The sequence below is a fragment of the Arachis ipaensis genome, chromosome B8 (assembly GCF_059453495.1).
Source record: "Arachis ipaensis isolate K30076 ecotype BB chromosome B8, ASM5945349v1, whole genome shotgun sequence".
Lineage (NCBI taxonomy): Eukaryota > Viridiplantae > Streptophyta > Magnoliopsida > Fabales > Fabaceae > Arachis > Arachis ipaensis.
The window spans coordinates 17,220,206-17,292,294 of NC_142443.1; the positions used below are offsets into that span (position 1 = coordinate 17,220,206).

Sequence of the window (72,089 nt, forward strand, 5' to 3'; positions counted from 1 at the left end):
TATCATTACAAATAGTATGGCATTTGAATTCGACCTTAATACGGTACCTATGGTAGAAAGTGTTGAAGAATTTGAACAACAGATGGACTCACCCAACAAGGTTATTGCCAGTCAATCAATTTTCGAAAATATGAAAAATTACACTAGTTTTGATGAGGTATGATAATAAACTGTTTTATTTTTTGTATGTGTTTTTATGTGCATTTATAATTATATTATACTAACTAAGTTCATACACATAACATTCATAGGTTTATATACATAACATCCATAATTACATACAACTAACATTAGATATTAGATATTACATCCATACACATATCATTTTCTAGTTATTGCATAAGTAATTATAAAATTAACACAGATGTTTTTAAATTTTATCATAATTGAATTTAAAAAAACATATCATTCTTAAATTAATTTATTCAATTGATAAATTTACTCATAACATTCATAGATTCATACACATAACATCCATTATTTCATGTTAATAACATCCATAATTTGTACTCATAATATTCATAATTTCATACCTATATGATGTCTATAATTAATAAATTTTTATAATTAATATTATCAAATTTTAAACTATACGTCTTATTATATTTTCCAAATTATCTCATATGTGCACTAATAGATCATAATTTTAATTATTTTAATATTTTTATTTAATATTCATATGTATGCTTATTTATTGATTTTAATATAACGAGTTAATAATTATTTTTAAAAATTTATTTTTTAATTTTTGTTTATATTTTATGTTTTATTTTTTAATAGTCTATATATAAAATATAAGTTGTATAGTAGAAGTTGTTAAAAAATTTTTAATTTAATTTTCATAATTTTTTGCAGAGAATTATTGTATTTTAATGGATAATAATATGATTGAGAGATGTTAGGGATTTGATTTAGAAAAAACTTAAATTGATTTTTGAAAGAACATTAATGACTCCAAACATACAGCAAAATAATAAGTGATAAAGAAAATAAATGATAAAAAGGTGTATGTCACTTGCTTATCAAAAGAATAACATTTTTTATATAACATTTCTGTATTGTAATTATTTTTTAGTTACCTAACATTACCCTTTTTATATATGTTACTCGTGCTTTCACAGCAACACTTATTGTTATGAATATTTCAATATCTCACCTATTAGTAAGGTTTTAGAAATCGAACTGATTACATTACAAATATTCTTTTATGTATCTGAATTTTTGTGTTGATCTCTTGTCAATTTCTTCTTTTTTAAGGAACACACTAATCACAATCACTATTGGATATAATTTCTTTAATATTCAGGATCCCATTGAGCTATATATATACTTCTTGAAAGCTAAGCCACCTTCCAAGATTAATTCATCGCTGCTTAAACTTTTTACAATAGTGCAGTACAGCGCTGCAACAATGCTATTTATTATATGTTAAATTATAATAGGAACAGGTCCAGGCCAAAAAATTTGACCAAGGTAATTGACTCCATTTCTCTTGATGTATGTATCAGCTTCCAATCCTCTGACAAAAATTAGTTACCAGGATCCAAGGTAGACACATATTTTTGGTCATTTTGGTGAAGGGTATTGTTTATAGCTGACTCAATAAATAAAGTCAGACTCAATCAGATAAAAAACCTACCAAAATAGGTGGTCTTCATTAGGGGTGGCAATGGGTAGGGTAGGATAGGGTTTGGATCCAACCCTAACCCTAGCCGTGGGTTGAGAATATCCCAACCCTAATCCTACCCACTCTTAATCCGCGGGTACCCGACCCTACCTGCGGGTTACAAAAAATATATAACATTATTATATAACTTGATGATAATTTAAAATAGAACTAATTTTTATGTAAAAAAAATATTAAATTATCAATTAATAATTTTCTTTTAATGGTTAAGGATCTTTTGCATTTAGTGAGAGGTCTTTGATTCAACATCCATTTAAAACATATTTTTATATAAGTATATAACATAAACATATATAGAGTGCGGGTTGGTCGGGTAGGGTTGAGGCTCAACCCGCACCCTACCCGACCCGCTGCGGATCGGGTTGGCAACCCTACCCGATCGGGTGGGGTCGGGTTGAGTATCCGCGGGTAGGGTACATATTGCCACCCCTAGTCTTCACAACATGCCCGACTTTTTTAAAGAGGTCAGACGCTGATAAGGAAGCTTAGTTCTACCTGCTCGAAAATTAATAACTGTCTCCCCAAATTTCGCCTACAATTTCTATCTCTCCTAAAAGATAGATCTCAACAATTTTTAAGATAAAGGGAATGGTCTTCCACCAATAAAGGTGAAACTATTCCAACAAAGGTGGTTAACACTCTACTATAAATATACTGACACCTTTCAGTTATACTCACGTTCTAATCTACTAAAAACCTGTCTAAATCCCTTACTAATTTAAGCATCGGAGTCTCTTGCAGGTATTACCCCTCACCTCCTCACGAGGAACTCGGACGGCGGCACCTCGACACCAACAAGTCGGACGCTGCCACACAAAGGGACCTGGACCTCACGTTCAGGCCTAAATTAACGTTTCAGGTAACTCTTCGAACATTGACGCCATTGCCACAGACTTAGAATTCACCCTCTGATAATGACAGACCACCAGTATAAAAACGGCCACACGACGTCTGAATCAGAACCTGAGCACCAGCCAGAAGATAACGCCATTGTACTTCCTCCACCACCACACACGCAGGGGCCTCACGAGGGGGAACGTCAGGAAATCTCCACCCCAAGCATATTCATTCAGAAATCCACCATCCTGAAGATGATGGATCCCCTCATACAACAGAGATAATGGACATAGTCCATGGCCAACGAGAACGACTAGAACAAGAAAAAAAGCCTTCTTCTCCTTTTTTTGTTCTTCTTGTTTCACCTTCTTAACAAGAATTTGTGTCACGGTTTCACATTCTCATAATTTTACCTTCTTAATAAGAACTTGTGTCACGGTTAAAAAGTCTACTTCTTTTTTTTTTATTTCACATTCTCTAATTCTTGTCTCACTTTATTAACAAAAACTTATGTCACATTAATTTTTTTTCTTCTTCTTCTTTTATATTCTCTGATTCTTGTTTCACCTTCAAGAATTTGTGTCACAATTAAAAAATTTCGATACTATTTTTTTTTACTAAATTCTGCGCAATTAAAACTCCATCATCCTCTTCTTCTTTATCATCATATTTTCCCTTTTTGCCCCCTAACATTTTCCTCGTGAGATATAGCGCACCTTAATCACCTTTAAACCTCAACCAGGCCCATCCATCATGAAAAATATACAAATTAATTTCTGTTACCGGTTGGCAAACAATTGTCAGTCTGACGTGTCAGGTTGAATCTGATGTGTCAATTGACAGTGTCAAGTATCCATTTCAAATGGTTGCAGGAATTAAAAACCCCTCACTTTCTCATTCCCTTTCTCTTTTTCCTCATCTCAGACCCATTATCATTACTATATACCTCTACAACCTTAAAATTCTTCTTACTTTAACCTTGACAATATCATAAAGCTACTAATTCATAAATCATTAACAATTTAGCACACATTACACTCTTATATTATCTATCTTAGGGCTGAAGGATTGATCCAAGAAACCATATATATGTATAAGATCATTCTCATGCTTCAAACAATACATTTTTACTTTTAGTTTTTTTTTAATTGATCTATCTACAAATATCAGTTTATTCTTTGATGTAAGTACTCTCTACATAGCTCTCTCCTAAATATAGTAATTATTTCCTACTAACGTAATCGAAAATAAAGATGAATTTGAATTTTCTTCAAGATGCAAAAAATAGAGACTCACCGGATCTAGTGCAGGATTTGATTGATTTCTTATTGGATTTGATTGCATAAGATTGATCTAGTTCACCAAACGTGCAAGAACCTAAATGTCTATCAAAGAGATTGGTGTATTATTATCTGAAGCTATTTCTATAATTCTTCAATTTCTTGCTCTGAATCCATTTTTTAAGAAAATTCCAAGAACTAAATTAAACCAAATCAATGAACTTGTAGGTTGTAACACTCTCATTACCAGAATGTTACGCTTTCGACTGCGCTACTCTGATAGCAAGAAGTATTATGACTACTTTATATACTTAATATTAAAATAGGAGCCTGTGACTCAACACCGTATCGTTGAGTTCTTTGAAAACCGGAAATAAATATTTTATCTTAAAAAAAACAAGCAGGCATAGATTCATATACAAGACTTCTTACATAATATCTTATAATATAATATATATGAAACATACAACTCCTATCCCTCTTACAAAATTGTAAAAACAAAGATGAAGGAAGAACCTAACCAAATGTAATATAACTCTTCTTAATGCTTTTTCATCCGGTTCCTGAAAAGGTAAAGCTGTAAGGGGGTGAGAACCTAACCACACGGTCTCACCATGGAGTTTTAAAGTTGTCATAAGAAGATACTTAATAAGAAAACTGTTTTCAAGCTCAGTGATTATTATTGCCTTATGAATCTTTTAAAAACCAATAGGAAATCGTTCAAAAACCTTTTCAAAGAAACAATGTTTAATCTGTCAGAAATCCGAAACCTTTCCTTTCTTATAAGAAAATCTCAATCAAAAATCAACCACGCAATCAAACAACACAATCATTAATTCAGCATCAAAGTTTATTCTCAAATGTAGCACGCCAGGACAAACACAGGCAAGACAGACAAGGAAAGTACATGTTTAGGTAGCAGTTACAGCAAGTAGTTCAAGTAGCAGTTAAGAACAGTTTAGCAATTAGGCAAACCAAAACAAGTTCAAATCCAAGCAAAACATACAAATGCATATGATGCATGCCTGTCCTACGGCTAATGAGACTCATCTGTCGGTTATCCAGCCAACCCGACAAGTTGGAATTGAACTTAGACTGTTCCCCGACGTGCATCTCCAAGAGTCTATGCATAGCTTTTTCTTAAATAATCAATATTGCTCAATGGGGGTAACATTTCCGGGAATTTCTATAGTCCCCGGTCACACTTACGTCGTAGGGTCAACAGAGTATCGAGTTTTCAACTTAGTACCCGTGGTGGCAAGCCATGGTACTTTATCCAAGAAACCTCGTATCTTAGATAATTCAAATGCATAAGCCATGTGAATAATTCAAAGTTCATATCTCAACATTCTCAACATTCTCAACATCATAATCATTCATCATAATCCAAATCTCATTTCCAAATTCATTCAAAAAAACCATATTTCAAAGAAAATCCTCATCATCCTTCTTTCTATTCCACCCATTAACAATCCCAATTCAAAACATAATTCTTTCTTTGATAAATAAATCAATCTTAAAACATATAATATTTAAAAACAAATCTTTTTAGTTAATTACTTCAAATAAAACTTCCAAAATCTTATAAAATTTCGGCAGCATCTCCTCTAAAACTCGGACACTGCCACCCTTTTCGGGTTCATCCAAATATTTCTCAAACCTTTTCTCAACCATTTCCAAATCTCAAACATTTTTCAGAATTGAACCAGTTCCAATATCAAATTATTTTCAAATCAAACCAATTCCAACAATAAAACTCTTTTTAAAATCAAATCAGCTCAAATATTAAATCATTTATAAAATCAGACCAACTCAAAATCAAACCGCTCCCAGAATCAAATTAATTTCATCTCTCAAATTATTTTCGAAATTGATTCGTTTATATTACCAAGTAAACTCTAAAACCAAGAAAATCCACCTTTTATAATAATCAAGTAAATAACATTTCAAACCGGTTTTTACCAACAACCATACACCACTCTTACAATCAAGCACCCAATAATCTAATCCAACAAACCATCACATCCACAAGACAAATATAATCACAGAAGTAAATCTTTTTGCGCCAATATCCATTTATCACAACTCTGTAATGTAAAATAGATTTTAAGAAAAACTCCTACCTCAGTTAGCTGAGTCCACGTAACTTATCGTGATAATTCCCTTTTCTTTCAATTCATGGCAACAGTGACAACAATAACCCCCACGGAAACAACAACAGCTCCGACGCCTTTTATAACAACCGTGTCAATATGAATTGCAATGACAGTGACTGAAACAGTTTCAAGAAACCGAAGACAAGGACATATATCAAAAATTGAATCAGAACAATCATATGACAACAATGATTATAAAGGTTCTAGATCAAAAACTCACCGCAGCTATAGAAAAACAGAACGGTGGAGCCGCAAGAAGCAGAAATCAAACCAAGAAATCCGTTTTGGCAGCGGTAGCATTAATCTGAGTGATTAAGGCAGCAGAGATACCAACAATAATCAGAATAGAAGTGGAATAAGTTTCAAGAAAGCAAGAGACAGGGTTACCGGTGAATCTGGCATGATTCGGCAACAGCGTAGGCAAGGCTTCTCTTTGGCAGTGAGACGCGGCGGTGGCAACCCTGGCGACAGCCAGGCGTGGCGATGGCTGAAGCTTCATCGACGGTGACTTAGCAGTGGCCTGAACGGCGACGACTGGGCGACACTGGCTCCGACGATGCGCAGGTCTCCTTCCTCCTCCTCTCTTTAATCACGTTACTTCCTCTCTCCGCAGCGGTGTCATAGCAGCAGTGATGAGCTTTAGTGGCGGTGAATCGCTGGCGACGGAGGTCTGGTAGTGGCGAACGACTTCTGCTCGGTGGGCTCGACGGTGTCTGGTACAGTGGCGGCATCTCCCCTTTCTCCATCGTGGGCTCTCTTGTTCCTCTCTCACTCTCCCTCAGCTGACCCAGTCGACAATGACGGTGACGCAGGTTCAAAACAGCGACGCATCTCCTTCGACACGGCGCGGCGAGCGGCGGCGAGGCAGCAGCGCGATCTTCTCTCTCTTCTCCTTCCTCAGCTCTCCCTCTCTCCCTTCTGTGTGCGACCTGACGGCGCAACGGTAGTGACACCCTCCGGTGCCGTCCTCACTCTTCTTTCCTCTTCTTCCGCAGATCCCTCTCCTCTATTCCCTTTCTGCTTGGCTGGAGTTCATGTGTTAATGTGGGTAGTGTTTCTTTCTTTTTTTTCTTCTTTTGTTTACTGGAGGGGGGGGGGGCGAGGCGGCATAAGGTTTCGTTAGGGATAGGGAAAAAATGTGGTTTAATTAGGGTTAGGGTTTGTGTATGGAATTGGGAATTTTGGGTTTAATTTTAAGTAAGATAATTTTAATAAAATTGGAGCATAGAGTATTAATTTGAAAAACTAATTTAATCTCTAAATTTATTTTAAAATATTATTTGTGGTATAAACATACTAATTGATTCTCAATAAATTACTCTAATTGAAAAATACATGATAATATAATTAATTTTCTTTATCTTTAAACTTAAAGTATTAAATAATATAAATTAAATTATCTAAAATCAAATCATATAAAATTCTTATTATTTCATAACTACCAACTTTATAATTTAAATATAGAAAATAATTCAATAATTATAAAATTAGACAAAATTCTAATTTAAATAGCCAAACCTCATTATTTTCGAATTTCCAGAACTTTAAATCATAAATAGAAAAGTAATCCATAGGTATAGAGTTTGGATAAAAACCTTAATTTATTTCAAATCCAATTAATTACCTTTAATTATTTTTACTAAAAATAATTTCTGAAATTAAAACTATAAATAAATATATAATTTGAGATTAGTTCAAAATAGGACTTTCAAAAGTCTTGGGTCTTACATCCTACCCACCTTATAAAAGTTTTCGTCCTCAAAAATTGATACAAAATAAAAGAGATTTTCATATTAATTCACTCTTGAACTTATTTAAAGAAATGGCAAAAAGTCCTCAATATATATATATATATATATATATATATATATATAGTTTCAAATACCAGGGTTTTCATATAGCATAAAGGTATAAAGGATATAAGTGTGATGCGAAACAGAAGTTTCAAGATAGGCTTGATGTACAAGATGATAAATTTCAAACACGTGATGGTAAAGTAAGACGGCAAAAGGTTATAAAATAAGTTGAGGTTAAAACGATGTGCTTAATGTTCGCATACTAATCTCAGACCAACTTCAAAGATACAACTATTCAAACTTCAACATAACTTATCTCCACCATTCTTAACCGTATTTTATTGGGCAACTCATCCGAAGGTTCTCAACTTTGTTAAACACTTTGCAAACCTTACTATTGGTCATAAGCCCCATATCAACAGAACTCTTTTACGTAAAACAAGGTTTCACAACTCTCTATGACATCGTATCTTACGAGTTTCACCTTTTGCATTCACCAAACGTGTCCTAAAGGACTAAGGTGTCGTTTACCTAAATCTAACGGTCGCAAGAAGTATACTCAGAAGGATAATAGACCATAGTAAAGAAAGAAAAGCAACAAAGACTGCGTTCGCGAGAATTTGAAAGAATAAATGCAATTGCAGGTAAACAAGGATCCTCAAGCAATGAAGTTTGTTAGAAAGAATTCAACTGACAACTTTAAGGATAACCCTTGGATCAAAGAAATTCAATAAGATCAATAAGAAGGAAATTAGCGCATTAGTTTGAAACATATCCAAGGTGAGTTGAAGAAGTATGAGATTTCATAGAAAAGGAATGATTAAAGACTATGGTGACGTATTACCATGGAAAAACTTCAAATTATCACGGGGGTTTCATAGTTCATGAAGAAATATGGAATCAATAGCCGTGTTGCAAAGTTTTAACATAGTCAGAAGTGTAAACAGTCAAGATATACGTAAGGTACAAATGGCAAAGCAAGGAAATTTAAATTACATTTCAAGAAAAGAGAAGGAGGAACGACACATCAAATTGAACGGTACAATTTAGAACACATAAGTCAATACAGCATAATAAAAAGGGGCACTTTACATTTTCAAAGATTCATGGGTCAGCATCGTACCCAAAACGATTCCAATGTTATGTCAAGAAGTACAAGATTTCATAAAAAGAAGTATAATGACAAGGATAGATGTTCTTAAAGATTCAAATAGTAGTTTATAAATAAGAGGCGGACATATGGAGAGATTAAAGAACTTCAATGGAGACGATGAGAAGAAAACAGTGCATTCATTAAAATTGAATTCAAGCTGAATCAAGGTACAATATTCACAAAAATGACCAGAGTCAAGGATGTCGTTTGCAAAATCCAAGGGAATGTGTAGGAGCGCAATCAATTGAAAGGTCCACAAAGAATAAATAAACTTAAGAGGAAGATCATCTTACTTAGTAAAAAGAGAAGATGTAAAATAAACAATTGAGGAAACTGAACAAAGTATAGATGTTTGCGTTATCTTGAAACTCCGTGACTCCTTATAACCTCGTACACTTACCAAATTCACTTTCTGAGTGCACAAATCGCGTCCTTAAAAACTAACACATAAGAAATATTAAACTTGAGAAGATTACAAATGATACAAATGGTATTTGCAAGAAATTGGGAGAATATTCGAGTTCGCAGTTGAATAAGGATGGTACTTCACAAGAATTTAAAAGAACACGTGTGATTATCAACAGACAAGGATGTATATAAGCAATGAAATGTAGTATAAAGGGAGTTAATTCGAAAGCTTAAGAAGAAATTCTGAATCAAGAGTTTCGGCACGGGCAATAATAGAAAAAAGAGTACAACAATTTATAATAACTTCAAATTGAACCTAAAGGAATTGGTTTATCTTTATCAAAGAATATTTATAAATTTAATATTTTTCAAAAAAAAACTAAACAAAGATAAATATTATATTGTGCTAAATCAAATTCGAATTAAAATAGTTTGTATGAAATTTATTAAATGAAAATTAACTCGAATGAAAATAGAAATCTTGCTTTAGGAAGTTTGAAGAGTTCGTAGATACATAGTTAAGTATATATATATATATATATATATATATATATATATATATATATATATATATATATATATATATATATATATATATATATATATATATATATGCATAAAAATTTGGGATAATGTTACAAAAGGATCAAATTATGTTCAAATAAAAAAATCTAAAGTAAAGTATTCTTGTAAAGATAAATAAAGACTAAGTAGTACTCTTAGATAGAAGCATGTTGTAATTATATAAAGAAATTATTTATTTATTATTATTTTTTTTAGGAAAGTACTTACAAAATCAAAGGTTATCGTATTTAGAATTCCAATAATGGTTACAATAAGAATCAAATAGAAAAAGAACTAAAATGGAACTATTTTTAAAAAAGATTCCAAGATAAGAGTTATAGAAGAAAACTACTAGAATTGATACATTTTATCAAAACAAGGTCAGCTTTTATCATTTTTACGAAGAAACACAAAACCAAAGATTGTAATCCGAGCAGGACACACAATAGTTATAGAATCACATAATCAATTTACTACGAATCGCGACTCTTAAGATTTTAAATGATTTAGGAATCAAGGATTATGAATTGCACCAAAATTAATTGGAGATTAAATCAACAAATACTAAATTTATGAACAGTATCAAGTTTGAATGTTCCTTAAAGATTCAAGTAACAATTAGGAACATAATCAAACAAGGATATATATGAATGACAGGATATGGTAGAAAAATGTCCAAAACACATTTTAAGAAGAAATCAAGGGCTAGAGATTCCAATACAATTGATAAAGAAAAAGATAATGTCAAGCACAAATAAAAATTATACGTCGAAACGAAAATAATCTCTAGAACTTACTATTTAGCGTTCCCAAACCCGTGATTCACGTTATCTATGACTCGCATATCGTCTATGATAACTCATTAGTGCTTACATATACATAATTCACTAGTGTTAAGCCGGCCAAACTTAATACCAGGAATTATGCAATGCACGACTAATGGCATTAATCAATAGACCGTCATGTTCATAAAGCTCTATTCTCGTTATTCAAACAAGACCTACTACATGACAGACTCTCAGAGTATACAATTGAAGCATAATCAGTCCATTCCCAAGGCTCTACAGGAAAGACTGCTCTGATACCATAATGTGACACCCTCACTACCAGAATGAAATGCTTCCAGATGCGCCACTCTGATAGCAAGAAGTATTACTACTACTTTATATACTTAATATTAAAATAGGAGCCTGTGACTCAACACCGTATCGTTGAGTTCTTTGAAAACCGGAAATAAATACTTTATCTTAAAAAAAAATAAGCAGGCATAGATTCATATACAAGACTTCTTACATAATATCTTATAATATAATATATATGAAACATACAACTCCTATCCCTCTTACAAAATTTTAAAAACAAAGACGAGGAAAGAAAATAATCTAATTAATACAACAACATATTAACCAAACACAATATAACTCTTCTTAATGCTTCTTCATCCAGTTCCTGAAAAGATAAAGCTGTAGGGGGTGAGAACCTAACCACATGGTCTCACCATGGAGTTTCAAAGTTGTCATAAGAAGATATTTAATAAGAAAACTATTTTCAAGCTCAGTGATTATCATTGCCTTATGAATCTTTTAAAAACCAATAGGAAATTGTTTAAAAACTTTTTCAAAGAAACAATGTTTAATCTTTCAGAAATCCGAAACCTTTTCTTTTCTTATAAGAAAATCTCAATCAGAAATAAACCACGCAATCAAACAACACAATCATTAATTCAGCATCAAAGTTCATTCTCAAATGTAGCACGTCAGGCCAAACACAGGAAGACAGACAAGGAAAGCACAGGTTTAGGTAGTAGTTACAACAAGTAGTTCAAGTAGCAGTTAAGAATAGTTTTGCAATTAGGCAAACCAAAACAAGTTCAAACCCAAGCAAAGTATACAAATGCATATGATGCATGCATGTCCTATGATGAGGCTCATCTGTCGGTTATACAGCCAACCCGACAAGTCTGAATTGAATTTAGACTGTCCCCCGACGTGCATCCCCAAGAGTCTATGCATAGTTTTTTTCTCAAATAATCAATATTTCTCAATGGGGGTAACATTATCGGGAATTTATATAGTGCCCGGTCACACTTACGTCGTAGGGTCAACAGAGTATCGAGTTTTCAACTTGGTACCCGTGGTGGCAAGCCATGGTACTTTATCCAGGAAACCTCGTATCTCAAATAATTCAAATTCATAAGCCATGTGAATAATTCAAAGTTCATATCTCAACATTCTCAACATCATAATCATTCATCAATCCAAATCTCATTTCCAAATTCATTCAAAAAATCATATTTCAAAGAAAATCCTCATCATTCTTCTTTCTATTCCACCCAATTACAATTCCAATTCAAAACATAATTCTTTCTTTGATAAATAAATCAATTTTAAAACATATAATGTTTAAAAACAAATCTTTTTAGTTAATTATTTCAAATAAAACTTCCAATTTTATAAAATTTCGGCAGCATCTCCTCTAAAACTCGGACACTGCCACCCTTTTCGGGTCCCATCCAAACATTTCTCAAACCTTTTCTCAACCATTTCCAAATCTCAAACATTTTCTAGAATTGAACCAGTTCCAATATCAAATTATTTTCAAATCAAACTAATTCCAACAATAAAACTCTTTTTAAAATCAAACCAGCTCAAATATTAAATCATTTATAAAATCAGACCAACTCAAAATCAAACCGCTCCCAGAATCAAATTATTTTCATCTCTCAAATTATTTTCAAAATCGATTCGTTTATATTACCAAGTAACCTCTAAAACCAAGAAAATTCACCTTTCATAATAATCAAGTAAATAACATTTCAAACCGGTTTTTACCAATAACCATACACCACTCACACAATCAAGCACCCAATAATCCAATCCAACAAACCATCACATCCACAAGACAAATATAATCACAGAAGTAAATCTTTTTGCGTCAATATCCATTTATCACAACTCTGTAATGTAAAATAGATTTTAAGAAAAATCCCTACCTCAGTTAGCTGAGTCCACGTAACTTATCGTGATAATTCCCTTTTCTTTCAATTCATGGCGACAGTGACAACAATAACCCCCACGGAAACAACAACAGCCCCGACGCCTCTTATAACAACCGTGTCAATATTAATTGCAATGACAGTGACTGAAACAGTTTCAAGAAAATGAAGACAAGGACATATATCAAAAATTGAATCAGAACAAGCATATGACAACAATGATTATAAGGGTTCTAGATCGAAAACTCACTGTAGCTATAGAAAATAGAACGGTGGAGCCGCAAGAAGCAGAAATCAAACCAGGAAATCTGTTTTGGCAGCGGTAGCATTAATATGAGTGATTAAGGCAGCAGAGATACGAACAATAATCAGAACAGTGGAACAGAATAGAAGTGGAACAGGTTTCAAGAAAGCAAGAGACAGGGTTATCGGTGAATCTGGCCTGATTCGGCAACAGCGTAGGCAAGGCTTTTCTTTGACGGTGAGACGCGGCGGTGGCAACCCTGGCGACAGCCAGGCGTGGCGGTGGCAGAAGCTTCATCGACGGTGACTTAGCAGTGGCCTGAACGGCGACGACTGGGCGACACTGGCTTCGACGACGCGCAGGTCTCCTTCCTCCTCCTCTCTTTAATCACGTCACTCCCTCTCTCCGCGGCAGTGTCACAGCAGCAGTGATGAGCTTCAGCGGTGGCGAATCACTGGCGACGGAGGTCTGGCAGTGGCGAATGGCTTCTGCTCGGTGGGCTCGATGGCGTCTGGTACAGTGGTGGCATCTCTTCTTTCTCCATCGTGGGCTCTCTTGTTCCTCTATCACTCTCCCTCAGCTGACCCAGTCGACAATGATGGCGACGCGGGTTCAAAACGGCGACGCATCTCCTTTGACACGGCGCGGCGAGCGGCGGCGAGGCAGCAGCGCGGTCTTCTCTCTCTCTTCTCCTTCCTCAGCTCTCCCTCTCTCCCTTCTCTGTGCGACCTGACGGCGCAGCGGCAGTGACGCCCGCCGGTGCCGCCCTCACTCTTCTCTCCCCTTCTCCCGCAGATCCCTCTCCTCTCTTTCCTTTCTGCTTGGCTGGAGTTCATGTGTTAATGTGGGTGGTGTTTCTTTCTCTTTTTTTTCTTCTTTTGTTTACTGGAGGGGGGAAAGGCGGCGTAGGGTTTCATTAGGGATAGGGAGAAAAATGTGGTTTAATTAGTGTTAGGGTTTGTGTATGGAATTAGGGATTTTGGGTTTAATTTTTTTTTTTGAAGGAAAGATATATATTACGAAGGGAGGCCCATAATGTCAAAGTGGACCAAGTTATAAATAATTGTAGGGGTTTCTTCCAGCCACAGCAAGTTTGGCTTACTAAGAGCTAAATTAGCAAGAGTGTGTGCTACTGAATTTCCATTTCTTTTTACATGTATGAAGTTGTAAAACCTAAAACTATTCAAAAGGGTTTTACAATTTGCTATGATAGTACCGAAAGAACCAGCAAAAGTTTGTGTGGCTTTCAAAGCTTGTATTACTTCAACATTATCCCCTTCCACTTCTACCTCCAAAAAAACACCCTTGTGCTGCCAATTTCAAGCCCATAAACATAGCCCATGCTTCTGCCTCTCTAACTGAAAATGACGTAGCAACCTACAACGTGGCAGCAAGCACAACCACCCCTTCCCAGTTTCTAATTACAACACTAACTCCTCCTCTCCTTTCATTTATAATGGCAGCATCTACATTAACTTTGTATCTTCCTTGCTCTGGAGCCCTCCATTTACTCGCACTTTGGCTTCTTGGATGTGTTCTTTGCGAGAGGGGGACATGTAGATCGGCCTTGGTTGCTTCCGTGAAGGCTTGGTGCGCTTTCTCCAGCAGAGCTTCTGGCGAAGAGTGTTCCTGATCGAAGATAAGTTTATTCCTACCGATCCAAATTGCGTGAAGACAGCAGAGGAAGAGCCCACCCCTTTCACCCCCAAAAAGGTTAAGCATCGATTGAATCCATTGTTGCAAGGGAGTGTTGGTCGCTGTTTCTGTTCTGAGCGTAAATGGGGAGATAAAACAGAAATGCCTCGCCCAAATGCAGTCTTTGATCAGGTGAGAATCTGTCTCTTCCTTTTCCCAGCACCTAGGGCACACTGTAGTTCCTCTTATGCCTCTCTTCTGTAAATTTGGCTTTGTAGGTAGTGACCAATTTATCAGTCTCCAGGTAAAATTTTAGACTCTCAAGGAAATTCTCATCTTCCAAAATTTTTTTCAGAATTGTTGCTCTGCATGAATTGGGGTTTAATTTTAAGTAAGATAATTTTAATAAAATTGGAGCATAGAGTATTAATTTGAAAAACTAATTTAATCTCTAAATTTATTTTAAAATATTATTTGTTGTATAAAAATACTAATTGATTCTCAATAAATTATTCTAATTGAAAATACATGGTAATATAATTAATTTTCTTTATCTTTAAACTTAAAGTATTAAATGATATAAATTAAATTATTTAAAATCAAATTATATAAAATTCTTATTATTTCATAACTACCAACTTTATAATTTAAATATAGAAAATAATTCAATAATTATAAAATTAGACAAAATTCTAATTTAAATAGCCAAACCTCATTATTTTCAAATTTTCAGAACTTTAAAACATAAATAGAAAAATAATCCATAGGTATAGATGTAACACCCTAATATTCAAATTCTTATGCTCGAGTCATAAGTCAATGATATTACGGTGGTACGACTCTCAGGTGGATTTTTAATAAATAAATATAGGTAATTTCGAAAGGAGTATTAATCGAGAAGCCTGAAAAGAGTAGAAATAAAATCGCGAAGACGTATCTCTCACGTTTCAACAACAAAAGATAAACCGTGAAGCCGAAAACAATATACGGACAAGGCGTAGAGGAGATTAAGAGATAGATAACAGATAGATATATATAACATAAGTAAGTAGCTACTAGTCGCGACCCGCGAAGTGTAGGTCGGCTAGAGTACATTATGAAATTAGTTGACAACAGTATATCCTAATCTCTCCCGAAGGAAACATGAGAGCCTCTATAGCTAAATTCAAAGAGTTCAATACATAATATAAACTTTCCAAAACAAAGGTGGAGAGATTCTAATCAAAACACAAAGTAGAGGAAATAAAGATCTTCGCCGTCTCTCAGACGACCCACAACTCACTTCTGAGCACCTGGACCTGTATCTGAAAAACAAGAGATATATACGGAATGAGAACCCCGGGCCCATGGGTTCCCAGTACGGTAAAAGTGCCAAATAAATTCAATGTACTGCAACAAAACTCACTAAGCATCCTAAACTTCTTCACCAATTATTCATCCTAGGTTCTCACTAATCCATGAATAGGCAACTGTCATAAGGGAGTGCTAAATTCAATTCATGTTTCACATGTTTCCCAACTCGCTGACTCTTCCACGAATCAGACTCAGAATCATAAGCAAAACCATCACCAGTTGTTCTGCCTCAGCAGTTCTATATCAATACATCATCATGCAATCGCATCATCAATTCATCCCATCAAGAACAGCCCTCACACCCACCGACACCAGCATGAGGGGCCTCTCAGTTGTACAAACACAAGCAATACAGGCAAGTAATACACAAACATGATACAAGTAGAACAAGTAGCATATAGTCAGGTAACATGGCATATATGATGTAGAAATCCAAGACAAATGGCAAACCCAAACAATTCAAACATATGCAAATGATGAATGTCTGCCCTATGGCTGATGATATCATCTGTCGGTTATATAGCCAACCCGACATGTCCTGGTAGCTAACCATTGGACAGAAACACCCCTTGCGGAGCAAGTAGGTTTGAGCTACAACCCCCTTGCTACTGCCCGCTCAACCCAGAGCCAGTGAAATAATCACTACTGCGGCTACTACCCAGGCGGGTGTCTAAAAGCTCAACCTGGAGCGAGTGGATTCACCACTACTGCCGCTACTACCCAGGCGTCGCAATCTCTGACCTGGAGCAAGTGGGACGAACCACAACCCTTGCTACTACCCAGGTATCTCAAGCATTGGCCCGGAGCAAGTGGGACGAACCACAACCCTTGCTACTGCCCAGGCATCTCAAACATATATTCATTCAATCTCAATTCATATTATCAACATTCATTGTTATCAAATCTCAAACATTAACTTGGAGCAAGTGGGACGAACCACAACCCTTGCTACTACCCAAGTATCACAAATAAATATTTATTCATAATCACCCTTCATTATTATCAATCCTCAGACAATGACCCGGAGCAAGCGGGACGAACCACGACCCTTGCTACTACCCAGGTATCACAAATACACATTTATTCAAAACCCCACGATTAAACTCGTTTATCATAATCCTCCTTTTCCGTCTCATACCCGGAGCAAGTGGATAACGCCACTGCCTACTACCCGGGGTCGCACATCACATTTCAATATTTTTTCATTATTATCCATTTAACATATTCATTCATTAATCATATATGCATTTATACTCAGCCATAAACAATAATGGCTTTGCCGTAACTCGGCAATAACTCAGCCATCCGGCTCATGGTCCAATCAAGAACGGGCCATTTATCAATAAATATAACCCTCCGGCTCATGGCATACACGGTACTTCCACCGTCATCCTCCATATCTCATATAATCATCTTTGATCATCATTGATCATAACTTTTCCCCTTGCTTCACTCGCAAGTTACCACATCCCCTAGCTCATTGCTAGGCATATCAGAATGATTTAATACATAAGAGGTGAGATCGGAGGCTTAGAAGTATGAGATTTGGCTTTTAAAACTCAAAAATCAACTTTGGCATGAAAACAGGGCCACGCGTACGCGCACTCCACGCGCACGCGTGGATGGCCACAAAACTCATCGATGCGCAAGCGTCATACGCGCGGACGCGCGGGTTGAAAAATAGCCAAACGACGCGCAAGCGTCAGCCACGCGTACGCGTGGGTGCTCTTGCGCCCCAGGCACAAAACTGGCACAACTCTGGCATAACTCTCGGGAAAATAGCTGGCCATTTGGTGCAGCGCATCAACGCGCCCGTGCACACCACGCGCACGCGTGGATAGTGCCTTCTTGAAGAACGACGCGTACGCGCCAAGTGCGCCTACGCGGGAAGGTCATTCTGCTAAAAATTTTCTAAGTTAAAAGCTGCAGAATTTACAGATTCAACCCCCAATCTTCCGACGGACATAACTTTCTCATTTTAAATCATTTTTCACCCGTTCTTCAAACGGCATGGACATCTCAGATCCAATTTCATTTCTAAACAGATTTGGCACAAAACAGAGATCCGTAGTCCAAGTTATGTCTCGTCAAAGTATGCCCAAAAACCATATTTTCATACAAAACCACTAGGTGCCATTTTCAAAACAAGCCATTTTCAACTCTTTTCAAAATCAACTAAAACATGCCAATTTCAACCCTTTTTGAAATCAATCAAAATGTACCAAAATCTACATCAAGCCATCCTCAACTCACACATTGACACTTTACCAAAAATTCCCAAAACCACATCTAACCATTTTAACACTTCTCAATCAAATGGCTAAAGGACAAACACAATATCATGTCATACATCCTTCCTCATCCCAATTTCCAATAATACCATTTCCAATCAACCATCATTATATGTAATCAATATCATACTCACTATCACGTGATTTCACCCACAAATCAACCTTAATCATTCCCCAAGCATATATCACAACATACATATCTCTAATGCATCATCATACCATCAAGGCATCAATAATCATAATCACATATATGATCACATAATATATCTCAACCGAACCAAACATACCTCGTCTACATAATTTCACCCAAAATTACCAAATTCCACACTTCAACTTCTCAAACCTTATTCTTCAATAACCAACCTAATCATTCATATATTCATTATCTGAAATTCATCCAATCACTTGTGCCATCATACAATGCACACATCGACTTACCTTTCTTACCTCTTTCCGGCCTCCGGCCCAAAATTCACGGCCTCCGGCCCAATTTTCACAATTTAAATGCATAAACCACAAATCAATACTCATTACCCATTACATCAAATTCTCAATACACCAAGCATACAAGGTCACACAATTCTCAACCCAATCATTAATTCACATTACATGTCAACTATGCATATTAGCACCAACCATTTACACAATCCAAACTTAATCCTAGGGGCATCTAGCCTAGGAATTCTCATCACAACACACGGTACTTAAATGAAACTTAAACCGTACCTCTTGTAGCCAAACCAATTGAGCCTCTTCTTTGGAATTCTTCACCAACCTTAGCTCCAAGCCTTACCAAAGCTCCTCAAGCAATACCAATCTCCCAATTGTGCACCAACATCACCAAATACACTAACATAACCAATGTCACATACATACATCAACCTAGGGCTCATAAAAATGACAAATCACAAGGGTTTGAGCACTTCTTACCTCAGCCCATATGAAGTAGGGATAGAACCCACTTAGAATCCATGTTGGAGTATCCCTAAACACCCAAAATCACAAGATTTCAACACTAACTACCCAAAAACGTGTAACAGTGGGGAATTTCGAAAACTGGGCAGAGATGAATGAAATACTCACCACCAAACTTAGATAGAATTGTAGAGGATGAGAAGAGCAATGCGTGGCCGCAAACGGCTCGTCAATCGGAGCTTCGTAGCTCAAGTTATGGTGGTTTGAAGATCAAAGAGAGTTAGGTTTTCTCTCTTCTCTTCTCTCTTCTCAAATCAGCGCCCCAACCCTTCTTTTTAGGGTAAAATGAGCTGAAATGCTCACAACTAATATTTATATATGTTGGGTCTTGGGCCCACTTAGGCCCGGTTCACTTATTTTTGCCCATTGGCCCAATTTTGGGCCAAAACCTTTAAGATTAGCGCTCTAAATCGCACTTTAAATATTTCTACCTTTCCTAATTATAATTCCTCATTTCTTAATCTTATTTACCCATAATCAATTTTCTCAGTTGTAGTACCAGACAGATCTCAGCCGGTACTGCCGGTCAAAATTCCACTGCGCACTTTTACGCAGAAAACTATATTTTCTGACTCGGAAAAATTCACTGAATCCAAATATCGTATTTAAATTATCAAATTCCAATTGCCAAATATTCCAACCATATGCGCTCCTATTTAACTTATTATTTACTAAATTTCGGTTAGACCGGGTATTACAATAGAGTTTGTATAAAAATCTTAATTTATTTTAAACTAATTAATTACTTTTAATTATTTTTATTAAAAATAATTTTTAAAATTAAAATTATAAAAAATATATATAATTTAAAATTAATTTAAAATAAAATTTTTCAAAAGTCTTGAGTTTTACATAGGTGGTGTAGGTTTAGAACTTTTGTCCTAGAAGTCTAGAACTTGCTGATCAGATCACTAGTGGTTTTGCATAAAACAAAGTAGCTCTCATCAGTTTTTATTGTGAGAGTTTAAAGGACAATGAAAAAGAAAAAAGAAGAAAGAGAAGAAGATAAAATTAAAGATACAAGAAGGAGTCAAAACTTCATTCAAGTTAATTGAATCTGTAGGGAGACAAAATCAAAGTTGCATTTAAATTTCTTTTAAAGTATCTCAACCCTTTCATCCACACTCATCACACTACATTAAAGTTGTGAGTTTTGGAAGTGAAAGAAAAACTTCACGAAACTTAGAGAAGAAAGAGTGTGTTTCTTACTCACAATTCAATCACCATTCATCTAGGAAAATGAGAATGCGAAATTGACTTTACAAAAGTGAGCACCCTTGCTATAAATAGTTACTAATTATCCTATTGCAAACTAATTTTCTATCTTACACAAGTTAATTAAGGTTTAGTTTGGTAAAATATTTACTTTTAAAAGTTGACTTATAAAAATTAGTTTTTAAAAGATAATTTTTTAAAAATTGTAACATCTATAATTAGTAAATTAAATTAAAAATAATTTTTAATAAGTATAAGTAATAATAAGCACATTTGGTAAACTAACTTTTAAAATTTAAAAATATTATAATAGACATTAATTAATGTAAGACTTAAATTTGAATATTAATTAATAGATGAGATTATATTAGATATTTAATTTTGATAAGTATAAGTCAACTTTAAAAAATTTACCTTTAAATACTTTCAAAAGCACCTCTAATTCTTAAAAATTGTTAGTATAAACATATGAACTTTTTAATTTATGAAACAATGAACGAAATGCTTATTCTTTTAAAAAGTACAAACATATTTTTAAAAAATTTTACCAAATTAAACCAAATTCACAAATTAGTTTTGTAACAATCACTGTACACATCAGCATAATACACTAACTAATCGGTTACAGTGTTAAGTCATATAACACAACTTCTAACCAAGTTCGCCTAGTTCTTTGATTTTTGATTTTCTATAATATTCATACATTTAAGGATAAATTTAAATTCCAAACACTTATTTAAAACATTTTAACTTACTATTTGACTAATTCAAATTGATTAGCCAAGCATTCCTAGTTATTATTAATATAAATGACAATTAAAATCATAATATAATATGAAACCCAAATTCAAATTTATTAAGAGCAGAGGCATCACTACAAAAAAAAAAGGGTTAAAATGGCGGTTTTTTAAGGTAATTACGGCGGTTATAACCGCCATTATTACCGAAAATGGCGCTCCCAAGAAACGCCGGAATTCTGGGCGCCATTCTGGTTATTACGGCGGTTTTCAGAAAACCGCCGTAATAACCAGTGAATAATACGGCAGTTTTTTTGCGGTTAAAATGGCGGTTTTAACCGCCATTTTAACCAAATAAAACGGCAGTTTTGTTGTTGTTTAAAATGGCGGTTTGTAACCGCCGTTTTTACCTGGATTTAATGGCGTCTTCCTCGTTTAAAATGGCGTTTCTAACCGCCATTTTTACTGGGTTTAATGGCATCATTCTCATTTAAAATGGCGTTTATAACCGCCGTTTTTACCTGTATTTAATGGCATCATTTTCGTTTAAAATGGCATTTCTAAACGCCGTTTTTACCAGGGTTTAATAGCATCCTTTTCGTTTAAAATGGCATTTTTTAACTGCCGTTTTTACCAGGATATAATGGCACCATTTTTGTTTAAAATGGTATTTTTAGCCGTCGTTTTTACCTAATTGCAATTTTATACTTTTTAAAATGAGATTGAAACTACCTATTTAAAGTGACATTTTTAGAACTCAAATTTTAAAATCTCATAATAACCAAAAGGCATAACCTTAAATCAAACATCATAACAAAATTTTTAACTCATACATGGTCTCCGAAAATAAAAAATCATAATCCAAAAACAAAGTATCAAAGATAATATTTTTCAATAGTTTGTCTTAACGTATATATAATCCTTAATACATAAAATCTTTATCATGCAAGATCATGCTTCTTTGTTGCTCGCCAGAAGACCTACTTTCTAACTCTCTTGGTGATGGAATCTCACTCTCTTGATCTAATCCCTACAACAAAAATATAATTATGAGCACAATAAAAAAAGATAGAAAACTGAATCTGAAACTATTAATCTGAAATTATTGAATCAAAAAAGAAAATTCACATACACTAACTATTTGCACAATAAATCCTCTGTTTTCTGGGAATATCACAGTAAACTAGTTCTTTCAAATCATCAAATTCCACAATAATCTTCCCCAGAGCACCTTCAAAATTTGAAGTGAATGATGCTAAAGCCATAAAAGCATTTGATATTTAAATTCAATGCCTGCAGTAGGATTAATTCATCATTTTAACATCAGAAAAAAGAGCATTATCATGTACAGAACGTGAGAAACTAAGAGCAGGCTCCAGCAAAACCAACCACAACCATATCATGAATCATAAAGAATAATTCAATTCCCTCAATCTTAATAGAGTACAACAATTGAAAGACAGAATCGCACATCACATAGAGATTACCCAAACAAGCGCATTAGAATTACAATCAAACAAACAGCACTGGAGAAGCAAACTATACTTTCAAGAAGAAATAAAGGTTAAAACAGCTAACTAATCACTTGAGAGAAAAAAATAATGTATATATAAGTTACTGAACTTAGAAATAAAAAAAAATGATTATAATGAACAGAAAGAAAATTAAAATAAAAAATCATCTATATATAGCCACTATCAATAGTTTGGAATACTTTGAACTTTCTAGTTTCCTAGTAATATTTTCCTTTCATCCATCACGTGAAATGAGGCCATCAATGTCTCATTATACAAAGGATCTCTTATTCTGGTACTCAAACTAGCATCAAGACTGAACTATATATAGCGCCAAGGGTATTTTATTTGGAAATTTTAAAAGAAAATATTGAAATAATTTTTTTTATCTCATTTAATATTTGTATCTTAATTTTATTGGACTTCCTCGTGAAGAGGAAAGAAAATATTTATGTAGCTATTATTAAAACTGAGAACTCAAAGCTTATCATATCGGTTTTAGTGTACATGAGCCTCTGATGAGATAGAATTTACAATATATGGATGCTTTATCAAGAGGCCAATGTTCATCCTGGGGTAGCCAAGTTAAAGAAAAAAACACACTCATGCATCTAATATTGTTCATGCTGGGATAGTCATATTAACTGAAAAAAAAATTAATTTCTTAGTATTACTCATTCTGTCATTCCATGAAGCCACATACACGTGCATATAGAAACAAATTATTAAAGGATAAATGTTTGAATGAATTGAAGGGGATTATTATTATTGCTTTTTATTGTTGGTTAGTTCCATCATTTCATCTTTCAATTCAATTTTAGTGGCTCTCCAACAACCAAAAGGGATCAAGTAAAAAAGGGGGAACACTTTATTTCCCACCCCCAATTAGGGTAAGATGGAAATGGCATATATTATTACTTTGCAACTAAAATGACAGAAACAGTTAGAAGATGACACGTGATACTAACCAGTAAGCCTTCTTAGAGTGCTAATTGCTTTGCAGTTTCAACAGCTTCATCACTCGATATCTGCCATATTCACATGGGATAGGAATCAATTATAGAACAGAAATGACATTTTCATTCCCCATCAAAGTCGAAAGTTGCTAACACATCATCTAAATTAAAAAATGACAGGATAGATATGATATGATGCTTAGTTGAATATAAATATGGAGAGCAGGGGATTCATCAGTCAGTTACATATTCAACAAGATTTGGAGAAGAGAGAGAAGAGCCTTCAAACTTCTTGTGTTTCAAACTTTTAAAACATGATTATAGGATTTTTAGAAACATTGTTCAATCATTCCATCAATACCCTAGCATGTTCCCAAATTTACTGATCTAGTTCTAAACAGAATATAGCATCCACCCAATTTGATAGCAAATGATCAACCCAACAAGGATATGGTAATTAGATATGGATGCAGAAAGGAACCTGTACTAAAGAAAGAACCCTGTACTAAAGAATGAAGCATAATGACTCATTACAAAGTCATGCAACTGCCATGTCTTGATAAAAGAATTAATTAATTAATTTTATTTAACCGAATTATGGAGAATACTAAACAGGACATATTGAATTATAACTCCAAAAAATTTTTATGTTTATTATTTTTTTTATAAAAAAAAGGAAGAGAGGAGAAAGAAGATGGGAAAGCAAAACAACAGACCTCTATAACTTCATCAAGTATATCTTAGTTCAAATTCCTGGGCACAAAACCAGCCCCAATACCCTGAATATTGTGAGGTCCTGTGGTTAAGAGGAAAGAGAAACAACATACAATTGAAGGATTAGTTAAAGACTAGCGTATTGGAAAGAAAGAGATTAGTTATTACCTGGTAAGAGAGAAAGAAGAAGAGATTGACATGTGTTGAGGAACTGAAAACATTTAAGTCTTCTTGTGATATGATCAATGAAAGAGAGAGGTGTTGGTGGATTCATCTTCCACTCAAGAGTTGAAAGTACCAAAATCTCCATTTTCTTTATTGTTTTTGCCTTAAACACATGTTTTTTGTCCTCCACCTACATATATTTTCATAAATCAAATTTCATTATTAATAAAATGTATTATTATTATTACTTTATATATAGAATTAATCATACTTGTAAATCAAGAGGAAGTGGAACTTGTGTCTCTTCCATTTTAGCAGCAAGAGAGATGCAAGCAACTGCAACAAGATGAGTTAACCATGGCTGCTTCTTCTTCACGGTGAAGGTGAAAAGGAATCTGTGAAGGTAGTTAATAGCAAGAGAAGCTGTGAGAGCAGAGAATGAGAAAGTTTTTAACCATGGCTGCTGCTTCTTCCATTCTTCTCTTGTTCTTGCTCTTTTGATACAAGAGTTTTTAACTCTGAATCATCACACAACATGTCTTATTCTAAAAACACATGATCATGTTCCTCATCATCAGAATAATGTGGTTCTGAGCAATACAAAGAATCTATGTGTTCCTCATCATATGAAGTAGCAATATTAATGAATACTTGTTTAACATGAGAATTAAAACTTAACTAGACATACACTGGCAAATAGAAAGTTAAGTATTTACCCAGGCAACCTTGGCGACCAGCAGTGTTAACAATGTTTGATCCTTCTTCCAAGAAGCACCAACTGCAATCAATAATCGAAACATAGAAAGAATTCATTAATTCAAGCAACCAATAACTTATCCAGATTTAAACAAGCAGAATTCAAGTTAAATCACAAAATCTTTGAAACTCAATTGCAACAAAGAACAAACTCCAAGCCTTAAACCGGGAGATACAGCCAAATACAATACTAATAGAAGTAATTTCTAAGAAGCAAAATAACAAACACATAGAGTGCAATCAGTGCATTATTACTAAATATTTGTGAATCAAATTCACGCAGCCATTGATCTGTCCTATGCATCATTCCTGCAATCATTGAAGTAATTAGAACAAGAGGATGTGAATTTAGTTACAGATCTAGAAGCGAGAAGTTAGAACGCAAATTGAGAAATAGATCGAGGAGGAGAAGGCACGTTAATGCATGAGGAGAAGCTAGCAGAGCATAAGCTCGAAAAAGGAGAAGAAGCTCACAGATCTGGAGAAAATCTTGACGGAGGAGGAGAACGCGCCGCCGGGGAGAACATCACCATAGGAGATCATCGCTGGAGAGATCGTCACTAACGGAGATAGGGAGAGAGTTTCGATTCACAAAACAGAATCTCGATGGAGAGGAGATTCTAGTCGGAGGAGAACGCCGCTGAGAAAATCAGCGCTGGAGCAAATCGTCGTCGGAGCAAATCGTCACTGGAGCATATCGCAGTGACAACGTCATTTTCGTCCTTCCTCTAACACAGTGGCTGCGTCATTTTTGTTTCGGTGTGTAATTTTAGGTTGAATGAGAGTTTGGATTATTTTAAACAATGAGCACAGATAATGGCGGTTAAACCCGCCCAAATCCTTCAAAATTGTCATTTTATGCAAATTAATTATGGCAGCAACATAAAATGCCATAATATCTGAATATTATGGCAGTTTTTTAGAACCATCATAATATAAATGCCATTTTAAACTATTTTTTTTGTAGTGCATGTTGTATTAATTTCTTTTATTTTTTCAAAATAAATTGTAAAAGTGCTACCTTAGTTGATTGTTTTAGATCATGCGGAAGATAGAAAATAAATTATGTTATTTTCGTCATTCTCTTTAGAATATATATGATTTGTTTATTCAGTTATGGAAGCTATTCAAAATTAGAGCATCGATTGATTATCAAAATATTATAATAAAAAGAACTATAATTAATCATCATGACATAACCTTTAATTAAATGTATTACAGGCGTTGGAGAGAATCAGATTTTGCAGCAAAGGTTCCTTATGCAAGAGAGACGGTGGTTGAAGTATTCTTTTGACCTTTTGCTATGAACTCTGAGCATAAATATAACACTGCGAGACAAATGATAACCAAATTGGTTTTTATATATCTTTCTTGTGGATGATACTTTTGATGTTTATGGCACAGTTGAAGAACTTGAACTCCTCACAAAGCAATCCAAAGGTTTGATTTTAGAACAAGAATTCACCTATGTTTATATTATGCTATCTCAATGATGTGAAGTATAGAATTGATTAAGAAAATTATGTTGTAAGTATAGTCTAAATCAACCATTTATCTTTAATTAAAGTTAAAATGTGTCACAAATAAATTTAATAATCGGGAGTAAAATTTTGTATCGTTTTCTCTAAGAATTGACACAAGATGTAATTTATTGGTTAGAATTTTTTTGGAGATTTTTCGAAGTTGAGAACAAGAAAAAATAAATAACTAGAAATTAGAGCAATAAATAACTAGTAAGAGTTGATAATCAATCAATATAAAAAGTCTTGGTTAGAGGTGAGAATCAGAACTTCTATCTTCATTGTCTTTTCCAAGTGTGATAGTAAAGGCTCATTTAGTTATCCTCTAACCACCGAAGAAAAGTCAAGTGAACCCAACTAACTTTAACTCACAAGTCCTAGTTACTTCGTAGAGAAGAACTAGAGTTGGTGAGGTTCAAACTAATATTAGCAATCTTTAATTACCAATCAACACTTGAGTATAACAATTCAAGTGGCTCCAATTACTCAACCCCAAACTAAGCGAAGAAATCTACTCCATGATCATGGATAACATTTCCTCAAACACTTGGTGAGCAAACATAAAAGACATGATAAAAATGAGAAATTAACTCAATTTAAATTACCACCGATAATAATCAACAATAATAAAACAAGTAATAACAATAGATATGAAAATAACTCAATGCATTAACAAAATTTAAAGGTAACAAGATCTAAACATGAATTCAAAATAATCAAATTGACAAGAGTACTAAGGGAAGTAAAGAAGAAGACTATAAAAAAAATGATTAGAAAATGAAGCTAACAGCAATTTCTCTCAAGATTCAATTGAAAAGTAACTAAGAAAATCAAAACCCTAGAGAGAAGTAGGAGTTTCTCTCACTAGAATTCAAAACTAATTCTAAAAACTAAAGCTAAAGTGAAAGTGTGTTTGTCCCAGCTCTATTCCCAACGTATTGTCTTCATTTTTGGGCTTAAAACTGGGCCAAAATCAGCCCAGAAATCGCCCTCAGCGAATTCCCTTAATTGCAGCACGTGACGCTCGTCACGTGTACGCGTCAGCCACGCGTACTCGTCGCCTGGACTTTGCACAAGGTCATGTGTACGCTTCAGTCATGCGTACGCATCAGTGGACGACGCTCCTGGTCACGCGTACGCATCAGACACGCATACGCATCGCTTGGAAGATGGCTTGATCACGCGTACGCTTCAGCCATGCGTATGCGTCGCTTCCAACTTCTCAAACCTTCAATTTCTTGTATTCTTCCACTTTAACATGCTTCCTCTTCATCCTCTATGCTATTCCTGCTCTATTAATCCTGTAATCACTCAACAAACGCATCACGACATCGAATGGTAACAAAAGAGAATAAAAAATTAGTAATTTTTAGGCTTAGAAAGCATGTTTTCAATCATAGTACAAAATTAGGAAGGAATCTTAAAAACATGCAATTTACATGAATAAGTGTGAGAATAATTAATAAAATCCACTCAATACAAATTAAGTCATAAAATAGTGGTTCATCACTCAATAAAAAAAATTAATACCTTTATTACATATATAATAATCTTAATCACTTTTCATTCCCATCATTATTTTGCTTTTTCTTAATTTTTAGACCTTTTATATTTTTAATTTTATTTTTCAAATGGAATATTCGTTGAATACCTTTATTACATAATAATCTTATTCACTTTTCATTCCCATCATTCCCATCGTTATTTTGCTTTTTCTTAATTTTTAGACCTATTTTATTTTTATTTTTCAAATGGAATATTCGTTGCATTGAATCTCTTCGGGAGTGCTTTAAAGTCATTTTCATTAAGGTATTTATTACGGTACGATGATAAATTCATACGTACCGATATGTTTAAAATATGGACAAATAACAATAAGACATGTGGAATTTATTTTCCACGTCAGCATTTAATTTTTTATTTTTTAAATATATAGTATATCACCACTTTTACTAAAATACCCTTTTAATTAAGTAAAAATAAAAAATATTTATTTATTTAATTTTACAAAAAAAACTTAAACATCCTTACTTTATTTGATTAGACAAAAATATTCTTTTAAATTAATCAAATTTTAGAATTCAATTAACCCTAATTTTATAGTTTCTAATAATTGAAACAACAAAACAAAAACATATTAAAAAAACAAAAAATCAAAATTGTTCTTTATCTGAGTTAAACATATTAAAAAAAAAAACCGAAATTGTTCTTTGTCTGGGTTCAGAAACCCTCTTGTTCACGCCTCTGAAAATTTCAGTGTTCTTCATCTTCTTCTCTCCTCTTCCCCTTTTGCTCTTGATATAGCACTGAGAATTCTTCATTGCTGCAGCCAAAGCTCCTTCCATCATCACAATCCTTATTGTGTTCTTCGAATCCTCTATCGGCATGTTCGGCTTTTATGCTCAACTTTGATGGCACTGCTGGATCATCATCGTCATCATGGAACAATGTACGGCAATTGAGTTCATCAAGTCCTAGTGTTAGGTTCCAAATTCCTTCAAGGAAAAGGCAAAGGCATCAATGAGCTTAATTAATTTCTATTTTTGAGAGTTTCATTCCCAGAGTCCTAATTTTTTCACTATGTAAATGAAGTTAACAGCAATCAATGTAAATGTCATATCTTGCATTTGATTATTGGCAATAGATTTTGGTTTTAGTTTAAAAAAGGTTCCTTTTTTGTGTTCTGTTTACCAAAAATAATTAGTCTTTGGATGCTAAGTTTTGTTTATTGTTAACAACAGAAACATCCTTGTGCCAGTCACAAACACAATACTAATTAGTATTTAATTATGATATTCTGCTATTGGCTCTCTTCCAATACACCAGTTCAAGGTAAATGAAGGAGGAGAACACAAGGAGATTAACACAGACTGTGCCATCTGTCTTGGAGAGTTCGAAGAAGGGGAGTGGTTAAAACATCTTCCAAATTGCTCCCATGGCTTCCATGTTCGGTGCGTGGACGAGTGGTAGTGGTTTCGGTTTCATTCAAGTTGTCCTCTCTGTAGAACTTCTCTTTCTTTTTTTAATATGTTTAACCAGATGAAGAACAATTTTGATTTTTTGTTTTTTTTAATATGTTTTTATTTTGTTGTTTCAATTATTTGAAATTATAAAATTAGGGTTAATTGAATTCTTAAATTTGATTAATTTAAAAGGATATTTTTATCTAATCAAATAAAGAAAGGATGTTTAAGTCTTTTTGTAAAATTAAATAAATAAATATTTTTTATTTTTATTTAATTAAAAGGGTATTTTAGTAAAAGTGGTGATATACTATATATTTAAAAAAAATTAAATGCTGACGTGGAAAATAAATTCCACATGTCTTATTATTATTTGTCCATATTTTAAACGTATCGGTACGTATGAATTTATCATCGTACCGTAGCAAACACCTTTCATTAATTACACTTATTATTAGTTTATTAATTATTATTTTAATTGATAATCACTTTAATTAATTAAATAACTTTATTATATATACTACTTGTAGTTTTCTAATTAAATAACTTGTTCCGTTTTAGTTTTTGATTTTCTTTTCTCATTAATTTTTGTGGTTGGAATTGATTGATGAATTGAGTGGTTTGAAAAAAAATTTTCAAAATTACAAATTGGGATTTATTTGAATATTTTTTTAATTTACAAAAAAAAAATTATCATAGTTTAGTGGTTTGATTTAATTAACTAATTTATAAAGTTACAAAAATGGTAAATCCTAATATGATTATACTATGATGATTATGGTAATTATACAAGTTTTATTAAAATTAAAGTCACATTTTTTTATATTTTAGTAACATTTTTTAGTAATACTTTTTAAAAAATATTATTTAACAATAAAAAAATGTTACCTTAATTTTAGTCATACTTTCTAAAATACTATAATTATAGTAGTCATCATAACATAATTATACTAGAATGACCTTAAAAAAATAGTTAACATTAATCAAGATAACATAATTAAATTTCTCTAATTAAAATTAAACAACTAAAAAAAATATTCAATTCTCTAATAATTGAAGATTGGCTAGAACCTAGAATTCACTCACTTAACAAGACAAAATAAAAAAGAATCTTGTTTGGTACATAGTTGTCCACTTGGCCTCACATTTTTCACATTTGAAAATGGGCATCCAGCTAGGGACATTAACTCATCTCCCTTTGCATGAGTGAACCATATTCTATATACAGTTATTGGTTCTTAACTCCTTAATATCGTTGATTAACTAGTACCATACATGTCTTTTTTAGCTTCGGTTCTAGTAATGCCTTCGACTCAACATGCCCCTTCTAACTTAAAGAGACCCTCTGTAAATTTTGCTCCTAGCATTTGGCATGACACTTTTCTGAAATATGTTGATTCCAAATTTTTGGTATGTTATTTAATTTTGTATATGCATATACATATATGATAAACTATGAGTATTGTTATATCTATATTATCGTGGTATCTCTTTTTGAATTTTTACGCATATTCAAAATATGGATTAGTATCTGATCTAATACTTCTATGCAAGAGACTCAAAATATTGCTCCGGTGAGTGTAGTAATAGTAGCAGTGTGTAAACTGTAAAGTGAATAATTATAAGTAGTTTTAAGTTTAACAAGAATAATAGTTACATGAGATCCCTAGTTATATAACTTTTTTTTTTGTTATTAAAGTTATCTATAATTCTATATGGTATTTCTAAGGGGAAAAAAAAAGATTTTCAGTAGGTATGTGTGAGATAGTCCAACAACAATTACCAAATTTAATTAAGTTGACCAAACTTGATAAAAGTCATTGGTGTGCATAAATTACACCCTTTCTTTTTGGCATGTTTCTTTTTTATCGTTGTTCTTCTATTACTGCTATTGTTGTTGCGTTTTTTTATTCTTCTTTTTCATGTTTTTACTATTATTGCAGTTTTTTTTTATTTTTTTTCTTTGTCTAATTTTTTTTAATTTTTATTCTTTTTAAAAGGGTGAAAATAAGAAAAATTATGAGAAAATAAAACAAAAAAAAAGAGAAGACGAAGAAGAAAGAGAAGATAACGACGATGATGAAGAAGAGGAAGAAAAAAATTTTGAATTGTGTAAAATTTATCCAGGAAAATAGCATTGAGACTTTTCAAACATTACATGAGAAATTTCTAAATTTTGACACCAAAATTTTTTAACAGTGATACAAAAAATTTTTAACTAATTAAAAATTATCAAAACAAAAATAATACCAAAATATTTCAACTATAATACTAAAATTTCTCTCAACATATTTTCTTCTTCTTTTACCTCTTTTTTTCTTCAGATTTTATCTTTTTTTTTTTCTCTTAACATGTTTTTCATTTTTCTTATATTTTATTATTGATATAAAATTTTTTTCTGTATCTTCTTATATTTTACTTTCAAAATAGAAGATTTTATCTAAACAAATTTATTTAAAAGTTAAGTTATATACTCTTAACATCTAAACTATGATGCATTGATATTGACACGGACACGGGACACCACACTGTTGGGAATAATACACAATTTCTCATTGAGAAAATACTTTTCACAGAGAAATAAAATAGACACAATCACAATACAAGAATTTAACGTGAAAAACCCCAATTACTGGAGAAAAAAATCACGGCCGTTGTCAAATGACAACTAGAGAATATCACTATGTGAAAATTGTTACAACACATAGACTTCTTTCTCTCTAACACCGGCACCCCAGTACACCCACACTCTCAAAGCTAATATTTAACTACACCTCACAACACTTTCTAATCAAAGAGTATAGAGGAAAAGAAAAGTCAGATACAAGCTTTAAGTGTTTCCGACTGGTGCAAAAAATATGGAGAACTTAGCCTCATATTTATAGCCTAAGCCACCCACTCCATTTGCTATCCTAAGCAATGTGGGACTAATTCAACCAAATCCTAACAATCTCCACCTTGATTGAAATAGTCACACATCTTCAGCTTCCATAGTCAATACCGATAATTCTTTGCTGCCATTGTCTATACCGACAATCATAGTTCAAAGAACTATCATACTCCACCATGAAAGTATACTCACTTGGAATTAGACCACTCCAAGCATTTCGCCTTGGTACAGATCGAAACCTTGCTGAAAATTCATGGTGCAACTTCCAAATTGGCTTTTCCTGAAAGTTCTTCAACTATCGACATAACTCCGCCACACACCTTGCATCTCAACGCCAACCAATGCCCGTGTGCAATTGTGGACCCGATTGCCACAACTTATCCTTATCCATGGCAGTGCGGCAATACCATGAGGATACTTCTTATCTTCTAGAGAACATCATCTTCTCTCATAGAGAGAGCAATATTGCAAGTATCAGATTGAGAGCCTTTTTCTGAAACCGCATTACCTGGACAATTTCTCTTTACATGTCCAGACTTTCCACATTTCCAGCATGTTACACTCTTTCCACGATTTTCTTTTCCATAATTGTCACTTCTAGCTACAAGCGCCAAATCTGATGAAGTGCTACCCTCATTTTTCATTCTTCTTTCTTCAGCAATGAGCTTACTGGCAACTTCTTCAAAATTCAGAGTTTCCTTCCCATACATTAAAATAGGTTTGATATACTCATAAGAAGAAGGAAGAGACAATATGAGCCTCAGTGCCTTATCTTCATCATCAATTTTCACTCCAATTGCCTCTAATTCAGAGACAATACCATTGATAGCACTAAGATGGTTGGAGATTTTCACATTGTGATCCATGCGTAGATTATGGAACTGCTCATTCAATAACAACCGATTTGAGATGCCCTTTGCCTGATACAACCCTTCGAGTTTATCCCAAAGTTCCTTGGCTGTTTTCATTCCTTGCACATTTGCAAGAACATTCTTAGCCAAACACAGGCGAATAGCACTTGCAGCTCTCAAATCTAGTTCTTCCCATTCTTCATCCTTCATACCAGAGATCTTCTCCTTCAACGCCTTGTGCAAACCTGATTGTATCAACACATCCTTGACTTGTATTTGCCACAAGCCAAAATTGATTCTTCCATTAAATTTCTCTATTTCAAGCTTCACAACACTTGAATATCTTGACATTGTTGCAACCGTATACTGGAATAGTATAACTCAACTGTAGACCGTGCACTAGGAAGGGTCCCCAGGAAAGAGAGGTGGGTCACAATGGACACACTTAAATACCAAGTCTTTCCTTAGCCAGAACCTTTCTAAACTGCACTTTCACAGTGTCACACTGCCTTCCAGCAACAACAACAGCAACCAAAGATCAACCTCAAGCCACAGGACAAAATTCTTTTCTGATGTGGAAGGTCAGACTAGGCTGCAACCACAGAGCATACTAAGAATAAATCTCACCGAACCTGGCTCTGATATCACATGTTGGGAATAATACACCATTCTCCCTTGAGAAAATACCTTTCACAGAAAAATAAAATAGACACAATCACAACACAAGAATTTAACGTGAAAAACCCCAATTACTGGAGAAAAAAACCACGGCCGTTGTCAAATGACAACCAGAGAATATCACTATGTGAAAATTGTTACAACACATAGACTTCTTTCTCTATAACACCGGTACCCTAGTACACCCACACTCTCAAAGCAAATATTTAACTACACCTCACAACACTTTCTAATCAAAGAGTATAGAGGAAAAGAAAAGTCAGATACAAGCTTTAAGTGTTTCCGACTGGTGCAAAAAATATGGAGAACTTAGCCTCATATTTATAACCTAGGCCACCCACTCCATTTGCTATCCTAAGCAATGTGGGACTAATTCAACCGAATCCTAACACACACGACACGTGACACACCGACACACGAATTTTAAAATCTTACATGACATGGGGACACGCATACATATAAAATATAAAGTAATTTTTAGATAAATCATAATAATATTTTGATATTTTATTAATATTAAAATATAAATTAAAATTTTTTATTATTTTTAATATCTTATTTTAATTATATCACGTATTTAAAATATTTTTGTTTTAATAAATAATAATATATACTATATCTAAATTTATTTTAAGAATATATGTTAAGAAAAAGACTGAACACGTGATGGTATTTAGGTGTGTCCACAAAATTTTTTTTTTATTTTTTATTAAAACACGGTTAGACACAACAGACACATATGTCGAACGAATGTCGATAAATATCGTGTTCTAAATGTGTCCGATATATAGACACAACAACTCATCAAAATGTCCGTGCTTCATAGCATCAAAACAACAAATTGTATGACAACATACTGTGGACTATCGTTTGCATTGAAAATTAATTAGTGTTTTGGATCCGTTTCCAAATCACAAAACTAGTGAGTGACAATTATGTCTCTTGCTACTGCTACAAATGATGATCAATATTTATCATCTGATATAGCACGACCTTGTGCAAATTTTCGACCCAGTATTTAGGGGCGATTTGTTCCGTCAATAATGTGACAATTCACTGATTCTTTTCATAAATAAAAAAAAAATATATTTTCTCAAACACCATTTTCAAATTTTAATTCTCTAAAAATAATTTTTTTTAGAGTAAGTTCGCTGCGCCTCGGCAAACTCTATAAAAATTATAGAGTTTGCTTTACTCTGGCGAACTCTCTTCAAATTTTTTGAATCCCACGTTTTTAATCTATTTTAATCCATTATCATCATCTCCAAATAGTATATAAATCTATAAACAGTATATAGGAGTACACAAAAATACACTAACAACAAGCATGACTTCTTCAAAAAAATTTTTAATTATAAATTAAAAAAATAAGTCATATTTAACAATGACAACCATTATCATCGTCTCTAGAAATACACAGGTGCACCAAAATAAGCCATATTTAATAAAGATTTTTTAAAGATTTTTTTCTAAAATAAAATAAAAAATTTTATTATTTCCCTAAACATGATTTTTGGACTTTAATTTCGATTTTTTGCCTTACTCTCCCCGAACTCCCCTTAAAGTTTTAAACACGCACGTTTTTTAATCCATATCATCGTTTCTAAGAGAGTATATAGATTTACAAACAGTATATAGGAGTACAAAAAAATACACAAACAATAAGTATGACTTTTTCAAGGATTTTTTTTAATTGTAAATTAAGAAAAACAAGCTGTATTTAACAACAATAACCATTATTATCGTCTCCAAAAATATACGGGTACACCGGAATAAGCCATATTTAACAAAGATTTTTTTTATTAAAAAAAAAATATTTCCCAAAAATAAAATACGACTTATTTAATGCATTTGTTTTTTTTTATTTTGGGAGCTATAAAGAGTCATAATTTATCTTTAATTTAATGCATTTGTTTTTTTTATTTTGTACTTTTTAATTATTGTTGAAATAAACAAGTGATTTTAGATAGAGTAAATATATAATTATAGATGTTATATATATAAATTGGCTCGGCTAGATAGACAATAGAAATGATAAATAATGAGATGGAAATTTAGCCTAATGAAGATAAAAAAAAAAAACAACACCACTCAAAATACTTAAACAAAAAATCTCATTCAGTTATTCTAAAATTTTAACCATCTCCTATATATACTGTAATTTACTAAATTAATTTACCAAATTAACATCTTCTTCTCCAAATCCTCTGCCGTCACCCCTTCATCAACCATTCTTCTTCACCGACGTCAATCTCCTTCTCATTGGACATCATTATCACCTCCTGGGTTCATCATGCCATCGCCGCTTCACCAACCACCCCATTCGCCGGCGCCACTCTCTCCCTCACCGAAAATAGAAGTCATCGCAGGTCTCCTCCTCACTGTCGTGGGATCGTCATCAAACAACCATTCACGTAGTTATTAAAATAATCATCTGGCTACTTAGTGAAATGATCATCCAACATTTGTTAATTGTATATATTTAAATCGAATTGTACAAAATAACCATTCAATTAAGAATTAAAATAACTATATCCATACCTAGTGAATTGAACATCATCACATTTGCGAGGTGGAGAGAGTTGACGGCGAGGCGTGGAGGCAGGGGAGGAGATTCGGCGACGAAGCTGCCATGCAACGACAACTTCGGCTAGGCGAGGTTGCGAATTTGCTCCATGGACTTCGAACCCGAACGTGCAGCGGCCAGAGATGGAAAAGGAAGAGGAGCCAAATCCTTAGGAGGAAAGGCGGCGTCAATGAGGTGCGGCACAGCAGCAGCAACGGTGCAACGGGAAGGACAAATGATGGGAAATTTTTTTTTTGTGACGGACAGATGATGGGAATAACGTGCATCTCGCGCGGCGCGAGAGGAGGCGGTGACGACATGACGGAAGTAGGCGGCGGCGTTGAGACTTGTTGGGGCGGCAGCAAGGTCTAGGTGACGGGAAAGAAAACGCGTGTGTTAACGCAATGTGAAAGTGTGAGAGGTACATAGTGTGAATGTATTTAATTGCTAATTCTAATTTTTTAAATTAATCTTTTTTTTAATTCATTGCTCATTTTAGAAAAGTATATGGAACCAAAATGTGACCAGCCAAAAAGTAAACAAAACCGTTTAATTAAAATCACTTTTTGAATAATATGTTTGAAAACCGCTCCTGAGATCACGGAGCACAAACCAAAACCCGATTTTTCATGGAACCCAAATACATTTTGGCTGATTTTTGGCTGATATGCTTTTGGTTCCCTAGTTGTTCTCTTATTTTTTTGGGGAATGATAGGTAAATAATGACTAATTTGAACAACATGAACAACTATCAATCAAATAAGAATACACTACACCCTAATTTAATGCTACTAATTAAATTTAAGATTAATTTACTCTTTTAACCTTATTAATTCATATTATTCACACATTGTTCAAAAATGTTGTTGGTTACCTATATTTTTCCTATTTTTTTATACTTTTTCCATATCAAATTATGAATATTAAGTTAAATACGATAACTTTGTGCTATTGTCTCTCGAGCATACTCTTTTAGAGGAGTTTACTATTATATTCATAGGAATGATCGATTAATTTATGTTTTTACAATTTGATTTTTTAAACTGAGTTTTGAGTGTGTTATTAGTTACTTAAATTAAACACTTTTTGATGAGTGATTACTTGAAAATAATAAAAACAAAAAAACTAGTTCGATGTTTATATATCTTTATAAAGCAGAGGAGAGCATATTTATGTTTCACCAAGACATCCGAACAATAAATCTTTGATTCTAACTTACGTATGCAATTTGTAGTTTTAGTTTTACTTTGAAATTTTTGTAATAGTTTTAGCAAAACAGGACGTAGCAGATGACAATACGAAGCAACAAGCTCAAAAGCTGAGAGAGGAAGTGAAGGTGCAGCTCTCTTCAAATAATGATATTTTACAAAAATTAAATATCATTGATTCAATTCAACGTTTAGATATATCTTATCATTTTGAACATGAAATTGAGAAAGCAATCAATCAAATCTACATTAACTTTACCAACAATAACTTCGTTATCCCAAAAGAGGGTGGAATTCACTTTTACGCATTACTCTTTCGTTTGCTCAGACAAAAAGGATATCAAATTTCATCAGGTATGTAATATTATAATAATATAGTACTTTAATTTATTAGCAAATTTAGTAATTACTTTTGGTATTCACTCCTCGTATCCTTACTCTAAGTTAAATGTATAAATTTGATTGGATAATATATGATAATAAACAAATTATTTTTAGTGTTAATTTATCAAACTAAACTAAGTATTTATGTACGTCAAATACCCAAATGTTATAGATTCATGATAGTTAATATGTGTGAATAACAGATATATTTAACAAATTCAAGAACAGTGAAGGAAGATTCAAAGAAATAATTGCTCAAGATGTCAAAGGAATATGGAGTTTGTATGAGGCTGCACAATTGAGGGTTCATGAAGAAGCTATATTAGAGGAAGCAAATGATTTCACATACACTGAACTAAAGTCCATCACCAATCAGTTGAGTGAATCTCTTGCTGTGCAAATCAACCAGAGCTTAAAACAACCTCTTCACAAGGCAGTTCCAAGGATAGGGACAAGGTCATATATGTCTTTTTACGAAGAAGATCCTTATCATAACAAATCTCTGTTAACCTTTGCAAAATTAGATTTCAACATGCTACAGAAATTGCATCAAAATGAAGTTGGCGATATCACCAAGTAAGTCCTATTATATTTGGAACAAACCCATGTACATTAGGAAATAGCCTTGAGTTCTGCTGATAATGCAGAACAAGAACTAGAAACGAAAACAGAAAGAACTAAGAAGAGAGAAAAATGAATTCAATGCAAGTAGTTATGTGTACAATACAACTCTTATGAAATTATCACTTCTCTCCTTTACTACAAAAGATTGCTATTTGAGCGATTTGTCCAGCTCATCGATAATACATACCTTGATGATGGACTAAAAATAAAAAAAAAATTGCTAAATATACTTATAATTTTTTTTTACAACAGAAAATTTTGAAGAAAGGGGAGTGATTCCTTAAAATTTTTGTTTATTAAATTATAATATATATTATTACAGGTGGTGGAAAAATGGTGAGTTTTCGACAAAGATTCCTTATGCAAGAGAAAGAGTGGTTGAAGCATATTTTTGGCCATTAGCCATATCCTCTGATCCAAACTATAGCACTGCAAGAATGTTGATAACCAAATTGACTGTATGCATCTCTTTTCTTGATGATACTTATGATGCCTATGCTACACTTCAAGAACTTGAGCTCTTCACACAGGCAATCCAAAGGTTGATTGACTAACTAACAAAGTCTTATAACCAATTTTATTACATCTAAAAAAAACTACATAATTAATTTTATTGTAATCTATTGTAGCAATTCCTATGTATTATTCCAATGTCATGTAGTTCTTTTGTATAATGTTTAGGAGTCATAGTTTTTGAATCATAAGAAGTTATAACTTTTTTTTTTGTCTTCTTTCAATGCACTCGTTTTTTTATTTTATATTCTTTAATTATTACTGATATAAATAGAAAATTTTAAATATAATAAAATATAATTATAGATGTTTCAAATATAAAATTATAAATGTTAAGTTAAATAAGATAATTTTGTATTATTGTCTTTTTAGTATTACTCGTTCTTTTATTCTATGTTATTATTATCTATATAAGTTTTTTTTCAGGTGGGACATTAGTCCCATTAAATCTCTTCCGGAATGCATGAAAGTGGTATTTAATACAATTTTAGAAGTATGGAAGGAAATTGAGTCAGTGACTTCAAAGGATGAAAATTCAAGTTTGGTGTTACAACATATTAAACAAGAGGTAGCCCTCTAGTTCCTTAATATTTTTAAAAATTAAATATATCATGATTAATAACCTTAAAATAGTTAACTAATTATTAATTGGTTTCTAAATTGTACTTGCAGTTTTTTAACTTGGCACAAGCCTACTTGGTTGAAGCAAAATGGTGCCATAGAGGCTATATTCCAACATATGATGAGTATAAGGTTAATGGAGCTATATCTTCTACCTTGCCACTTCAGATCATAGCTTTTCTTGGTTTGGCAGGATTTGCAACAAAAGAAGTGTTTGATTGGGTAATGAGTGATACGAAAATTGTAAAAGCTGTGTCACTTATTGGCAGACTCATGGATGATATGGCCTCACATAAGGTATTTAATTTGTTTACTTTGACAAAAATATATGTTTAATTAATAATGGGTATGTCTGAAATTTTTGTTATCTTTTCTTAATATTACTAGCATGAACTTCAAACTTTTTTGGTTAGTTCATTAATTGTAATTAACAGCTAATGGATGTTTTCATATATTTAGGTAGTGATTTTATTTCAACCTATGAAGTACGGACACTTTGCTGAGTTGCTGTGTCTGTGTGTCGGACACATTTCGGATATGATACTCACTGACACTCGTCCGACAAGCGTGTCTGTTGTGTCCAATCCTGTCCTAATAAAAATAAAAAAATTCTTCTCCATACACGCTTGAACACACTTAAATACCACCACGTGTTAGTGTGTCCAATCTTATTTTTAACATGTATTCTTAAAATAAATTTAGAAATAGTATATATTATTATTTATTAAAACAAAAATATTTTAAATACTTTATATAATTAAAATAAGACATTAAAAATAATTAAAAAATTAATTTATATTTTAATATCAATAAAATATCAAAATATTATTATGATTTATTTAAAAAATACTTTATAATTTATATGTATGCGTGTCCTCGTGTCTTATAAGATTTTAAAACTCATATGTCGACGTGTCCCATATCGTGTCATGTCGTGTCCTGTGTCCGTGTCCGTATCAATATCAGTGCATCATAGATTATTCCAACTATTTCTTTTTGTTAATTTAGTGATAATAATGTGGAAGAGAATTGAAATTAATTTTACATCCTTTTTCATTCTAAATAATTCCTATAATTTCTTTAAGATTTTAATTAGTTTATGAATTTTAACCTTTTAACTAATGACCAAATAGATAATTCTCATTAATATTTGATAACAAAATAATTGTAATGACTATTGAAAAATATTATTTGTTTAATTTGTTTTCTTGCATTAGTTAAATTATTGTTTATTATCGTTATGTGTGTGAATATAGAGTTTTTATATGAATTAAAGCATTTAGGATTACTTCAAATATAAAAATGATCACAAATAAATTAATCAAGTCAAATTATTTTGAGATATATATGCGAAATATTTTCAGGAAATATTAGGATTAGTAAGTTGATAAAAAATTTCAAATTAAAATAATTTATAGAGCTATTAATTAAAATTAAGGCACTAATGACAAGGAAATAAATTTTGAAGATGACACATGTAACTATGGAAGTGTAAAAGTTATTTGTACTCTCTTCAGTAAAATTTTTGTCTAATTAGCTTTTTTGGATTTGTTTTATTTATATAGTTTGAGCAGCAAAGAGAACATGTTGCTTCTGCTGTTGAATGTTGTATGAAACAATACGATTTTTCTCAAGAAGAGGCCAATAAACTCATTCTAAAGGAGATCATAGATTATTGGAAGGATATAAACGAAGAATGTCTCAAATCAAATAATATCCCAAGACCTGTGCTTGATTCTATTGTTAATTTTGCCCGTATAATTGAGTTTACATACTCAAATTTTGAGGATAAATACACAAACACAGAACTGCTAAGAGAATATGTTGTTGAACTACTTTTGGATCCAATTGTCTTCTAGCAGTTGTATTAAAAAATATTGAATTATGGGTAGAGTTGCTGTGCAACTATAGTTATCCCAAGTTTATTGTAAGAGTTGTTGTCATATATATATAATTTTATCTTGTTATATAATTTTGCACAAATATTAAATTTCGTAATATAATATCAGTAAAAATAATTATCTTTTATATTAATTGTAAAAGAATAATTATAAAAAATAAATATAATTAAATAACTGTATAAAATATTTTAGGTATTTGCTACGGTACGATTATAAATTCATATGTACCGATACGTTTAACATATGGACAAATAATAATAAGCCATGTGAAATTTATTTTCCACATCAACATTTAATTTTTTTAAATGAAAATATATATTATATCACTAATTTTACTAAAAGACCCTTATAATTTAATAAAAATAAAAAAAATATTTTTTATTTAATTTTTTAAAAGACTTAAATACCCTTTTTTTTTTATGTTAGACAACAAATTACACTTTTAAATTAATCAAATGATTTAATTTTACTGTGTCAAAATTTAAAAAACAAAAACACATTTAATTATTTATCTATACTAAAAAAAATTATTTCAATTTTATTGACATTTTCCATGAACCCTAGTTAATCATTCATACAAAAAAAAAAAATATTAAAACCGTACTAAAAAAATATCAAAATGTTCCTGGGTCACCCAACCTTCAAATCTCAGACTCACTGCCATAGTCTCTTCTTTGTCTCTTCTCCTTCACACTCGGCTCCGGATTTTCTTCGACAGCTCCCTTCTCCATCCTCTTCCTTCTTTTCCTCCACGGCGCCCTGCCAAGGTCACCGCAGTATTCGTCGCGCGCCTCACCCAGCCGAGGAGAACGTCGTCGCGTCAGAGAGCGTCGCCGTCTTCCTCGTTCCAGAGAGCATCGCCGTCTTTCTCGTTCTTCATCACCGTCGTCAGCCTCTCCCTTCCGGTAACTCCCCCTCTGTGATTTCTTTTAATTATTATAGCACTGTAGTGATTTCTGTAATTAATGGGATTTACTTTAATTTCTGTGATTTTATATTCGTTGTTGTTAATTTTATCAATTCTTGCTTTAATCCAAAGTCTGCCTTAATGTCTGCAATCAAGAAGACTAACATTCAATTTCTTTATGATTCATCAAGAATGGAGCAAAATGTAATAATCCTGGTTGGTTAATTACCTTGTGGTTGGTCTTGAACCAATCACCAATGAGCAAAGTGAAATCACCAGCAGGGTTTGGATAAGGGATTGGGATGACAGATCTGTGATAGATATTGAGTCCTCCAAATCCTCCAGCGGCTTTGTGAAATGCAGTTGATGGAAAGTAGGAAAAGGTGCCAATCTGATCCTTGGTTTAAAACTTGTATGTGTAGTTTGAGTTTGGAGGAATGGCACAGTTTGTTCCCAACACTCCATCTTGCCATGAGTTCTTCTTTTGCTTAATGCCATTCCTATATATGTTTTTTGCTTTTTTTTTTATTTGTGTTCAGAAAAATATTCCTGGCATTGTTGCTGCCTTGAATTATCTTCCCACCTATTTATGCCTTGTATAAATTTTATTAATCATGACCTAATAATGTGGTTTGACTATCATCATCTTATGCTTAATAAATTTACCTCTCTTGTACCAGCTATGCTTTAGGTCATCTCAAATTAATGTTGGAACTTGCAGTTTAAAGCATTATTTTGGGTTATCATCTTGTGGTTTGACTATTATCATCTTGTTTGTTATCTGCCATAAGCATGATCTGTTATTTTCTATACACACTTGTCTATTTAATTGCAGGCATTGGTGAAGATGATGGCTGTTTGATGTACCTATCATCGAATTACTGCAAGTGCCTATAATCTTTTAGATGTGGTTCTTTACCAAGCAACTTATGGTAATCATGTGAAGATTCTGTTATATTTGCTTCTCATGTAGTGTAGAAAGTAGAGTCTATCCATCATTATTGTTGCCAATGAACTTGTTCGAATTTTGCTTATTTAGGCCACAATATATCAGCAAAAGGCGGTCGATATAAATGAGAGGGAGCTTGGGCTTGATCATCCTGACACAATAAAAAGCTATGGGGACCTTTCTGTCTTTTACTATCGTATGCAACAATACGAGCTCGCTTTGAAGTAGGTTACAATGACTCTCCTCTTCAAAATGGTTTCGATGCCTATGCCATGAAGAATTTCTGTTGATTGTTGTATTCAGGGCACCAAAAAACTGTGACTCTTTTAATGCAGTGTGTCAGATCTTCTGGATTTTATAAGTCCCGAGCTTGATTCTAATGGAAATGAACAAGCTCAGAGAAAACAGCAGCGTGGGAAGGTTCTCTGCCAAATTTTTACATGGTGTTACCTTATATATTTGACATTAATTGCTTTATTGTTATAAACTGCTGCTACCTTTGTTTTGTAAAATTTTCTATTGTGTTGCCTCATTATGCAAGTTGTCGATTATATCTCTAATCTTTTAGATACTTCTACCAATAAGTGAACAAAACCTTCAACGTGAAAATGCACCAAGCAATGTGGGTGTTTTCTATAATGGCTTGGAATATGCTACTGGTACGGCAGAAAACAAAACAAAAGAAAGATCTGGCATGGTGGATTATGAAGTTATGAACGAAAATGGCAATAATGTCCCTATGTATAGTCCACCAGTGTCAAGTGAATCTATTCACCAGGAGGAGACATCATCAGATGAGGGCTGGCAAGAAGCCAATTCAAAAGGGCGATCTAGGAACACAGCGAATCACAAGCTTGGTCGCAAAGGATCTCATCTTTCAAAGCTGAGGACTAATGTTATCAGAGAAAGTCCACAGAAATCAAGTTCAAGAGTCTCTCAAAAGTATTATCTCCATCTAGGCAATCAGAGCCTGAAAACTTGGCTTTCATAGAAGATTCTGCCGGTCAACTAAGTCCAACAAAACCTATTAGAGTGTCTAAAAGTTCTGCTAGCCTAATACCATATGACACGTTCATGTCTTCTGGAACAAATTTTTCTTTTCTATTTAATAAAATAACAAAGGAATTGAACTATGTCCACATAATTAACAAGGTTTTTTTTTACTTTACACTCTGCATAAAGAAAAACAGAGAAAATACAATGAAAAGCCAGCATCTTAATTATATAATGATATATATTTTTTATAATTAAGATGAATGGTTAAAAATTATTGAAACATAAGGATATCGATACATTTTAAAATTCTTATTTGATTTATCCGTGATTTTTTTAACATAATTGACTGTGTGCTTTCATCATTGCTTTCTCATTTGAATTAATTAATTATGTAAAATACATTCATATTAACATCTTAATATTTGTTCATAAACGTTTATCACCATTCAATAATTCATATCTTCTAGGTGTCGTGAATAAAATAAACAAATGATAGCTTTACATGTCAAAGACCCTCTGCTCAAGTATAGTATACACCTATCCCCCGGTCAATTTTAAACATTTATTTTTCCTTTTCTAATTAAATAAAATAAATTTAGAGATGAGATAATTTTGTAAAAGAGAGGAGAGAGAGAGTTGAAAGAAAACAAAAAGAAGTCTTCATATACAAATCCATACATTTGATTTAGAAAGCAATCAACGATAGAAAAGGACTGTTGCGATTACAATAGTGTCACAATCTTTGGTATTGACCTACAAAATTTGTAATGAGAAAAATGAGTTTTTCTTTTCTTTTATTTTTGCAATGTGAAATTGGTTTCTCTTTATCTAAAGCTAAACTTTATATCACAAACCCTTTATAGACTTCGTACCAGCCATCGGATATCACATCAATCACACTACAACTTTTTTGTGAATGACTCGTATGAATCCACCTTTAGAGGTTGTTGAAGATTTGGATTTGTAACAATAAAATCTTTACATCAGGAATATATTGATGTACAAATGATTCTAATTTGCTATTTCTTGTATGTTTAACACGGTACTTTTGATGGTTGTACTAACCTTTTTTTGTACATTCATAAATTAATGTATCTAGACACAATTGTAACAATTTCTCAATGGTATCTAATTTAATTGTAATCCTATTACTATTATTAGGTTAGAGATTAGCAAATGCAGCAAATATTGGAGCACTGGGAGACAGAGCAGCACAAAAGAAACTTACTGCTTCCTTTACGGTGGAAAGTGCAGCCATTACACAAGCAGCTGATACATTGGCAATAAGAGTTCCAAATGGCATCCATTTAAACAACCCTGCCCTTCCTAATCCACGATGGTTGAGCCGAGCTAAGAACCATCGAATTCACATGCCTACAGGTCAAACCATGCAAGCGAACCATAACTCGGCACCACTTCCACCATTCTTGAACTTAGCCTTCACCAGTGCACCACTCACACCCCATAATATTCCTAAAATAACCAATATTGGCTGTTATATTCTTTCAACCTTCTAATAACTTGTACTGCAATATTTGTTTTTTAGAATTTATATAATTGATAAAACTTGTATTGCAATTTCAAGCAGTGAGATAGATTATTAGATTTCTGGCACTAATATACAAATGTTCTATTCATGTTAGGAGAAGGATGCAAAGGATATTGAGATTCTAAATATTAGATGGGAAATTTTTGAGCTGATGATGAGGTCTAATAAATTCTGAGCCATATCTTTTATATAAACTTTCTAGTAGTTTTTGAGCAACTAATATTCTTTTTATTTGATCGATGTCCAGATTTATATACACTGGATCGACTGAAATCACTCTAGATATAGCTCAAGACCTTCTCCAAACAGCTGATCAATATCTATTAGAAGGACTTAAGAGGCTCTGTGAATACACAATTGCAAAGGTGAGCTAGCAAGTCTTGCATATGGCTGCAGTAATATTAGATTATAGATACAGAAAGTGGCAAAACCACTATCCAAATAACCAAACCCACCACAACTTATGTATAATCCCTCACAATACCTAAACTTCGTGTTGGATTTAGACAACAAAGCCATTTAATTTTGCTAAAGCTGTTTGTTGCGGCCTATAATAATTGAAAGTCAAAAATAGTAACTGAGGTCTTCTTATCTGCCATCCTTGAGTAGTTAAGTTTGGCATTGACAGGGTTTAAAGTTTTTCCTTTTTCAGCCTCTACACACTCAACAAATAAATAAAAGAATGAATCAGAGATCTAACCAAAGCCAAGACCATCATAGGAAGTTTGTCTATAGGTATCCAAATCCATAATGTAATGGTTTCAATTTCTAGTTACACCACCCCCTTCTTCAAAGGCAACAAGAACACATCAAATTTGGGAATGCTTTTTCTTTTCTTTTCTGCTTAATCCAACAACGAGAGAAATTAAAGTGTTTAAAAGACTAAATAAACATGGAAAATCACATGAACTAGAACCTGAAACTTGTTACACATACATCATAAAATCGTCAACAATATTTGATTATTTGAAATTGATTGATGTTAACAAATTTAAAGAATAAACAAAACATCTTCCATGTTTTTAACCACCAATTAGGCATCAGTGTCTTAAGATTCAACCTTTATATCCAAATACATCCTTGTCAATTAGATTGTTCAGAAACAAGAATAATAATAATGCAATCACATACTTTAGTTCATACTATGCATTGTATTTATCTTTTTTAGCTCAAACGATGCAAAATTATTTGTAAAGAGACAAGAGGGCCAACACAAACATGCCACAAATTTTGAAGTCAAAGTCTTTCTTACAGAGAGGATGTTACCGGAAGGGAGAGGCTCACGACGGTGATGATGAACGAGGAAGACGGCGACGCCCTCTGACACGACAACGTTCTCCTCGGCTGGGTGAGGCGCGCAACGAATGATGTGGTGACAGGGCGCCGTGGAGGAAGCTTCTTCGTCTTCTTTACTGGAGAGAAGAGAGAGTGCGAAGAGAAGAGAGGGAGACAGAGAAGAGATACGAAGGTTCTGGGAGAAACCCAGGAAAAGAAAGAACAAAGTGATAATTTTTTTTTGTATTTTTTAAATTTATTTATTTTTTTTGGTATGAATGAATGATTAAGGTTTATGAAAGCTGTTAATAAGATTGAAATAATTTTTTTTAGTATAGATAAATGATTAAATGTGTTTTTGTTTTTGTTTTTTAAATTTTTAAAACTATAAAATTAAACAATTTAATTCAATTTAATTAATTTAAAAAGATAATTATTTAAAAAGAGTATTTAAGTCTTTTAAAAAATTAAATAAAAATTATTTTTTATTTTTATTAAATTATAAGGATATTTTAGTAAAATTAGTGATATAATATATATATATTTTTAAAAAGTTTAGATGTTGATGTGGAAAATAAATTCTACATGGCTTATTATTATTTGTCTATATTTTAAATATATCAGTACATATAAATTTATGATCGTACCATAACAAACACCAATATTTTATATTACTATTAGTATATTAAAATTATAGTTTTCGGACAAGTTTTACTCTAAGTTTAAAATTTCAAGAATTTCTTTAAATAGAGATTATGCTAATGAAAAAGTATAGGTAAACAATGTAAATATTGAACAACGTGAATAATAGTTTTAAAAAAAAGGTTAAATTAATTATTAAAATTAGATTATCAATTTATTAGAATAATCAATTTTTGAATTTAAATTATTAGGTTTAGACAACGTAACCTCCTCCGTCACATCACGTTCCCATTCCATCTCAATTCTTCTCCTTCTCCTCCTTCTCCAACTCACGTTTTCTCCTTCCACCACGTCCCGACGAAAACGGCACGTAGCTTCAACCACCGATTCCCCAATAAATTAAATTCTTGTCATCCTGTTTGGTAGCCCTATCTGAGAAGATCATCTCTCTTTGAAGTTCAGTCATCCCAAAAAGCTTGCGTCTATCATCTTTAATGCTGGATGGTCATTTTAGTAGGTATATGGATGTTATTTTAATTCTCATGTGGATGGTTATTCGATTGAAATGGGTTTAGTTCGATACAATTAAAATATATTAAATATTTAATTCATTGGGTATATGGATGATTGTTTTTATACTTAAGTGGATGGTTATCCTTAAGTGCCGATGAGGGTCCTTGTTAACGAACCAGCGGTAGTGATGAGGAGGATTTCGGCGGCGACGATAGAGGCTGGTTGGCGACCAAGTGACAGTGTGAAGAATTCAGAAGGCGACGATGATATCTGGTGAGGGAGAGAGTGACGCCGGCAAAAGTGAGGCGGCGACGGCAGAGGGTTTAGGAGAGAAGTTGATGTTTTGGTAAATTAGGGTATAATGGATGATTAAAATTTTTAAATTATTGAATGGAGTTTTTTAGTTGGATAATTTAGGTGAAGTGTTTTTTTTTTTTAATTTTATTGAGCTAAATTTACAGTCCATTATTCATGTTATTCAGTTTTTTCGTTGTCTACCTAACAAAAACGTAAATTAATTGATCGTATTTTGCTCATTTTAATCTCGAAGATGAAATTAACATAGGTCATTCAAGCAGTTTGCGAACTACCACAAAATCGTTTTGCGATGGTTCAAATCTGCCACCTAACCCTCTCAAAACTTTGCAAGTTTTTGTATAATGCATGTGCTTCCACATCAACACCCAATGTTATGAACATTTCGGTTTTTTCTTTTCTCGCTTTTATTATTTAAATTTGTTTTCTTTAAGAGGAACAAGAGTTGCAATTATGTCCAATCTGTAATTGTATTGTATTATAATAGATTCATGTAAAATACTTTTATTATAATTAAGTTGTGTAAATATAAATATATCTGTATAATTGGAATTTGACTTAAAGGTAGGTAATCTCAACTTCATATTTATATATGTAATCGTTTTTTTTTTTTTAAATCTTCAGATTAAATTTCTTAACAAGTTAATAAGATAATAAAGGAAGACTCTTATATTAAATAAGTATGAGTAAATACAAGTAATATCGATCATGGACATTAGCCATATCTTAATTTAAGCATAATAAAGTAAGGCTGACATCAATAATCACTTATTTCTTTGCAAATGAAATTATAGGCATTTTCTTGTGATTTGTGAACTATATTGTTCAATATAAACTTTTTTTATGAAGCATGAAAAAAGAAAATATAAGTTTTAATATAAGACTAGCTAACAGCGTGCCACAAGTTATTTATCGTCGATAAACAAAAGTAACTGATGACAGAAGTGCTCAAAACTAGTTTTCAAAAATAATCTTGGTAATAGTGGATCCCACTAAAAAAGGTCGAAAACCGTTAAAATTATGATGAAATTGACAAAAAATTTGACGATATAACGTCGTCGTAAACAGTTGTCAACGGATTTAATATTTCTAGTGTTAATTATCGTTAAAAAAATTCGACGATAAACAATACAGAATATCCCATTTTAAGGTGTTGATACGTTGGATAAAAGTAACGTTGTCACCAATTTTTTGCATTTTATACCATGATTATCGTCAGAATTTTCTATCAATAATTCTGACAGTAATATTTTATGATGATTATTGATTTAAAAAATGAAATAGGTAATGTTAGATTTATTCAACACAAAATTTGAAGGTAATGTATTTTTTAATAAAAAATAAATTTTATTTAATATTTTTTATTTATAATTATCATAATTATAACCTGTTTAAAACTATAAATACACATTAATGAAAACTAAATATGTCATTAAAATAAAACACTACAATGTAATAAAGTAATCTCATAAAAAAAACTATACACTAATTAAAATACTAGACTTTATGGATCCTCGTAGTCGTCGTCGCTGGCCTCTTCTTGATGGTTTCGCTACTAGTCCCAATGCGATGACACTACTGTGGATGCTAGTGTCTAGGCTAGTGCAAGGGCAGATGAGGATGTACTGCTTCCAGCATCGGTGTCCCCCTGCACAGATCTGCTCATAGTAGATGTTCATTTGCCACTGCATGCGCTTTGTGTGCTGCAACTCCTCTCAAAACTCCTGCCGCAAGGACTCTGACTTCGCATCCCGAGCATCCTTCACCGCTATGCGTGCAAGGAGCTCTTCGTACCTCTACTAAGCCAAATGGAGCTACTGACCTTGATCTTGCAAGTTCTGGATCAGGCTCTAGACCTGTTCATGCAAATCATTATGCCCTGTGGATCTGCAGGGATGGTGGTAGAGGTATGATGCACGAAAATCTGTCTCTCAACAAATTTTTCTCGGCAAGTATATCGAATTGTCGTCAAATAAAAACTCACAATAGGGTGAGGTTGAATCCCACAGGGATTGATTGGTTGAGCAACTTTAATTAGAGGAGTGTTCTAGTTGAACTAAGTAAAGTTGGATCGAGAATTGCAGAAAGTAAAATGGCAGGAAAGTAAATGACAAGAAATGTAAATGACCGAAAGTAACTTGCAAAATATAAATTGCATGAAAATGAACTTGCAGGAATTTAAATGGGAATGGGATGATGATCATAAATGTAAATAGCAGAATTAAAGAGAATGGGTAAGATCAGAAATGGGAGAGTTCATTGGGCTTAGGAGATGTTGCATTCTCCGGATCAAGTTCATTCTCATCTCTTCCTCAATCAATGCATTCATTGATCTCCTTAGCAATCTTAAGTGATTGGATCCCAATTCCTTGGCAATCCAATCTCTCTAAACTTGAACAATTGCCCAATTCCTTGATCTAATTGCTCATGGGAAGAGATGAAGTTTGGTCACTGATTATACCATACACTTTCATAGATCAAAGTATTGGTAGGATTACATGTCACTATATCCATCCAACCCCCAACCTAATCCGATGTGAGAAAACATTTCTAGCATGAGTCATTCCTCTTCCAAGGTTCAAAGGAAATCCAAGTATGAGCAATTTCTCTTCTGAGACAATTGCTCAATTAGATGAAGATCGAAAGCTTTCAAGTAAATCAAGAGAAAAGAAAGAAGAAGAAGAATGAAAACTACAATTGATCCATTGAATTACAACAGAGCTCCCTAACCCAATGACAAGGGGTTTAGTTGTTCATAGCTCTGGGAACGGAAATTGAAAATAGAAAGTGCATTGAAAGTAAACTGAATTATAGAGAAAGTAAAATATACAGAGTGTTACAATCCTGGATCCAACCCCAGGTGTTAATCCCTCTTCTAGTTCAAAACTACCCCTATATATACTACTCTTCTAATCTTTAGTTAGCTATGCAAGTCTCTAGATGTGGGCCTTTAAGCATAGTTGAAGCAGTTACAATCTTAGTGGGCTTAGCTCAGCTTGTAAGAAGAGTTTTGAGTCAAGTACTTTCACGTTAGTCAGGCCGTTAGTGTGGTTAATGTTAAGTGTAAATCCTGATTTGAAGACGTTAGTGTGGTACTAACGTTTCAACCCTTTTGAAGCCACGTTAATCCCACCAACCACTAACGTTGCCACTAACGTAGCCTTTTTTAACATTGACAACGTTAATGGTGTTAACTACACCATTAACGTTAAATCCATCTCTTCCTCCACGTTAATGGCCCACGTTAGTGCCCACGTTAGTGGCACTAACAGGGCCACTAACGTGGGCTTTTCTGGACATACCTAACGTTAGTAGCATTAACTATGCCACTAACGTTGCCAAGCTCCTCTTACTCCACGTTAGTGCCCACGTTAGTGGCACTAACAGGGCCACTAACGTTGGAAGCCTTCCCCTTCTCCACGTTAATGGCCACGTTAGTGACACTAACGTGGCCACTAACGTGGCTCTTCACTGCTTCTTGTTACCTGAAACCAAATAAATAAAGTGCATCAAAGTCTTGCTCTTAATCATGAGATGATGCATCATGCATTATATTATTCAATTCTTGCATTATTCTCATGAATTTGTTTAGAATTCACAATGTTTGCTTGAATCAAGGTATGGATGCATATTCAACCAAATACTTGCTTGTTTTCTAAGAAAATGCATGAAACTAACCTAAAACATACAAAAAATGGCTAGTAAAACTAGCCAAGATGCCCTGGCATCAAGGTCGAGAGAGCCCTAAAAGAGGATGTGTGTAGGTTGCTAGTGAAGAACGACCCGACTCCAAAGATGTGGTTCTTTTGTGGTTCGAATGCGAATACGAATACAAATACGAATAAGGATGGATGATGAATATGTGATAAAGGACTTGGAGAAATTGCGTAGACTTTTAAGTTAAACGAGTTTTAATTATATATGTTGGTGAAAGTTACAATGATCCTACTAAATCGAACATATAAGTTAAATTGTTTATTAGCGACCTCCACCAAGAATAATTTTCAACTTTTACAAACCAAAACATGTCTTTAAATAATTTTAACAAAAATTCGTTAGAGTTTTTCTTTAATTCAAAGATCTCCACCAAAAAATTTTCAGTTTTCACATGAATATAACTACAACCATATATTAAAACAAAGAAACATTCAAGCAAACATAACATTTTTGCACTTACTACTCTGGAATTTTTCAGCAAACAAGGGTTTCGAGAAGGCGCCGTTAAGCAACCTTCTCCCACTTTCGTCCTAAAACTCTATTCTAAAAAAGTAAGTTCATCATAAAACTTAAACAATTTAATATGTCTAAAAAATAAAAAACAACCTCGATACTCCAAAACAATCCATGTATATAAGCAGCACGAACAACCCACGATAAAACTAAAAACAAAAAACTTTCCCTAAAATAAAAACAAAGTTAGTAAAAGATACAAATTAATAAACAAATTTAGTTACATTTTTAAATAATAAACTATAAATCAACCCTAATTAATTAAACCATAATTACTCTAAACTAATTTGAACCTTAAACCCTATCAAAATTTAACCAAATCTAACAAAATGATTATATTAATAAAACTCTAATTACTCTAATTAATTCAATTAACTTATATTAAATCCTAATCAACCCTAATTAAACCCTATCAATCCTAAATAAACCCTAACCAGCCCAAGTCTAACAAAATTCATATATTAGTATCCTAAACCCTAAACTTGACTTAATATAACTAAATTAATCTAAAACTAACATATTAGGCTAAACTTAGAGTTTTGAAAAAAATTAAAAAAATAAAAAATAATGTGGTAGCAGAAACTTACCCTGAGAGAAAAGAGTGGCAATAATATAACATCCTTACTATCAGAATGTCACACTTCCGGCTGCGCCACTCTGATAGCGTAGATATTACGATGACTCTGATCTTATATATTTAATAATAAGATAGGAATCTTTAACCCGAAACCATATAAACTTTTCTTCGAAAAATCGAAAATACATTTTCTTAACAACGTACACACACACACACACACACACACACACACAATAAGAGTCCTTTATACAAATAACTCACAAACATCATATATCACGACTTCTATCCTTCTAACAAAAATATAAGAATAAAGGCGTGGGAAAACTATAATATATACAATAATATATAAAACAACCAGATGCACAGAAAGAACTTCTTAAACTCTTCGTCCATCCTGAAAAAGGAAATCTATAAGAGGTGAGAACATCATCCTTTATAGGGTTTTCAGTAAGGAGTTTTTAAGAATTGCCATAAGAGAATATGTATAAATAAAAGATTTGATTTCAACTGCAATGATTATCACTCGTTTTATGAATCTATTCAAAACATTAATAATTTATTATTCAAAATTCAAAGTTCACTTCTTTAGTTATAAGAATTCCAAGCTCAATTAATATCTCATAACATAATGGGTTAAGTACGATTTTGGTCCCTAAGGTAGGGGTTGAAATTTTTTTTCATCCTCATCCTTTTTTGCATTTGAATTCATCCCTAAAGTTTAACTTGGTTTTAAAATTGTCTTTTGGACCAAAATACCCTTCCCCTTCTCCATCACATCATCATTTTTTCTTCTTTTTTTTCTTCTTCTTCATCAAAGCATCAGCAACAAACAACAATAAAACAATGTAATAAACATAAAAAAAGCAAAAACAAAAATGAAAAAATAAATTTGTATAATCTCCATCACTATCTCTCTCAACTCCAAAGAACAACAAAAATAATAGAATTAGAATAATGGAATAAAAGAAATAAAAGAAACAGAAGCAGAAGTAAAAGAAGCATAAGCAGAAGCAAACAGAAGTATCAACAACAACAGAAAGAAACAAAAGCATAAGCAACCAGAAGCATCAACAACAACAATGAATAATGGAATTAGAATCAGAAGCAGAATGGAATTAGAATAAACAACAATAATATAATCATAATCAGAAATAATGTAATTAACAAAATCAACAAATTCACAAATAAAAAAAGTCAACAATATAATTAACAGAACAAAGCATAATTGGAACAGGGACGACCAGCGGCGAGGACGCAAAGCACAGCGGCGAGGATGCGAAGCACATCGGCGAGTGACGAGGAGCAGCGGCGATTGGCGAGGAGTAGCGACGACCGGCGAGCGAGCAAAGAGGAGGAGCAGAAACGATGAGCGGTGATGAGTAGTGGCGACCGGTGAGAGGAGGATGAGCAGACGAACAACAACGAGCCCTTCCCCCTCGCGGGATTCCTTCCCCCCCCTTCCCCTTCCCCTTCCCCCTTCTTCTTTTCTCCCTCGCTCACGTGATTCCCTTCCCCTTCTCCTTCATTTTTTTTTCTTTTTTTATTTTATAATTTTTTTAGTTAGGGGTAATTTGGTAATAAAAATTAAAATTTTAATAAAAAAGACGATTTTATATGCAAAAAACGGTTGGGGACGAAAAAAATTTTCAACCTATACCTTAGGGACTAAAATCGTAGTTAACCCTAACATAATCAATTACGGCCTCCGGCCCAACATATAATCAAATCTCATTACGGCTTCTGGCCCAACTCAAGTTAACTCGGCCTCCGGCCCAAATCAAGTCAAAACACGGCCTCCGACCCAACTCAAATCAAATCACCATCAAAACTCAGTCTCAAAACAAAATCAATACCGGCATCAAACGGTACAAGGCAATTACAATCAGGGAACAATTACAGCCAGTAACAGATCAGGAACAACCCTCAGCATCACCATCATTAGCATAAGGGATCTTTCAGTTGTTCAAACACAATCAAAACAATACAAGGAATCCACAAATAGAGAGAACAGTTACATAAATTAGTTCAATTAGCATATATATACAATTATTCAAATTGGCAAGCCAAATACAAGATGCACACCCAAACAATACACACAAATGCAGTATGATGCATGCCTGTCCTACTGGCCATGAGCTCACGTGTCGGTTAAATTGCCAGAACCCGACACACCCAATAGCTAACCCGGTATTGTTTCTCTGCTGTGCATCTCCAGGAGGTTTATAATCGGAGGAGTGTGCCCTACCACCTTCTCCTGGAGACAAACATCATGGGAATCTTATTGGGGGATTAATGCCCTACCACCTTTCCCTGGTGAGGCCGTACCATTCAGATCAGGGAATTAGTACCCTACCACCATACAAACAAAGAGAGAATGTAGGGAAAAATATCGGGAGAATTAGTGCCCTATCATCTTTCTTATATCCTTCAAAACACAATTAACTAGAATGCGAAGGAATAAATCGGGGGATGAGTACCCCACCACCTTCCCCACATCCCTCAAAACACAGGAAAGGGAATCATTCATCCTCAATTTGCCTCTCCGTGAGCGCGATGAAACCACCGTCCTCACCTCCAACCAAGAAACTCAAATACCAACTGAAAACAAGGGGGACAAAACCACAATCCTTGCATAATACCCCGGAAGCTCAAATGTCAAGATCACTTTTAAAAGAACAAGTTAAATCCATTTCTCCTTCATAAAACTCATTTTTCACCAAAAAGTCTCAAATCAACCTCGATAATCTATTCTTCAATTCTGTTTGAAATTCCCAAAAGCATAACTCCCAAATTTAAAATAATTGCATAAAACCCACTTTCAACTTCATTCTCAAGTTCAATAATTTTTCGAGATCCAAAAATCATCTTTCTTCAACAATCAAATTCAAATACTGTAAATTCACCAAAACTCCTCAAAAGGTGATTCTTTAATCAAACTCAAAACATAAATCTTTTCATATCAAATCCAATTCAAAACATAATTCCTTTCTTAAATAAATCAAACCCAAAACATGATTCTTTTCTTAATAAATCAAACTCAAAATAGTATAATTCTTTTCTTAAATAAAGAAAACTCAAAACATAATTCATTCTTTTCTTAATAAATCAAACTTAAAAAGTAATCATTTTCTTAATAAATTGAAATTTAAAACATAATTCTTTTTTTAATAAGTCAAACTCAAAACATAATTCTTTCCTCAAATAAATCAAACTCGAAATATAATTCCCTTCTTGATAAATCGAATTCAAAATGGTATAATTCTTTTCTTAATAAATCAAATTCAAAATATAATACTTTTCTTAATAAATAAAGCTTCAAAACATAATTCATTTCTTTTTTTAATAAATCGAAATCAAATAATATAATTCTTGAATCCAAACTTTTCTAAATAATACTTCAAACAAAGTCTCCAATTTTTATAAAAATTTCGAGAGCATCCTCTCTAAAATTTGGACTTTGCCACCCTTCAAGGGTCCAAACCAAACCAAACATCTCTCAGTCATTCAAATCACTTTCAATAAACCATTATCACAACAACAACACTCAAGAAAGGAAAAGTATAGAGAGACAATGAGAATACTAAACAATGTGAACAATGAAGTAAAAAAGAAAATTAAAATTAAAATTAAAATCATAAATCAGATTATTAATTAATTAGTCTTAATTTCAGATTTTGAATTTTGAAAAATAAGGATTTGCAATTAAACCAAATCACAATTGGCACAGTTACTCCCAATATCACGCTAACCTCTCATTCTCTATTTGTGATCTCTGGTCCGTAAAGTCACTCGGGAGCCGCTGTATTTTCCTGTTGTCCAGTCCGACGCCGCCCAGCCTCTCCTCATCCCATTTGTGCTCCGTTGCGATGTGAGATAGCACCGTAGCAACCCCCGTGCATCCTCCTTCTCCTTGCCCACCTGCCGCCCAACTGCCGCCGGCCGTGCAGGCCCATCGCAGCCTCACCGTGCGTGGTAGTGTCGTCAATTTCTAGCGCCATACGTTCATACATGCATAACCATCACATGCACGTAAATGGAATCCAACTTGGATGAACTGCTTTTGTGATGCCCCATCGTCATTCACCAACGACAATTCCTCTCATTCACATGTAGTCACTAGTGGATAATAAGCCAGATGCTTTGTTTACTAGGTATGCAAATAGTTAGTCTAATACTTATGTGGCCGGTTTGATTAAGTAGTTACTAGTAACATATGCCGGATGTTCAATTCAATATGTATGCAGATGGTTATGTTGATTCTTAATTGCATGGTTATTCCTTTTGATTCGGTTTATTCATGCACAGTTAACAATGACTGGATGCTCAATTCACTAGGTGTGCGGATAGTTATCCTAATGTTAGGGTTTATGGGGTAATTTGGGGTGGAGTATTTTTTTATTTTATTGAGCCAATTCTAAAATCCATTGTTCACAAAGGTAATTGTCTACCTAACAAAATTGCTTAAGAAAATCAACAAATCCATAACTCAATCAACCAAATCTCATCAATCCCAATTTAAACCAACTTTAAGGTAGCGTTTGTTTTGAGGTACTGAGACAGAGACTGAGAGACTGAGACTCAGTATCGTGTTTGTTAGTTCAGAGACTGGTACTAAAATTTCTGTCTCTGTCTCTAAAATTTCAGTATTTCAGTACCTCCAAAAAGTAGGGACACAGGGGACTGAAATTTTTAGAGATGTAGACTGAAACTTTAATAACATTTTATACCTAAAATACTTTCATTTCAATTAATTAATTCCAATTTTACCCTTTGTGCAAATTAAATTAGAGTTTCATTCTTGTTTCAATTCCTGTCTCCCATTTTACACCAAACAGAATACTGAGATTTATTTCAATCCCTGTCTCTTAGTCTCTGTCTCTCAGTCTCAGTCTTTCTGTCTCTGTCTCTCCACCAAACACTACCTAAAAGCATAAAATTAAGAATTCAGAATTCTGAGCCTTCTCAAACAGTTTCAAACCAAATCATTCCTCAATATAAATATACATAAACCAGATTTCCAATGCAACTCATTTCTCAATATAAATATATCAATCATATTTTCAAATCAAGATTTCATTAACTATCACAACACCAACTCAATTAATAAAGAATTAAATCAAATAAACAATCATATTCTTTCAAAATAACTCAGTTCATAAGACTCACATAATCACTAAAATTATACAATTATAAATGCATGTAGTAATAATGAGGGAGAAATTTTTGAAATTTAATTCACATTAAATTTAGAATTAATTTTAGTATAACTAAATGAAAAAAGATAATTATAGAAAAAAAATAATTGTGTCAACTAAATTAAGAAAGTGATGCACACTCTTTTATGAGCGTAAATATCATTAATCATATATCTTTATTTATTGTCTATAATATTTTAGTTGAGTCTCGCTACACATCCAAGTAATTTTACATTCAAGTCATTTAGTTTACACTGCGGGAATTCTTCTTCTTCTTCTTCTTTTTCCTCCTCCTCTTGTTTCTTCTTCTTCTCCTTCTCCTTTTTTTTCATCTTTTTTTTTATTATCGTCATCGTCACCACCACCATACCACCACATCCATCTCCTCTTTCTCCTTCTCCTTCTTCTCCTGTTTCTTTTTTATTTGAATTTCTTTGATTTCCTCCTTCCTTTTCTTCTTCCTCCTCTATCACCATTATCGTCATCACCAACAACACAAATATTTTTCTAACATTTTTATTGATTTTGATTCTCTGTGTTGATCGAATAGACTGAAAATATTATCAAAACAAAACCATTGTATAATACCAAATGAACCGAAAATGGTCCATTATATAAATTTGAATTTAGAAACACCTGTGTCTCGAATGAACTGAAAATATTATCAAAACGAAACCATTGTATAATACCAAATGAACCAAAAATTGTCCATTATATAAATTCGAATTCAGAAATACCTGCGTTTCGAATGAACCGAAAATTAGCTCAAAACGAAACCATTGTATAATACCAAATGAACTAAAAATTGTCCATTATATAAATTCGAAATTCGATGATAATGATAACGATGATACGTATTAGAAGAAGATAATGACGATAACAATGATGATGATGATGATGGAGGAGAAGGATGAAAAGAAAGGAGGAGACGGAATTCCAATAGGAGGAGGAGGAAGATGTATTGTTGGTGACGACGGTAACAAAATTGAAAAATAATAAAAAAAGAGGAGGAGAGGAAGAAGACGTAGCATCCGGAATGATGAAGAAGAAGACGAAACATCCGAAGAATAAGAAGAAGACGAAGCATACGAAGCATCCGAAGAAGAAAAAGCGCAAGGGGAAAGAAAAACGAAAAAAAGAAACCCGTAACTTAATTCACTTGGATCAATTTAGATGTAAAATTATTTGGATGTGGAGAATTACTCATTTTAGCTACGTAGCATTAAGTGTACTTTGTTACCAACAACGATATTAGATACTAATCAATATACTTTATTCTTTTTTATCAGTGCCTATTCAATTAAAATATTTTTATAAGCTGATGTTAAAAAAAAGGTCTAAATATACTAGTAATATGTATGTTGATTAAAGTTAAGAGCCACCGAATTTTTCAGTTTTGCTAATCCATAGATGATTGTATGTTGTTAATTGCTGCAGTAATTAATGAATATTAAATAAAATAAGTTCCGATTAATTTTGACTAAATTTTTTTGTTATTAAATATTTTTGTGTAATTACACACTCTTCTCCTATTAGTTAAATGCTTATTAGATTTTAGTTAAAGTGCTTGTCTCTTAAATTTTTTCTATTAATAATACTCTCATATTGTTATTGTATTGTATTGAATATAGAGTAGTATGGTTGAGACTTGAGAGGTGTCTCTCTCTCTTTCTCTCCCTCCATTGAAGTAACTTACTGTTATCAGTATCTCACACTCAAATCAGAATCAGAATCAAAATGAGGTTGTTGTTCTTTGTCTCCGTTTCTATTTTTCCTAATTCTTCATCTTCCTCAGGTGCTTCTTTCACACTTTTCACCTCTCTGTCTGTCTGTCTCTCTCTTAATTTAGGGTGCACTGTACTTATGCAACCTTGTAAGTTTCGGATTCTCTCAAAGCAGAGTCTCTGTTTGAGGCTCACAGCTTTTCGTTTGAGCGGCAATAGAAGGTACCATACTACCATTAACACACAAACACTAGCATTGCTGCACATCCACATCATCATGAATTCATGATCATCCACATTATTATTATTATTATTATTAGAAGTAAATTTTTAGCTATTATATCTTTCTGAAGGTTTATTTGGTGCTAATTTTATAAATTTAGATGAGTATGTTATCAAGAATAGTGGATTGGGAGTGTTAGGATCTAAAAAACACGGGAATTTTCATATAAGCATTCTTCTTGCAGGGACAGAAGTTTTGAAGGATGAACAATTCCTTGAAGGATGAACACCCATAAATTTTTATAAAGAAAAACTCAAGGACTAACCATTTTAGTTTATATTGACCAGTAATTTTGGCCAGCAATCCCATACGTGTACCTCAACAGCTTAGTATCGTATGTAACATTTTTAAATATTGATGGTTAACTCTGGATCAAAAAGAAGGAATTATACTAATCCTGTAGCATTGCTCGTTTAGTCATTTTTATATTGTAGTCTATGGATGGTGTGTCTAGTATGTAGTATTCTACTCTTAATCTACAAGTGTGATTACTGCTTTCATATACCTTGTCAACCAGTTATTTTCACCTGTCTTTTATCTTCTTTTTAACTGATGTTACTCCTTTTCGACATCCAACAGCGAATTCTGACTGAATACCTGAATTCAAGGGACATGAAGCTAGTGCATTGTGAGTTGGAGAAGTGATAGAGGTAGCAATGTACCTACACGGATCATGATATAACTTGGCTACTTATGGTTGGGTTTTGTTCAGCTGGTTATAGATATCGTAGCCAAAAAAGGTATACAGGGCATGTATTTAATTTTTTTTTTTTTTGGTGACGGGCATGTATTTAATTTAATTTAATTGTTTTTTATTATAAAAGTATAAACAGAAAAAAGAACTCATTTGACTTGGGGCCTGGGGTGTCTTTAATAATATATTCAGTGTAACTTAAAAATGTGTCTAAATCAACGACTAGTTATGTGTAAGCAAATAAAATGCATTTCCTAAACCCTCGTCCTCGGTTACTCGTTCTGCTCCTCTACTCTCTCCGCCCTCTCTCTCTTTTCTCCACTTTCTGCTTTTGAGATTGAGAGCCTTTGTCTTCGAAAATTAACGGATCTCATCTGAAACAACATCACTTAATATTCTCTCTCTCTAGATATATGAGCTCACCTGTGTCGGTGAACTTGATTTCCGATTCATCGAGGTGAATTCCATGTTTCATCATTCCCACATTGCGTTTCCTGAAAGACTTCAATACAGTAACGATTCCATGCGCTTAGATTCCCATTTTTCTTTCCTTTAACGAAAATCTGATTACTATGCTCATATTCACATTCTGAGGTTCAATTGCGATGCAAAACACATGTTTTTTTTTTTTTTCTTTGTCTTGGTTTGATATCGTTTTGATTTTTATTGGATGGTGCTGCAGAGGGCACGAAAGAGTGCTTAGTGATTGAGGGGGAAGAAGAAGAAGAAGAAGAAAATGTTGACCAAGTTCGAGACCAAGAGTAACAGAGTGAAGGGGCTTAGTTTTCACAGCAAAAGGCCCTGGATACTTGCGAGTCTTCACAGTGGTGTGATTCAACTATGGGATTACCGCATGGGAACCCTCATCGACAGGTTTGACGAGCATGATGGCCCTGTTAGAGGTGTTCACTTCCACAATTCTCAGCCTCTCTTTGTCTCTGGAGGTAAGGCCATTGTGTTGTTTCTGCATTTGATTTGTTCCATTCACTGCTTAATACTCTGTTCCATTGATTGTGCATACGCTATTGTATTCAACTATGGAAACATAATCTAGGTTATGTCGTACTCATCTAAATTATGTTAGGATCCACCTAAACATTTCTGGTAGGTAATATATTTAAGTTTTAGAAAGCATTTGTTTGTGTGTGTTTGTGTAGTAATAAGTATGCTTCTAGTATTCATGCTGATAATCATATTATCTCTTTACCTGTTAATCTTTGGTTGCCCCATGGTGTTGATACAGTGAGCAATACACATGACGGGTACATTTTGTAATTATTCGTGATTTGTTTTGGCTGTAATTTATATAAAAAGGATATATCTTTGGTGTAATTGAGATTATCTAGATCTGTTAATTTAGTAACAAATCCGTTCTTTTAAAATAAGCTCTGTGTGTCATTGGTTGGGTTTAAATGTGATTTTCCTGCACTTATGTAATTATGTTTGTCACTTGATAAAGAGAGGAAGGGAAATTCACTTGTAGAAGGGGAAGGTTTTACTTCATATTATTTGCTGCTTATTGGTGATGGTTTTGTTCTTTTTCTTTCTTTCTTTTTTTTCCCTTGGACAGGGGATGATTACAAGATTAAGGTTTGGAACTACAAGTTGCATAGGTGTTTGTTCACTCTTCTAGGACACCTTGATTATATTCGCACTGTGCAATTTCATCATGAGAACCCGTGGATTGTGAGTGCAAGTGATGATCAGACTATTCGCATATGGAACTGGCAATCACGAACATGTATATCTGTCCTAACAGGGCATAATCATTATGTTATGTGTGCTCTATTCCATCCAAAAGAGGATATTGTGGTGTCAGCCTCTCTAGATCAGACTGTTCGTGTTTGGGATATTGGTTCTCTCAAAAAGAAGGCTGGGCCTCCTTCAGATGATATATTGCGTTTTAGTCAGATGAACACGGATCTTTTTGGTGGTGTTGATGCAGTTGTTAAATATGTGTTGGAAGGTCATGATCGCGGGGTCAACTGGGCTTCTTTTCATCCTACACTTCCTCTCATTGTCTCTGGAGCTGATGACCGACAAGTGAAACTTTGGAGGATGAATGGTAAAATTGAAGCCTAGTTATTTTCTTTTTTATTGTCCTGAATAACAACCGAGTGGTAGTATCTGTGACTTTCTATTTTGCATACTATAGTTGAGCTGCCGTAGGCTTTCATATACTATACTCATTGATGTCATTGTGGTTATTAAAAATAGAGTTATGCTACGTGTACACCAAAATCAGCCACCAAAGTCAGCCACCAGTATAAAATACATGCTGGAGTATAAATACACATTGAAAATAAATTAAACTATACATGTATTTATACATAAATACATTGGTGGCTGATTTTAGTGGCTGACTTTGGTGTACAAATAGCATTTTTGTTAAAGATATTAGCATATCATTGTTTAGTGCTGGCAACAAAAATGTTTCATAAAATACATTTTTTGTGTGCATTAACTTTTGTACTAGATGGTTAACCAAGAAGAAAAAGTATTTGCTGTCGTCTCGCACATTTCACTAATAAAATTTATGTTGTGTTCAGATACTAAGGCATGGGAAGTGGATACTCTGCGAGGGCACATGAATAATGTTTCATGTGTTATGTTCCATGCCAAACAGGACATCATTGTATCAAATTCTGAAGATAAAAGTATTCGAGTATGGGATGCGACAAAGCGCACTGGAATTCAAACCTTCCGCAGAGAGCATGATCGATTTTGGGTTCTTGCAATACATCCTGATATGAATCTGTTGGCTGCTGGTCATGACAGTGGAATGATTGTCTTTAAGCTGGAGAGAGAAAGGCCTGCTTTTGCAGTTAGTGGTGATTGTTTATTTTATGCAAAAGACCGTTTTTTGCGTTACTACGAATTTTCAACACAGAGAGAGACACAAGTACTTCCAATTCGACGACCTGGTTCTTTAACTCTGAATCAAAGTCCGAAGACTCTTTCCTATAGCCCGTCTGAAAATGCAGTTCTTCTCTGTTCAGATGTGGAGGGCGGGTCTTATGAGTTGTATACCTTATCCAAGGATGACTCAGTTATTGGTAGGGGAGATATGCAAGAGCCCAAGAAAGGTCTTGGTGGATCAGCTGTCTTTGTGGCTAGGAATAGGTTTGCTGTGCTCGACAAAACCAGCAATCAAGTCCTAGTTAAAAATCTGAAGAATGAGCTTGTTAAAAAGAGTGCTCTCCCGATTGCCACAGATGCCATATTTTATGCTGGAACAGGCAACTTGTTATGTAGGTCAGAGGATAGGGTTTTTATATTTGATCTTCAGCAGAGGCTTGTTATCGGTGATATTCAGACCCCTTTTATCAAGTATGTTGTCTGGTCTAGTGACATGGAAACTGTTGCCTTGCTCAGCAAACATGCCATTGTCATCTCAAGCAAGAAGCTTGTTCACCAATGCACCCTCCATGAGACAATCCGCGTGAAAAGTGGAGCATGGGATGAAAACGGCATTTTTATTTACACAACATTAAATCATATCAAGTACTGCCTTCCTAATGGAGATAGCGGGATAATAAAAACACTGGATGTCCCAATTTATATCACAAAGGTTGTTGGAAACACCATATTCTGCTTGGGTCGGGATGGGAAAAACAAAGCTATAGCTATTGATGCGACTGAATATATCTTTAAGCTTTCTCTCTTGAAGAAAAGATATGACCATGTCATGAACATGATAAAGAACTCCCACCTTTGTGGGCAGGCTATGATTGCATATCTACAGCAGAAGGGGTTTCCTGAAGTTGCCCTTCATTTTGTGAAAGATGAGAGAATTCGGTTCAATTTGGCGTTAGAGAGTGGGAACATTCAAATCGCTGTTGCATCAGCCACTGCAATTGATGAGAAAGATCACTGGTATCGATTAGGGGTTGAAGCTCTTCGACAAGGCAATGCTGGTATAGTAGAATATGCATACCAGAGGACCAAAAATTTTGAGAGATTGTCTTTCCTATATCTCATTACTGGTAATGTGGAGAAACTTGCAAAGATGTTGAAAATTGCCGAAGTCAAGAACGATGTGATGGGCCAGTTTCACAATGCCTTATATATGGGTGATGTCCAAGAGCGTGTTAAGATTTTGGAGAATGTGGGTCATTTGCATCTTGCATACCTCACTGCCAAAGTCCACGGACTACATGATGTTGCTGAAAGGCTTGCGGCTGAACTGGGGGATGATCTTCCATCTTTGCCTGAGGGGAAAAAACCATCTCTCTTGATGCCACCATCACCTGTAATAACCAGTGGTGATTGGCCCCTTCTTAGGGTCATGCGAGGCATATTTGATGGTGGCTTTAGCAATACAGATGGCGATGCTGAAGAAGAAGAGTATGAAGCTACTAATGGTGATTGGGGTGAGGAGCTTGATATGGTTGATGTGGATGGCATACAAAATGGAGACATTTCTGCAATTTTGGATGATGGAGAGCCGGGTGAAGAGGATGATGGAGAAGGTGGATGGGAGCTGGAAGATCTGGAGCTTCCCCCTGAAGCTGAAACTCCAAAAGCTTCTACCGGTACACGATCTTCAGTTTTCGTGGCCCCAACACCTGGGATTACAGTTAGCCAGATGTGGATTCAGAAATCATCTCTTGCAGCAGATCATGCGGCTGCTGGCAATTTTGATACAGCAATGAGGTTACTGAACAGGCAACTTGCAATAAAGAATTTCACTCCCTTAAGATCCATTTTCCTTGATCTTCATACTAGCAGCCACTCCTACCTGCGTGCCTTCTCATCTGCCCCAGTTATATCACTTGCTGTTGAAAGAGGTTGGAGTGAGTCATCTAGTCCAAATGTAAGAGGCCCACCCGCACTACCTTTCAAACTGTCTCAATTAGATGAAAAGCTCAAAGCTGGTTATAAATCAACTACAGCAGGGAAATTCACCGAGGCTCTAAAGACATTTACCAGTATCCTTCATACAATTCCTTTGATTGTCATTGAGTCGAGGAGGGAAGTTGATGATGTGAAGGAGTTGATTATCATAGTCAAAGAATATGTTTTGGGTCTGCAGATGGAGCTGAAGAGAAGGGAAATTAAGGACAATCCAGCACGCCAGCAGGAGCTTGCCGCGTATTTCACCCATTGTAATCTCCAAACCCCTCATCTGAGGCTAGCTTTGCTTAATGCAATGACTGTCTGCTACAAGGCAAAGAACCTTGCCACAGCTGCCAACTTTGCGAGGAGGCTACTCGAGACCAATCCTACTGTCGAAAACCATGCCAAGACAGCAAGGCAAGTTCTGGGAGCTGCGGAAAAGAACATGACCAATAACACACAGTTGAACTATGATTTCAGAAACCCATTTGTGGTTTGTGGTGCAACTTATGTGCCAATTTACCGCGGACAGAAGGATGTTTCTTGTCCGTATTGCACTGCACACTTTGTGCTGAGCCAGGAGGGTCAGCTATGCACTGTATGTGACCTTGCAGTTGTAGGGGCTGATGCTTCTGGATTGCTCTGTTCTCCTTCCCAGATACGTTGATTGAACTTGCTGGAACAGGAGCACTTTGTTCAGTTTTTGTTTCATGTCAATTTTCAGCAGCAGATACTAGTCCCTATTGTTTAATTAATATAATTCCCTATAGAAGCTAAAAGAAGTTTGAGTGTGTTTCTTCGCTTCTCTTTCTTATTTTTCATGGTTTCTTTTTTTAATTCTTTTATGGTGCCTTTTGTTTGCTGTCTAATTTTTTTTAAATTACTTTTTATAGTAACTTTAAAATATTTAAAAATTTTTACCTTTTAACTTTAAAATTAATTATTTAACCTATTTTAACAATTAGACAATATCTTTTAGACATCATAACAAACACTATCAATATTTTGGGCATGTGAAAGTTTTCATTCATGTACTGTGCTGAATTAACTTTTAGGTTGAGTTGATATTTTGAGGCCTTAACCAAATTAAGACATTGGTAAAATTTCAAGTATCAATACGAGGGGATAGATATTCTCAATTTTTTTTTTCAATTATTTGATAAAGTATAATCTTTTATCATTCAATATTTTTTCATGTATATGGGTATGTGAAGTTTCCATTCATGTGCTGTGCTAAATTAACTTTAGGTTGAGTTTGATATCGCTACATTTTAAGTTGAGTTTGATATCGCTACATTTTGAGACTTTAATCGATGCTTGAAAAAATATAACATCAATAAAAATAGAGTAAAGTATCGTTTTTGTCCTCGACGTTTGGGGTAAATCCTATTTGTGTCCCTAACGTTTAAATCGTCCTATTTGTATCCCTAATATTTGTAAAAGTGATTCAATGTTATCCTGCCATCAATTACACATCATAAACGCTTTAGTTTGAGTTTTAAAAACCTCTTTTTGAAGTTAGAATATAAATGTTTGGGATAGAATCGATGATCTACTCCGAAAAATAACTCATCAAATGTTAAAACTAATTCCTATAACATTTACATAATTCACTTTTCTAAGAACATAATTGAATCTAAACACAAATAGTGGGTATAATATTAAAATCGACCACATCCAAGTGAGACCTAATTGAGAATGAATACATCCAGGTGAGAATAATTGAAAAATATAATCTGATTTGTTAGTATAATTGATAGTAGGATAACATTGAATCACTTTTATAAACGTTAAGGATACAAATAGGACGATTTAAACGTTAGGGACACAAACAGGACTTACCCCAAACGTTGGGGACAAAAACGATACTTTACTCATAAAAATATTTTGGTAACTAATAAGTACAACTAAACTGTATAAATAGTAGTTGATGATCTATCTTTCCAGAGGCTTATGCAGAAGTTTTAAATAGGCTTCAGTCTGATCATTGCCCTATTCTGGTGCGTTGTAAAGGTCGTCCTCAGCCTAAAGGGAATCGACCTTTCCGATTTGTTGTTGCTTGGGCTACTCATCCTGGGTATAGGGATATTGTGAATCAGTCATGGTGGTCTGGTGATACGCGGAATCGTGATTACACTTATGTAAAATTCATCGCTCTTTCTTTCCCTGGTAGTGGCGCCAAAACATGATGCCAAGACCACGGTTCACAACTCCGTGTAACTGACCAGCAAGTGTACTGGGTCGTTCAAGTAAAACCTTACGTGAGTAAGGGTCGAATCCCACGGAGATTGTTGGTATGAAGCAAGCTATGGTCACCTTGCAAATCTCAGTCAGGTAGGGTCAAATGTGATTGGATTAGATAATCAAAAGATAAATAATAAAAGATAGAAATACTTATGTAAGTCATTGGTGAGAATTTCAGATAAGCGTATGGAGATGCATTTGTTCCTCTGAATCTCTGCTTTCCTGCTATCTTCATCCAATCAGTCTTACTCCTTTCCATGGCTGGCTTTATGCAAGGGCATCACCGTTGTCAGTGGCTACATCCCCTCCTCTCAGTGAATAATATGCTAACATGCTCTGTCACAGCACGGCTATTCATCTGTCGGTTCTCGATCATGTCGGAATAGAATCCATTGATTCTTTTGCGTCTGTCACTAACGCCCCACAATCGCGAGTTTGAAGCTCGTCACAGTCATTCAATCATTGAATCCTACTTGGAATACCACAGACAAGGTTTAGACTTTCCGGATTCTCTTGAATGCCGCCATCATTCTAGCTTACGCTACGAAGATTCTGATTAGGAAATCTAAGAGATATTCATTCTAGCTTATTTCATGTAGAACGGAAGTGTTTGTCAGGCACGTGTTCATAGGGGAGAATGGTGATGAGCGTCACACATAATCATCACCTTCATCACGTTCTTGGGTGCGAATGGATATCTTAGAAGCGAAATAAGATGAATTGAATAGAAAACAGTAGTACTTTGCATTAATCTTTGAGGAACAGCAGAGCTCCACACCTTAATCTATGGAGTGTAGAAACTCTACCGTTGAAAATACATAAGTGAAGGTCCAGGCATGGCCAAGATGGCCAGCCCCCTTGATCTAAGAACAATGCGTTCAAAGATGATCCTAAGATCCTAAGATGATCAAAGATGGTCAAAAGATGATCAAAAGATGCCTAATACAATAGTAAAAGGTCCTATTTATAATAAACTAGCTACTAGGGTTTACATGAGTAAGTAATTGATGCATAAATCCACTTCCGGGGCCCACTTGGTGTGTGTTTGGGCTGAGCCTGAGTGTTGCACGTGCAGAGGCCATTTGTGGAGTTGAACGCCAGTTTCTGTGCCAGTTTGGGCGTTCAACTCTGGTTTTGGATCCTTTTCTGGCGCTGGACGCCAGATTTGGGCAGAAGGCTGGCGTTGAACGCCAGTTTACGTCATCACTTCTTGGCCAAAGTATGGACTATTATATATTGCTGGAAAGCCCTGGATGTCTACTTTCCATCGCAATTGAAAGCGCGCCATTTCGAGTTCTGTAGCTCCAGAAAATCCACTTTGAGTGCAGGGAGGTCAGAATCCAACAGCATCAGCAGTCCTTCTTCAACCTCTGAATCTGATTTTTGCTCAAGTCCCTCAATTTCAGCTAGAAAATACCTGAAATCACAGAAAAACACACAAACTCATAGTAAAGTCCAGAAATATGAATTTAACATAAAAACTAATGAAAACATCCCTAAAAGTAACTAGATCCTACTAAAAACATACTAAAAACAATGTCAAAAAGCGTATAAATTATCCGCTCATCACAACACCAAACTTAAATTGTTGCTTGTCCCCAAGCAACTAAAAATCAAATAGGATAAAAAGAAGAGAATATACTATAAATTCCAAACTATCAATGAAACAGAGCTTCAATCATATGAGCGGGACTTATAGTTTTTTGCCTCTTGAATAGTTTTGGCATCTCACTTTATCCATTGAGGTTCAGAATGATTGGCATCTATAGGAACTTCAGATTTCGAATAGTGTTATTGACTCTCCTAGTTCAGTATGATGATTCTTGAACACAGCTTCTTTATGAGTCTTGGCCGTGGCCCTAAGCACTTTGTTTTCCAGTATTACCACCGGATACATAAATGCCACAGACACATAATTGGGTGAACCTTTTCAGATTGTGACTCAGCTTTGCTAAAGTCCCCAATTAGAGGTGTCCAGGGTTCTTAAGCACACTCTTTGTTTTTGCTTTGGACCTTGACTTTAACCGCTCAGTCTCAAGTTTTCACTTGACACCTACACGCCACAAGCACATGGTTAGGGACACCTTGGTTTAGCCGCTTAGACCAGGATTTTATTCCTTTAGGCCCTCCTATCCACTGATGCTCAAAGCCTTTGGGATCTTTTTTATTTGCTCTTGCCTCTTGGTTTTAAGAGCTTTGGCTTTTTCTGCTTGCTTTTTCTTTTTCTTTCTAAATATTTTTTTTTTCGCCTATATTATTATTTTTTTTTCTGCAAGCTTTGTTCTTTGCTGCTTTTTCTTGCTTCAAGAATCATTTTTATGATTTTTCAGATTATCAAATAACATGTCTCCTGGTCATCATTCTTTCAAGAGCCAATATATTTAACATTCTTAAACAACAACTTCAAAAGACATATGCACTGTTCAAGCATACATTCAGAAAACAAGAAGCATTGTCACCACATCAATATAATTAGGCTAAGTTCAAGGATAAATTCAAAACTTATGTACTTCTTGTTCTTTTGAATTAAAACATTTTTCATTTAAGAGAGGTGATGGATTCATAGGACATTCATATCTTTAAGACAAAGTTACTAACTACTAATGATCATGTAATGAAGGCACAAACATAGATAAGCACATAATATAGAAAACGAAAAACAGAGAAAGCAAGAACAAGGAATGAATCCACCTTAGTGATGGTGGCGTTTCCTTCTTGAGGAACCAATGATGTCCTTGAGCTCTTCTATGTCTCTTCCTTGTCTTTGTTGCTCCTCCCTCATTGCTTTTTGATCTTCTCTTATTTCATGAAGCATGATGGAGTGCTCTTGATGTTCCACCCTTAGTTGTCCCATATTGGAACTCAATTCTTCTAGGGAGGTGTTGATGTGCTCCCAATAGTTTTGTGGAGGAAAGTGCATTTGAGGCATTTCCGGAATCCCATGGTGATGAGCTTCTTGCGCCTCTTGAGCTCCATGACTGGGCTCTCTTGCTTGCTCCATCTTTTT

The 72,089-nt window shown here is 33.9% G+C and overlaps 4 protein-coding genes across 6 annotated transcripts; 3 read left to right on the plus strand and 1 right to left on the minus strand.

The window, feature by feature from the left end:
- Window positions 1-22,504: 22,504 nt before the first annotated feature.
- Window positions 22,505-25,750, minus strand: LOC107614085 (cyclin-D3-1-like). Its single transcript, XM_088497651.1, has 6 exons — window positions 25,687-25,750; window positions 25,392-25,453; window positions 24,679-24,865; window positions 24,513-24,592; window positions 23,809-23,868; window positions 22,505-22,619 (listed from the first exon to the last, which is right to left on the minus strand). The coding sequence occupies exons 1-4, from the start codon at window positions 25,748-25,750 to the stop codon at window positions 24,537-24,539; spliced, it is 369 nt and encodes a 122-aa protein (XP_088353777.1). The 3' UTR covers window positions 22,505-22,619; window positions 23,809-23,868; window positions 24,513-24,536.
- A 5,380-nt stretch (window positions 25,751-31,130) lies between these two features.
- On the plus strand, window positions 31,131-42,130 carry LOC107613387 (putative terpene synthase 2). Its single transcript, XM_088497114.1, has 7 exons — window positions 31,131-31,324; window positions 38,179-38,461; window positions 38,695-39,067; window positions 39,438-39,656; window positions 40,055-40,196; window positions 40,301-40,546; window positions 41,815-42,130. The coding sequence occupies exons 1-7, from the start codon at window positions 31,190-31,192 to the stop codon at window positions 42,106-42,108; spliced, it is 1,692 nt and encodes a 563-aa protein (XP_088353240.1). The 5' UTR covers window positions 31,131-31,189; the 3' UTR covers window positions 42,109-42,130.
- Window positions 42,131-42,617: 487 nt separating this feature from the next.
- On the plus strand, window positions 42,618-44,997 carry LOC107613386 (protein REDUCED CHLOROPLAST COVERAGE 3). Of its 2 annotated transcripts, XM_088497614.1 has the most exons (6): window positions 42,618-43,055; window positions 43,249-43,440; window positions 43,893-43,989; window positions 44,097-44,230; window positions 44,342-44,426; window positions 44,575-44,997. In XM_088497614.1, the coding sequence occupies exons 3-6, from the start codon at window positions 43,963-43,965 to the stop codon at window positions 44,995-44,997; spliced, it is 669 nt and encodes a 222-aa protein (XP_088353740.1). In that variant the 5' UTR covers window positions 42,618-43,055; window positions 43,249-43,440; window positions 43,893-43,962. The 2 variants fall into 2 exon arrangements, with proteins under 2 accessions (XP_088353740.1, XP_088353741.1); XM_088497615.1 differs by lacking the exons at window positions 42,618-43,055; window positions 43,249-43,440 and having other exon boundaries at window positions 43,861-43,989.
- A 17,210-nt stretch (window positions 44,998-62,207) lies between these two features.
- LOC107613087 (coatomer subunit alpha-1-like) lies at window positions 62,208-67,652 on the plus strand. Of its 2 annotated transcripts, none has more exons than XM_016314936.3 (4): window positions 62,208-62,511; window positions 62,682-62,943; window positions 63,570-64,064; window positions 64,549-67,652. In XM_016314936.3, the coding sequence occupies exons 2-4, from the start codon at window positions 62,736-62,738 to the stop codon at window positions 67,503-67,505; spliced, it is 3,660 nt and encodes a 1,219-aa protein (XP_016170422.1). In that variant the 5' UTR covers window positions 62,208-62,511; window positions 62,682-62,735; the 3' UTR covers window positions 67,506-67,652. The 2 variants fall into 2 exon arrangements, with proteins under 2 accessions (XP_016170422.1, XP_016170423.1); XM_016314937.3 differs by having other exon boundaries at window positions 62,217-62,456.
- The last annotated feature ends 4,437 nt before the right edge of the window (window positions 67,653-72,089 follow it).

Excerpts from the sequence above, each read along its gene's own strand:
- LOC107613387 (XM_088497114.1), top strand. The coding sequence starts at position 31,190 with ATGTCTTTTTTAGCTTCGGTTCTAGTAATGCCTTCGACTCAACATGCC. Across the intron at positions 39,068-39,437 it reads GAAGTTGGCGATATCACCAA|GTGGTGGAAAAATGGTGAGT; the intron begins GTAAGTCCTATT and ends ATATTATTACAG. Across the intron at positions 40,197-40,300 it reads TACAACATATTAAACAAGAG|TTTTTTAACTTGGCACAAGC; the intron begins GTAGCCCTCTAG and ends TTGTACTTGCAG.
- LOC107613087 (XM_016314936.3), top strand. The coding sequence starts at position 62,736 with ATGTTGACCAAGTTCGAGACCAAGAGTAACAGAGTGAAGGGGCTTAGT. Across the intron at positions 62,944-63,569 it reads GCCTCTCTTTGTCTCTGGAG|GGGATGATTACAAGATTAAG; the intron begins GTAAGGCCATTG and ends TCCCTTGGACAG. Across the intron at positions 64,065-64,548 it reads GAAACTTTGGAGGATGAATG|ATACTAAGGCATGGGAAGTG; the intron begins GTAAAATTGAAG and ends TGTTGTGTTCAG.
- LOC107614085 (XM_088497651.1), bottom strand. The coding sequence starts at position 25,750 with ATGATTGCAGGAATGATGCATAGGACAGATCAATGGCTGCGTGAATTT. Across the intron at positions 24,866-25,391 it reads TGGTCGCCAAGGTTGCCTGG|GTGGAGGACAAAAAACATGT; the intron begins GTAAATACTTAA and ends AAATATATGTAG. Across the intron at positions 24,593-24,678 it reads TCTTCTTTCTCTCTTACCAG|GACCTCACAATATTCAGGGT; the intron begins GTAATAACTAAT and ends TCTTAACCACAG.
- LOC107613386 (XM_088497614.1), top strand. The coding sequence starts at position 43,963 with ATGTGGTTCTTTACCAAGCAACTTATG. Across the intron at positions 44,231-44,341 it reads CAATACGAGCTCGCTTTGAA|TGTGTCAGATCTTCTGGATT; the intron begins GTAGGTTACAAT and ends CTTTTAATGCAG. Across the intron at positions 44,427-44,574 it reads GAAAACAGCAGCGTGGGAAG|ATACTTCTACCAATAAGTGA; the intron begins GTTCTCTGCCAA and ends CTAATCTTTTAG.